Raw genomic sequence first — 61,284 nt, forward strand, 5'->3', positions numbered from 1 at the left:
CTTCAGTCCTCTCTGAGACCTGCAGTGAGAGGAATGAAGGTGTAGAATTAGGTGTGTCACAGCCAAGTACTTGTGGGCAATCTGCTTTTGGTACACCGACGTCAGATTGTACCAGGCAAATTTCCCTGCCCCAGCTGCTGCACCGCCGAAAGAAGTTTGCTCCCAGCCATCCACATGCCCAGCGGTTGAATGCTAGCTTGGCAAAATTGCTAGCACTTCAACTGCTGCCTTTTCAGTTGGTAGACTCTGCCCCCTTCCGTGAGTTTGTGGAATGTGCGGTTCGTCAGTGGCAGGTACCCAAACGCCACTTTTTCTCACGGAAGGCGATTCCGGCTCTCTACCGGCATGTGGAAGGCAGTGTCCATGCCTCGCTGGACAGGGCGGTCAGCGGTAAGGTGCATATTACCGCTGACTCATGGTCCAGCAGGCACAGACAGGGACGTTACCTAAGTTTCACGGCGCATTGGGTGACTCTGCTGGCAGCTGGGAAGGATGCAGGACAAGGTGCAGTAGTGTTGGAGGTTGTTCTGCCACCACGCCTCCAAAATGCTAATGATTGTGACACACCTCTCTCCTCCACCCCCTCCTCTTCTTCTTCCTCCATGGCCTCTTCCTCGGAACCAGCGGTGCTCCGTAGTCGTTCAAGGGGCTACGCAAGTACGCAGGCCAAAAGATGCCATGCGGTGCTTGAGCTGGTGTGCTTGGGGGACAGGAGCCACACTGGGGCAGAGGTTCTGTCAGCTCTGCAGGGGCAGGTTCAGAGGTGGTTGACGCCACGCCAACTTAAGGCAGGAATGGTGGTTTGCGACAATGGCACCAACCTCCTCTCTGCCCTCCGACAGGGACAAATGACCCATGTGCCCTGTTTGGCTCACGTCCTTAACTTGGTGGTGCAGCGGTTCTTGGGCAGGTACCCGGGCTTACAGGATGTCCTGAGGCAGGCCAGGAAAGTCTGTGTGCATTTCCGCCGGTCATATAATGCCAGTGCTCGGCTGACGGACCTCCAAAAGGAGTTTAACCTGCCCAAGAACCGCCTAATCTGTGACATGCCCACCAGGTGGAACTCAACGTTGGCCATGCTGCAGCGGCTGCACACGCAGCAGAGGGCCATCAATGAGTACCTGTGCGACTATGGCACCAGGACAGGGTCAGGGGAGCTTGGTTTTTTTTCCCCACGCCAGTGGGCCATGATCAGGGATGCATGCACTGTCCTGTCACCATTCGAGGAGGCCACGAGGATGGTGAGCACTGACAGTGCATGCATCAGTGACACTGTCCCCCTTGTCCACCTGTTGGAGCACACGCTGCGTGGAATAATGGACAGGGCACTTGAGGCAGAACAGAGGCAGGAAGAGGAGGACTTCCTTAGCTCTCAAGGCCCCCTTTATCCAGACAGTGTTCCTGCGTGCCCGCCGATCACACAGGAAGAGGACGAGGAGGAGGAGGAGGAGGAGGAAGATTGTGTCAGTATGGAGGTGGAGCCTGGCACTCAGCATCAGCAGCAGTCTTTAAGGGATCAGTCCCAAGGAACACATGGACTTGTACGTGGCTGGGAGGAGGTGGCTGCGGACGTTGTTGTCCTTAGTGACCCAGAGGACTCCGGACCGAATGCCTCAGCAAACCTACGCTGCATGGCCTCCCTGATCCTGCAAAGCCTGCGTAAGGATCCTCGTATTCGTGGTATCAAGGAGAAGGACCAATACTGGCTGGCAACCCTCCTTGATCCACGTTACAAGGGTAAGGTTGCGGACCTTATCTTGCCATCGCAGAGGGAGCAGAGGATGAAACATCTTCGGGAGGCCTTGCAGAAAGGTCTGTGCAACGCGTTCCCAGAGACTGGGAGGTTACAAACTCCTGTTTCTGGACAACGTGTTGCTGAGGCTTCGGTCAGTCAAAGAAGGAGCGGTGGAGAAGGTGGCCGTCTGACCGATGCGTTCAGACAATTTTTTGGTCCGCAGCCCCAAGGTATGATCGGTTCCAGCAACCATCGCCAGCGTCTGTTTTACATGGTGCAGGAATACCTAGGGGCAAGATCAGACTTGGACACCTTTCCCACCGAAAATCCTCTGGGTTACTGGGTCTTGAGGATGGATCACTGGCCAGAGCTTGCACAGTATGCAATTGAGCTACTGGCCTGTCTTGCATCCAGCGTTCTTTCGGAACGCACATTCAGTGCTGCTGGAGGCGTGGTAACCGATCACAGGGTGCGTCTGTCCACCGACTCGGTCGATCGGCTGACCTTCATAAAAATGAATGAGTCTTGGATCACCACCAGCTACCAAGCACCTGATGCTGATGTAACCGAATAATTTTTTTTGAAATCTCAGATCCCTTCAAAGACTGCCTATAATGATGCTGAGTGACTATCCCTGAGTAATTATCCTCTTCCTCCTCAATCATCACGCTGATAGCTTGTAAGAACATTTTTGGTTCTGGGCGCCACCACCAGTGCCTAAGGCACAATTTTTCAGCCCCTGTTTAACAGGGGCGTGTAATTACAATTTTTGATGTAATACTTTGCAGCAGGGCTCGTTCCTGCATTCCAACTAGAGTGTCTGTGAGGGGTTGCAGTGTTGTGGCACCAGCACCAGTGCCTAAGGCCCAATTTTTCTGCCCCTGTCTAGCAGGGGCGTGTAATTACAATTTTTGATGCAATACTTTGCAGCAGGGCTCGTTCCTGCGTTCCAACTAGAGTGTCTGTGAGGGGTTGCAGTGTTGTGGCACCAGCACCAGTGCCTAAGGCCCAATTTTTCTGCCCCTGTCTAACAGGGGCGTGTAATTACAATTTTTGATGCAATACTTTGCAGCAGGGCTCGTTCCTGCGTTCCAACTAGAGTGTCTGTGAGGGGTTGCAGTGTTGTGGCACCAGCACCAGTGCCTAAGGCCCAATTTTTCTGCCCCTGTCTAACAGGGGCGTGTAATTACAATTTTTGAAGCAATACTTTGCAGCAGGGCTCGTTCCTGCGTTCCAACTAGAGTGTCTGTGAGGGGTTGCAGTGTTGTGGCACCAGCACCAGTGCCTAAGGCCTAATTTTTCAGCTCCTGTTCAACAGGGGCATGTAATTACAATTCTTGATCTAATATTTCACAGCAGGGCCCTGTGAGGGCTTACAGTGTTGTGACCACAGCAACACCTAAGGCCCAAATTTCTGCTGAGTATATAGGGCAGGACCCTACTTTCAAACATCTAACTTACAAACGACTCCTACTTGCAAACGGAAGGAGACAACAGGAAGTGAGATGAAATCTACCCCTAGGAAGGGAAATTCTCTCCTGTAAGAGTTAATATGGGAAAACAATTTCTCCTTTCCACTGATGCTTTCCAATTCTTGTTCCACAAAAAAACCCAAATTTTCAAAAAACATTTTTCATTGGGACAAAAAAGTGAGGTGAAATCTTCTGAAGAGGAGGAAAGACAGCAAAACAAATGTCACAGGGGTGATAACCCTTCCCTATGTTTTCCAAAAAGCTTAGAAAAGATTTTTTGGCTGGAGCTAAACACGTTAAAAATGTTCAAAATTACAAACAGATTCTACTTAACAACAAACCTACAGTCCCTGTCTTGTTTGCACCGCCTGTATACTGCTGTTCAGAGTATATAGGGCCTGGTGGCCCCACACCTTTCCTTATTTTAATTTGGGTGCGGGGTTCCCCTTAATATCCATACAAGACCCAAAGGGCCTGGTAATGGACTGGGGGGTACCCATGCCGTTTGTCTCACTGATTTTCATCCATATTGCCATGACCCGACATGACATTAAACCCGCAAGCAGTTTTAAATGAGATTTTTTCCTTTAAAAATGACATTTGGTGCAGGGACTGTTCTAAACATGGGAAACACGCGTCACTTTACAGGCATACTATAGACACCCCCCAGGTACGATATTTAAAGGAATATTTCACTTTTTTTTTTTTACTTTAAGCATCATTAAAATCACTGCTCCCGAAAAAACGGCCGTTTTTAAAAGTTTTTTTTGCATTGATACATGTCCCCTGGGGTAGGACCCGGGTCCCCAAACCCTTTTTAGGACAATACCATGCAAATTAGCCTTTAAAATGAGCACTTTTGATTTCGAACGTTCGAGTCCCATAGACGTCAATGGGGTTCTAACGTTCGTGCGAACTTTCGGTCCGTTCGCGGGTTCTGGTGCGAACCGAACCGGGGGGTGTTCGGCTCATCCCTACTCTGCAATATACCCTGCACTACTCTGCAATATACACAGCAATACTCTGCAATATACCCGGCACTACTCTGCAATTTACCCCGCAATACTCTGCAATATACCCTGCAATATACCCTGCACTACTCCGCAATACTCTGCAATATACCCCGCAATACTCTGCAATATACCCCGCAATACTCTGCAATATACCCAGCAATATACCCTGCAATATACCCTGCACTACTCCGCAATACTCTGCAATACCCCGCAATACTCCGCAATTTTTAACCAGTTCCCGCCCACAGTCATATGACGTCCTTGACTTTGAGCGGGGATATCTGAATGATGCCTGCAGCTACAGACATCATTCAGATATCAGCTTTTTTAGCCGGCGATTTCCTACACCATAAGAATGATCATAGCGGCTGTTCCACTGCTTGATCGTTCTTATGGGAGGCGAGAGGGGACGCCCCCCCCTTCCCGCCACCCTCCGGTGCTTCTACCGACTCACCGCTACGATCGAAGCCAAGATCGTTTTTTTTTTATTTTTTATTTCAGGCACAGCCTAGAGGTGAGATGTGAGGTCTTATTGACCCCACATCTCACTGTAAAGAGGACCTGTCATGCCATATTCCTATTACATGGGATGTTTACATTCCTTGTAATAGAAATAAAAGTGATCAAAAATTTTTTTGGGGGGGAAAAAGTGTCAAACTAAAATAAATAAAGTAAAATAAACAATAAAAAAAAAAAAAGCGAGAGCAATAATTTTGGCCCTAGACCTCCTCTGTAACTCAAAACATGTAACCAGTAAAAAATTTTAAAGCGTCACCTATGGAGACTTTTAAGTAGTGACGTTTGGCACCATTCCACGAGAGTGTGCAATTTTGAAGGGTGACATGTTAGGTATCTATTTACTCGGCGTAACTTCATCTTTCACATTATGCAAAAACATTGGGCTAACTTTACTGTTTTGTTTTTTTTTAAAGCACAAAACTGTTTTTTTTCCCAAAAAAACGCGTTCTAAAAATTGCTGCGCAAATACCGTGCGAGATAAAAAGTTGCAACAACCGCCATTGTATTCTCTAGGGTCTTTGCTTAAAAAATATATATATATAATGTTTTGGGGTTCTATGTAATTTTCTAGCAAATAAATTATTATTTTTACATATAGGAGAGAAATATAAGAATTGGCCTGGGTGCTCCAGAACGCCTGAAGGTGCTCCCTGCATGTTGGGCCTCTGTATGTGGCCACGCTGTGTAAAAGTCTCACACATGTGGTATCGCCGTACTCGGGAGTAATAGCAGAATGTGTTTTGGGGTGTAATTTGTGGTATGCATATGCGGTGTGTGAGAAATAACCTTCTAATTTGACAATTTTGTGAAAAAAAAAAAAAGAAAAAAAAAATCTTGATTTTGCAAAGAATTGTGGGAAAAGATGACAATTTCAAAAAAACTCATCATGCATCTTTCTAAATACCTTGGAATGTCTTCTTTCCAAGTAGGGGTCATTTGGGAGGTATTTGTACTTTTCTGGCATGTTAGGGTCTCAAGAAATTAGATAGGCCGTCAGTACTTCAGGTGTGATCAATTTTCAGATATTGGCACCATAGCTTTTGGACTCTCTAACATTCACAAAGACCAAATAATATACACCAAGTTGTACTTATTTTTACCAAAGATATGTAGCAGTATAAATTTTGGCCAAAATTTACGAAGAAAAATTACTAATTTGCTAAATTTTATAACAGAAACAAAGAAAAATTCATTTTTTTACCAAATTTTCAGTCTTTTTTCTTTTATAGCGCAAAAAATAAAAAACCCAGCGGTGATTAAATACCACCAAAAGAAGGCTCTATTTGTGTGAAAAAAGGACAAAAATTTCATATGGGTAAAGTGTTGTATGACTGAGTAATTGTCATTCAAGGTGTGAGAGCACCGAAAGCTGAAAATTGGTCTGGTTAGGAAGGGGGTTTAAGTGCCCAGTGGTCAAGTGGTTAAAGGAGAATTAACCTCAAAAAAGTTAATTAAAGAGGGAGTCCCACGAAATTTTTTTTTTTTTTAAAGTCAGCAGCTACAAATACTGCAGCTGCTGACTTTTAAAATATGGACACTTATCTGTCACAGGGTCCAGCGATGTCGGCACCCGAGACCGAACCATCCCTCGGTCCTCGGATGCTGCCGCCGCCATCTTCGGTATGGGAATCAGGAAATGAAGCCTTGCGGCTTCACTTCCCGGTTCCCTACTGTGCATGCGTGAGTCGTGCAGCGCAATCTGAATGGTCCGTGCTGTCTCTGGGACCCGTGTGTGTCCCAGCAGACAGCGCGGCAGGACGGGAAGAGGCATAGACTCCCGTGGAAGTCTATGCCTGGAAGTGGGTGCAAATACCTGTCTTAGACAGGTATCTGCACCCCCCTCCCCCCTGAAAGGTTCCAAATGTGACACCGGAGGAGGGGAGGGTTCCGAAAAGCGGAGGTTCAATTTTTGTGTGAACCTCCGCTTTAAATCCACTACTATTCCTTTATATTGGGTTTTAAAATTTACAAATGCAGCAATTTAGAAATTGGATGAAAGGTTTAGCACTGGGAAACACTTTTTGAAAGATAAAAAGTGCATTTTATATACATCTATTTAGATCAAAGATCAGACCAAAATGAGGGACAAATGAGGAGGAATGAGGAACATTGCACCAAATCAGGGATAGTTGAGAGCTTTGCTCCTGTCCTGATACTACCTTCCAGGCTGTCTAAGACCCCTTTCACACTGGGGCGTTTTTCAGGCGTTTAAGCGTTAAAAAAAGCGCCTGAGAGAAGCCTCATCTGCAATCCCAATGTGAAAAACCGAGTGCTTTCACACTGGGGCGCTGCGCTGGCAGGGCGTCAAAAAAAGTCCTGCAAGCAGCTTCTTTGCAGCGCTTTCATGTTTTTGGCACCGGGCTGGGTGCGCCGATGGCCCGAGCCCTTTCAAACTGCCAGCGCCCGAAAAACGCCTGAAGAACGCCCCAGTGTGAAAAGGGTCTTAAGCGGCGCTTTACCAGCGTTTATCGGGCGCTGGCAGTGTGAAAGGGCTCGGGCTTTCACATTGGGATTGCAGATGAGGCTTCTTTCAGGCGCTTTTTTTAACGCTAAAGCGCCTGAAAAACGCCCCAGTGTGAAAGGGGTCTTACTGTTCCATCAGCTTCAGAACCTCCTTAGTACCTTACCTGGAGGGAATATGCAGATCAGGGGTTTTGATTTCACTGGCTACATAAGTGATCTGGGTGATTGACTCATGAAGTATTGGAGTCAAAGAAAACCAGGCAGCTTGGGTTATAATAAGGGGGACAGTCGTGACAGTCTGCATAGGATACTCTGCTTTCAAGCCTTGGTAATGAAACAGAGCGGAACCTAATGATTGCGGCTTTGTTTCCCATCGGACAGCTTAGAAAGCTGCACTGTTTTCTAATGGGGGAATGCAAAGGACGCTGCACTGGTGTGACTTCCTGTTCCTGGCTCAACGTGGAGAGAGCATTGGTGATACATTGCAGTAGAGACGTGTGTATGATAATTTCTGTGCCTCTGATAGAATTGTGTGTGATATATTCTGTGTGTTATAGGCTCTGTGTGGTGTATTAGGTGTGTTTACATTGTGTTCGTTGCTCAGCACAGAGAATGAGGAGATTTTGCTGTTTCATATTAGCAGCAGAAAAGCACAGCTGGCATTGGGAGTGTACAGGACTCATATGTCATCTGTACATTCTGCCTCCTTACCTGTCACATGGAAGTTGATTTAATAAAACTGGAGAGTGTAAAATCATCTGGTGCAGCTCTGCATAATAACCAATCATCTTCCAGCTTTTTTTTTTTTGTGTCAAAGCTTAAAGTGTTTGTGAAGTCTAAATTGCAAGTAACTGCCAGACCCTCTATTAGAGCCTGGCATCCCACACTATGGAAGTTATTACAAAAAACAAGCCTTCTAAATACCTATTTTCAGCTGTCTTCAGGCCGGTCACATGACTCGCGGCTGCTTTACAGCTCCGATACATGGCTTCTGCCGGAGAGCCGTGATCTCCCCCTGACGTCAGCCGGGCAGATCGCGTGGCTGCTCGGCTCCTCCCGCAAAGCCGTGTCTTGTAGCTGTAAAGCGGCTGCGAGTCGTGACCGGTCTGAAGACAGCTGTAAATGGGTATTTAGAACACTCTTTTTTTTAAATAGCTTTCCTAGTGTGGTATGCCAGGCTCTAATAGAGGGTCTGGCAGTGACAATTTTAGGTTTTTAGTTTTTAATGGCGGCGGGGACAAAGAGAGGGAGCTGACAGGCAGGAAGGAGGGGGAGAGAGGAGGGGACAGCAGTGTATGACGGAGGGACGCACTCAGACCACGGTGGTCAGGGCTCAGTAGTCCTGGTTATTGTGGTCAGTACAGAGAGAGCATACAGGAAGTTGCAGGTTCAGGGAGTGTTTTTTTTTTTTTTTCACAGTTTAGAGGGGGGCAGATTACACAGCACAAGCACTGTGCTGTTTAACCACTTCAGCCCCGGAAGGTCACTTTAACTGACAATTGCGCGGTCGTGCGACATTGCACCCAAACAAAATTGACATCCTTTTTTCCCCACAAATAGAGCTTTCTTTTGGTGGTATTTGATCACCTCTGTGGTTTTTATTTTTTGCGCTATACACAAAAAATAGCAACAATTTTGAAAAAAAAAGCAATATTTTTTACTTTTTGCTATAATATCCCCCCAAAATACATAAAAAAACATTTTTTTTTCCTCAGTTTAGGCCGATATGTATTCTTCTACATATTTTTGGTTAAAAAATCGCAGTAAGCGTATATTGATTGGTTTGCGCAAAAGCTAGGGGATAGTTTTATGACATTTTTTTTATTGGTAATGGCGGCGATCTGTGATTTTTGTTTTATCATGACTGCGACATTATGGAGGACACATCGGACATTTTTGACACTATTTTGGGACCATTTTCATTTATACAGCGATCAGTGCCATAAAAATGCGTTGATTGCTGTGTAAATGACACTGGCAGGGATTCTAACTGGGGGGGGGGATGGGCTACTACTCGCATGACAGCGATCACTGCTCCCAATGACAGGGAGCAGTGATCTCTGTCATGTCAGAAGGCAGAACGGGGAAATGCCTTGTTTTCTCCCCGTTCTTCCTCTCCGTGACACGATCGCGTGCACCCGGCGGACATCAAGGCTGCGGGACCCGCGGTCACTGAGCGCACCCACAATGCCGCATCTTAAAGGGGACTTACCTGTACGCCCATTTGCCCAGACGTGCCATTGTGCCGATCTATATCGTCGTGCGCTGGTCGGCAAGGGGTTAATCTGCTTTAAAGGACCAGGATGTGTATTTTTTTTTGTTTGGGGTTAACAAACACTTTAATTGAACAAGCTGAAATTGGAAGCTGATTGGCTACCATGAAGAGCTGCACCAGATTTTGCACTCGCCAGTTTTAGTAAAAGACTCTTATAGTAATTCATAGATCTGTGTACATCAAGTGTAATGGATGGGCTCAGGCGTGTTCGCAGCTCCACATGCCCGACCCTGCCAGGAAGCTGACACTGCGCAGCGCTAATCACAGGCAGTGAGACATTTCCCGATCTGTGCAGCCGCGGATCGGGAAATGTCTCACTGCCTGTGATTAGCGCTTCCTGGTGGGCTCGGGTATGTGGAGCTGTGAAAACGCCTGAGCCCATCCTTAATCAAGTGTATCTCTAGGAAAAACATTTGTGGATGATGCAATGAAGGATTAGTGCCTCTATCAGGTTTTTATTTCTGTACTCCCAATGAGGAGATTCACCCCACTTCCTGTACTTGATGACCCAGAAAAAAAACATGCAAAAGTTGTCCCCGAATGTCCAAGGAGGTCATTTGTCTAAAAGGGAAATGACCCTCACTTTGGGAGATTTCCTCTAATTTCCTGTTGTGTTTTTGGGACAGGAAGTGAAGGGGAGTTTCCCCCGATGGTACACAGCTGTAAATAAACTAGCTGAGGTTTAAACAAATGATGAGCTCAGCTGTTGTAACCCGCGGATGCACAGCAGTGGCATAATATGCTAGTATGCATCATATACTAGCACATTATGAAATACTCATCTTGGAACAAAGCCCTGGTCTGTTTCTACTCATCCTAGTAGAAACAGACTGTCCTGCCATGTTTTTACTGCCCACTAAAAGCCTAACAAGGCAGCCTGAGGGGGTCTTACACATGTTGCCTATCAGACTTCCCTATTGAAGTTGATGGGACCACACTGCAGTTGCATCGTTATGCTGAAGTTCTTTTTGGCAAAATCAGGCATTCAGATAGCAGCAGTATTGCCTCCTCAATGCCTGCAAGTGGCTGCCCTACACGCATCTAGAAATTTATCCATGGTGCAGGGGCAGAACAGACTGCCTCCTCCATATAGAGTCGCTTCTCATAGAGTCGCTTCTCATAAGGATCAAGGGTTAGCTTTGAACTCCTAAATACCCTCCATATGATGATGACTTTTCTAGGGGTGATAAAATGGTCCTATTGGGGTGTTTGTTAGCTAAACCTATCACTGTTTTCCAGGATGGCAGATGGAGACAAACAAAACAGTGAAAATGGCAAAGCGATCATCAGAACTGAGGATTCTGACCGAGGTGTTGCTGCTATTAAACCTCAGTAAGTATTGAAGAGGTTCATGTAATAAGTATAAGAACAAAAAGGTGATCTCACGTAAAAATAAATATCACAAAACAAGTATAACAACAAAAAGGTGATCTCGCACAACGCCTGTGTGTGAAAAATCTAATGGTGTGTGAACACCATTAGATTTTGCAGCATTTTTTGATATATATCACTTTTTGTTATTTAGATACCAGGTATCTTATATTAACTTCTCCTAGTAGCGCAAAGGATTTATCATCATTTATTTCATAAGTGAAGGGTTAGTGTGTGGGTGTGGCTCTGTCCTAATTTATAGAAATACTTGGTAAATTGTGTGTAGCCAAATCTTATATGTAAAGTCGCATAAACCAAAATTGCAAATAAAAAATTAAACGAAAATAAAACCAAACATAAAACAGCAAAGTGACCCCCTTTGGAGTGTGTAGGTGTAACGTTGTCCTAGTGGAGAAAAAAGTGGAGAAAATGAAAAAAAAATGGAAGAAATCGCATAAAGGACTGCTGCCTCCACAAATGTGATTTCCACCAAGGTTGAAAAAACAGAAGGTAAGTGAAGGGTTAGTGTGTGGGTGTGGCGCAGTCCTAATTCATAGAAATACTTGGTAAATCGTGTGTAGCCTGTGGATTGCCGCACAGTGGCATACACCGTGACTGCACATTACCCCCGCAGGGGTTAAAGAAGCTGGTGAGTGTCCGCATGATCACAAGACACGAGCACCTGGTCACCAAGATCAATACAAATACCTGCCTTGTTTTACAAAGATGTCAAGTTTTTCACTTAAACTGCACTGAGCACTAGTCACGATTTAACCTATGTAATTATTCAGCAATGTTATGTTCGTCAATCACTATATGGGGTTTTTATGCGGATGGAATAGCTTTGGCTAAAGTCATTTTTTGATTTCATCCCCTGTTCCCCTCCCCCAATTCAAAGGGGGCCAACCTAGCCGTTATATTTGCTATATGCGATTTTGTTTATATTTTGTTTATAATTTACATGCGATTTTACATGTGGGATCTGGCTACACACAATTTACAAAGTATTTTTTAAACTAGGACAACGTTACACCTACACACTCCAAAGGGGGTCACTTTGCTGTCTTATGTTTGGTTTTATTTTCGTTGAATTTTTTATTTGCAATTTTGGTTTATACTTTTATATGCGACTTTACATATGGGATTTGGCTACACACGATTTACCAAGTATTTCTATGAATTAGGACTGCGCCACACCCACACACTAACCCTTCACTTACCTTCTGTTTTTTCCACCTTGGTAGAAATCACATTTGTGGAGGCAGCAGTCCTTTATGGGATTTCTTCCATTGTTTCCATTTTTTTTCATTTTCTCCACTTTTTTTCTCCACTAGGACAACGTTACATCTATACACTCCAAAGGGGGTCACTTTGCTGTTTTATGTTTGGTTTTATTTTCGTTGAATTTTTTTATTTGCAATTTTGGTTTATGCGACTTTACATATGGGATTTGGCTACACACAATTTACCAAGTATTTCTATAAATTAGGACAGCGCCACACCCACACACTAACCCTTCACTTACCTTCTGTTTTTTCCACCTAGGTGGAAATCACATCTGTGGAGGCAGCAGTCCTTTATGCGATTTCTTCCATTGTTTCCATTTTTTTTTCCATTTTCTCCACTATTTTAATTTTCTGTTCCGTTGCGCGGATACACCACTCATATTTCATTATTATTTATTTCATGTAATAAGTAGCTGGGAAGATCCAGGTGGTCATTGTTTTATGTTGCAGGATGGATAATAAAAAATTATTTAGATAAGGTTGGTATGGGCAATACTGATATTTTCCCGATCACTTTGTGTGGCTGGGTTATTAAAGAGGAGCTCCAGTAAGTTTTCTGAAAATGTAAAAGTCAGCAGTTACAAAAAGCTTTTGATAGACACTTGCCTGTCCCAGGATCCAGCGCTGTGCTTCCCTGAGGGGGCACCGGGGATCATCTTTGGTCCTTGGTGCCAGTGTTCTGTTGAGAAGTGCCCGGCTATCGAGTAGTGCCCGGGTGGAACTGCGCATGCGCTGCACGGAGCAGCAGAACAGCTTACGATCAGCTGTTGTCTCATGTGGCCGAGGCATATTCATGTAGGTGAGGGATGAATATTTACATGAAGGGGACATTTCAATGATGGGCAGTGCTGGGGGCAGAATTTGTATCGATGGGCAAAAAAATATGCAAAATAAATCTTTATCTGCTATTCATTTTGAACGCTTGCGGGGCGTGTTTAGTCAATTGAAGGGCAGCTTTTTCTATATTACATAAAGATTTATTTAGCAGATTTGTTTGGCCATCGATAAAAATTCCGCCCCCAGCACTGGCCATCATTGAAATATCCGCCCCATTCATGTAAATAACTGTCTCTCACCTACTCGAACGTGCCTTGGCAACGCGAGACAACAGCCGATCTAAAACTCAGCTATTCTGAGGCTCCGTTCTGTGCATGCGCAGTTCCGGCGGGGCGTTTTTCGATAGGGGGCACTTCTCAACAGAACACCAGCATCTTAACTGTAGGCATCTGAATGTGACAGCCTGCAGGCTTCACAACCAGGTGCCTGCTGCACATATGTCATTTACCGGCCCCTTCCTTTTCTGAATTGGACACAGTGAGTGATCTGTACTCGTCGCTCTTGTGTCTATTGATCACTGACTGAGAATAATAAACTGTGTGTTTATGAATAAACAGGAGCCTCTGTCTCTGTGCCACTGAAACTATAGATAAAGGAATTGAAGAATCTGTGCCCTCAGTTCCTTTTCTCCGTCTCAAAAAAGAAATGTCAGGGGTCTTTAAACCTCCCCCCCCCCACCAAAAAAAATGTAAAAAATAAAATGTAAAAAGCTGAAATTTTTTTGTAATTCGGGGGGGGGGGGGGGGGGGGGGGGTTGGTGGTTTTGAGCCCTGTCAGGTAGGCTGTACAGGGCCCCGTGATTTCTAACGGCAGCCCTGCCTACAGGCACCGGAGCTTTCCTGTAACCCACCAGTGACAATACATTATGCTGTCCCCCCTGGGATGACCAGCAAAAACAATAACAAAAAGGTCTCCACAGCAGCAGATAGTCTGCCCGAGATGGCGCTGGCTCTTATGTTACTGGAACAAGGATGTCACGGCTAAACTGGTACAATTCGCCAACACTCCTGCAAAGGAGAAAGCAAGCAGAAATATTGGTGTAATGCCTCTTGTACCCCCAGATTACAATGACCATTTATATGGGGACAACTCATTCTTCTGTTAAGCAAAGTCTCAGATTGAGGAGAAGAGGGAGTCTGTTACTGGGAACTCTGTTCATTCTGCTCTGAAAGTTTAAAATGAGCCAGCACTAGCAGAAGTACTAAGGACAGTTCCTAAGAACAATTCCTCGGTTTTATCACAGATACAGAGCATAGTCATTCTAGGGTTACCATATACAGAAGCATTTGTTTTCTTTAATTTATAGTGGTTTGCTGTAGTAGCCCCATCCCCTAAATGTAAATCCCTGTGATACTAGTATTTTGTGTATTCTATCTACAGATATTTAACTAACAAGGAGAAGTTTCATGGATACCTTGATGCTGATGGTAAAGAAGTTACAGAAGAGCAGTGTAACAAGGCCGAGGAGAATGATGACAGTAATGGTGTCACAGCAGAGCCTGTTGCAAAAAAGATTAAACTGGATGATTCTGCAAAGGAGCCAGAAGAGCAGAATGATGAGACTGCAGAGCACAAGACGGAGAAGAAAAGAGCCAGAGGCCAGAACAAGAGTCGCCCTCATGTGAAATATAACCAGTATGAACAGGAACGGTTATGTCCCTCGATCGTACAGGTGAGATAAAAGGAAATAGTTTTATTGTGAATACAAAGTATACATTCTATTCTCTAATGTGCCCCATTTAGTCCCCCATTCACACTGGTTCGATTTGTCATGCGATTTGACAGTTTTAAATCGCATGACAAGTCGCACCCCATTGTCTGCAGTGGAACTGATCAAATAGCTACGACTCAGAAAAAGGTACCTGCACTACCTTTTGCAGATTTCATTGCGACTTGCATAGACTTCTGTTGTATGAAGTTGCAAGCCGCAATGAAATCTGCATTGCAAATCGCACTGATGTGCGGCGTTGAAATCGTGCTGAAGTATCGTGATTTCATCACCGCACCGGTTTAAACAGGGGCTTAAAATCACACTAGATTAATACAACGTAACAATACATTGTTACACTGTATTACTCAATGACACTTGCAGACTGTATGCATTTTGACAGCTGCTCTTGCTATGTTATACTTAGCAATTACTGGCTGTCATTTTGAGAGTGGGTAATTGCAGATAACAGAGGCGAGGAGACCATTGCAGGGGGAGAGGAGGATGTAGGAGATACACTTTGAAGTTTTGAGTTGTCTTTTTTTTTTTAATTTATTTTTATTTTTTATTTTTTTATTTTATACATATTTTTTGTTTTGCGTATAGATCTATGTTTGTCCCAAGCATTTTTGAATCCACTTAGTGCTGACTGACTAACTACCTCTGCTGAAAGTCTGTTCCAAGCATCAACTACCCTTTTCATAAAATAGTAAGATTGGTTTTGAATTTTCCTCCTGCTAGTTTGAGCCCATGTCCCCATGTTCATTAAGCCAAAATTAAGAACATGGGGACATCAAACCTGCAGGAGGAAAATTCAAAACTAATCTTAGAAAATACTATTTCATGAAAAGAGTAGTTGATGCTTGGAGCAGGCTTTCAGTAGAGGTAGTGAGTCAATCAACAGTAAGTGGATTTAAATATACTTGGGACAAACATAGATCTATACTCAGACAAAAAAACACAAAAACAAAAATCTGTAAAAATATTAGGAAAAAAAAAAAAGAAAAAAAAAAGAAGGGGGGTGGGGAGACTCGATGGACCACTTGATCCTTTTTTTTTTTTTTTCTGCCATCACTTTTTTATGTTTCTTTGTTTCTGTGAAGTATTTTAGGCCATAGCTTTTACACTCAAAGTCCTTAAGTTTTTAATGTTCACAAAGGGGTTGTGTAGACACACAAATCTCATATTCTCAGGTGGGTGCTGAGAATTAACATTGTAACCAGATGTCTGTTTCACTGCTGTAAGCAGGTGAAATAGTTTTTGTTTTTTACTTTTTTTTTTCCCAATCCGTTTCCATTTTAAAACTGCATCCAGCTTCCTTATCAAACTTCTTCTTTACTCCTGTGAAGTGTTTCATGTGTCAGATGCTGAAAGGAGTCAGGGTTTCCATTGGATATATCTTCTAGCCCCGTTGTCCTCTTATTTGGCAATTTGAATGGTCTTCCCTGATCACTTCCACCTGTGAGGGCTTTACATATTAACATGATCCTGTGGATCCTACCAGCAGATCTACAATGTTTTCACTTCCCACAATAGGGTTACAATGCTGTTCCTTCTGTGGCAAAATCCTGCAGCAACCTGTCACTCTGCGGATAGCGTGGTGTTTGATGGACATGTAGTTTTTAAATGGAATAAAGGAAAACAAATTATAGCCCACCTTCAGCTAATAGGTTTAAGCAGGTACTCAACAGTTTGAGGAAAAAGGTTTAAGCAGCATAACTAAAAGCTGATGGGTTTTATATGTTTTTTTTCTCCCAACCCCTAAAGCTGCCACGTTAGCTAAAACCAAGTACAGGCATAACTTTCTTTATCACAGTTTTTATTACTCTCTGGGGGGGATTTACCTTCACTTCCTGTCCCAGTGAAGTCAGAGGAACAGGAAGTAGTGGAGAGAGATTGCAAGTGCAGTGGAAAAAAAGTTTTGAAACCCCCCTTTTTTTCCCTGTTTGTCCCAGTGACCTTCCTTACTCTAATTTCTTGTCAGGGTGTTCCTGGCAAAAATTTGGGATACATTTCTCAAGTGAAGACACAGGCAAGAATAAAGACTTGACACAGAGCCTAAGGCAAGCCGTACACGGTTCTTTGCCGGTTCAGCAGAAAATTCGAACCATTAATGGGCAGGCTGAATGCACCAAGTTGATAGATTAACTTGGGTACTAACAGCCTGCCGGATTCTCTTGCGATTATCGCTAATGGCTGCTATAGCTGCTAGCAATAACTGTCTTCTCCTGGCGGGTTTGGCTTCCCCCTCCCGCCCCCTTTCCGGGCAGGGGAGATTCCCTCATCAACACTGTCTGTGTTGATGGGGGAATTGAGCAAAATCTTTCCTGCAACCCGTGGCCAGCCCGTGTATGGTCAGCCTTACTCTTCCCTACTCCATCCAGAACTAAAACAGAAGCTGTCAGGAGTTGGTCTTTAAAGAGACCCTATTACCAACTTACAAAATTGCAGGTAGAGGTGCACTGAATTGAAATTTTGATACCGAAAATGACAGTTTTTAAAAATTATTTATATTTTTATATAGAATTGTATTATATTTGACTTTTTTATTCATATCGTCAATTTAAATGTATATGAAGTGATCGTCGGCCATTATTGGCACCTTTCGTGCAAGAAAAGCTCAAGAAAAATGTATCCCTTCTATCTGTCTTCACATAGGTCAGTTGCGATTCGATTGTGGTGTTAAAAATCCTGCTTGCTGCTTTTTTGGCCAGTTTAAAAAAAAAAAAAAAAAAACGCACAAAAAAATACACCTTTCAGTTCAAATGCACTGAAAACGCAGCAAGAACGCATCATTAACGCGCCCGTGTTATGTTTCTGATGCGGTTTTTGAGTCGCATGACCTATGAAAAACCCCATAAGCACAGCATGTAAAATCGCAGGGCGTTTTCCATGGCCGAATGCCGATGACACCATTTTTGCTAATAAAGGGTCTGGAGGATATTAGTTATGAGGAAAGGTTGTGAGCACTGAACTAGAGCTGCACAATTAATCGTCAAGAATCGTTATCGCGATCTGGACTAAAGTGTTTCACAATTCTTTCTATGCAAAGAATTCTCTCTGCTCTTCTGAAGCCACAGCCATCAAAAGAAAGGAAGAGAAAAATTGGGCAGTCTGCCAAGAAACAAAACATTCTTTATCAGTTGAACTTAAGTATAAACATTGTAACAATTTGTCAATGGAATAGACTTCCTGTGTAAGTGAAAAAAGTTTAACCACTTAAACACTAAACCTTTTTCTGACATTTGTTGGTTTCGAGTTAAAATCATTTTTTTTTTTTTTTTTGCTAGAAAATTACTTAGAACCCCAAACATATATATTTTTTTAGTAGACACCCTAGAGAATAAAATGGTGGTTGTTGCAATATTTAATGTCACACTGTATTTGCGCAGCGGTCTTTCAAATGCAATTTTTTGGGAAAAAATTACTTTAATGAATTGAAAAAAAACAAAAAACTAACCAGTAAAGTTAGCCCATTTTTTTTTTTTTTGTATAATGTGAAAGATTTTACGTCGCGATCGTGATCTTTTTGTTCTAAGCAAAAAAATCGTGATTCTCATTTTGGCCAGAATCGTGCAGCTCTACACTGAACTTATTCTCTCTGGAGAAGAGACGCTTGGGAGGGGATATGATTTCAATTTTATAAATACCGTACTGGTGACCCCACAATGGGCACTAAACTTTTTCGCGGAAGGGAGTTTAATAAGACTTGTGGCCACCCATTAAAATTAGAAGAAAAGAGGTTTAACCTTAAACTATGTAGAGGGTTCTTTACTGTAAGAGCGGCAAGGATGTGGAATTCCCTTCCACAGGCGGTGGTCTCAGCGGGGGGCATCGATAGTTTAAAAAAACTATTAGATAAGCACCTGAACGACCGCAACATACAGGGATATACAATGTAATACTAACATATACCGTATTTATCGGCGTATAACACGCACTTTTTTCCCCTTAAAATCAGGGGAAAGTCGCAGGTGCGTGTTATACGCCGATCCCCTGCGATCCCGAGCTGTCACAATTTTAAAATCGCCGACCGCGATTTGAAAATGGCGCCGCCGGCGCCGAAATACACCGAGCCGGTCCTCGGCTCTTTCCGGCGGCTCTCGTTTACTTTCGGCTCCACTCGTAGTCCCGAGCGGAGCTATCCGAACCTACTCGGCTAGGTTCGGATAGCTCCACTCGGGACTACGAGTGGAGCCGAAAGTGAACGAGAGCCGCCGGAAAGAGCCGAGGACCGGCTCGGTGTATTTCGGCGCCGGCGGCGCCATTTTCAAATCGCGGTTTGCGATTTTAAAGCTCAGGACAGGGGATCGAAGGCTGCACTGGGGAAGGCTGCACTGGGGAAGGCTGCACTGGGGAAGGCTGCACTGGGGAAGGCTGCACTGGGGAAGGCTGCACTGGGGAAGGCTGCACTGGGGAAGGCTGCACTGGGGAAGGCTGCACTGACATGGCTGCACTGACATGGCTGCACTGACATGGCTGCACTGAGAAGGCTGCAATGATGGGCATTTAAATGTAAGTTTTTTTTTTTCCTTAAAATTCCCTCCTAAATTGGGGTGCGTTTTATACGCCGGTGCGTGTTATACGCCGATAAATACGGTAATCACACACATCGGTTGGACTTGTCTTTTTTTTTAACCACACCTACTATGTAACTATATGTAAAATGACAGCTCTGAGTCTGCTGGGGCTGCTAACATAACATCAAAGATGGCGGCACCCAGTAGTGATCTCAAGGTTTTTGGATGTCTATTCACTAAATGCACATATAATTTTATGGGAATATTGGTGTTGAAATTAAAGTGGTTGTATACCTTTTTTTTCAAACTTTTACCTACAGGTAAGCCTATAATAAGGCTTACCTGTAGGTAAAAAAAATATCTCCTAAACCTGTACGGTTTAGGAGATATTCCCCTCGCAATGAGCTGCTGACTGCAGCGGCGCATGCGCACAGGGGATTCTCGGCTGAAAGCCCGGCAGCCGCCGGACTTTGCCGGAAAAAAAGTCTCCCGCGCATGCGGGAGGGACGACATCGCGGCTCCGGCCACTCACATCGCCGGAGCCGCGATACCCGGAAGGCACGCCGAGGGGAAATGTCAGCTTCCTCGGTGTGGACAGGGTGAGATGCCGGCGCCTCGTTGTAAGGAAAGTATCTCATAATGAGCTAGTATGCGGTGCATACTAGCTCATTATGCCTTTTCCCTTACAGGTGTAGGGAAAAAAAAAAAAAAGTCAGCGGGTTTACTACCGCTTTAATGGTCTGATGACAGGGTCTCTTTAACTCTCCAGGAATTTTTTTTTTTTTAATTTTACTCCTGTGATAAAAGCTAATTTAAGTAGAAGTCCATGCTAAAACTAAAATGCCTGCATCTACAGACACACACAATCTAACACTAACCTATCTAGACCTTTAAAGAAGAAATTGCTATACATACCTTTTTTGAAGCTGATCCTACCAAATCCCACGCTAAGCTGTCAGCCGCTGCATTGCTCTGTGGAAGACATGTCCGACAACGCAAGCCCCATAGTAACTCTATGGGTGACGTCACATCCCATTCATTTCACAGCCGTTGTCGGCTGTGTCCTCTGCAGAGCTTTCGCCACTGAAGACCAGATCGGCTTCAAAAAAGGTATGTATACTGATTTCTTCTTTACAGGGCTAGATAGGTTAGTGTTAGATCTTGGATGTCTATAGATGTAGAGATTTTAGTTTTAGCATGGACTTCCACTTTAATCATCCCGATGGGATTTTATCATTCTCTGTATAAAATGGATTGTATCGTAACGCTGCCCATTTCTTTCTGAAACTAGGAATGTGCCAGCAAGTGCTATTTTGGTGAGAAATGTAAGTTCTTGCATGACGTGGAGAAATATCTGTCAGAGAAGCAGGAAGATATCGGTCCCAAGTGTCACCTTTACGAGACATTTGGCAAATGCATCTACGGCGTCTCATGCCGCTTCGCCAAATCCCACTTGGGGGAGGATTTCAAGAACCTCATCAACCAGGAACTGGTCAAGCAGTGGGAAGGTAAAGCCCCGGTTAGGAACAGTTTGGACAAAGGGCTCCAGATTCAGCTGCGGAAGAAGAAGGTTCCATTTGACAAAACTGACAAGTTCCTGAAACTTTTGAACAAATCCCAAAAACCTACAAAGGTCAAAGGTGATGCTGAGCCTCCTCCTGTGACAACGGACAGCTTGGGTGATCAGCTGATTGCTCCTCCCAGCACTGATTGCACTAAGCAGGTTACAGGTGATGGTGAAACAAAAACTATAACAGTGACCTCAGGAGCTCTAACCGATGAAGATATTATAAAGCTTAGACCTTGTGAGAAGAAAAAGGTGCCTATTTATATTGCATATGTTAAGTTGCTGTTTATATGTGCACCTGGTAGCTAGGGTTGCCATATCATCCCTTTAATCCAGGACACATATTAATTACACAGGTTCTGTGGCTGATTAAGGTGGTAATTAAACTCACTTGGTGCCTTATTTGCATTAAATCAGCCTCAGAACCTGTGTAATATGTATCCTGGATTAAAGGGATGATGTGGCAACCCTACTGGTAGCCCTGTGACTGTTGAAAGCTTATCTCCAAAGTACACATTTGAAATACATGTATGTAAACTTATTTACTTGCCAAAGGATTTATAATTCTGTGCAGCCAGTCCTGTGATCCAGGCACTCCTACCAGACAGCAGAGCCCAGTCAGTGACCTCACTTTTGTCCTCAGTTAAACAGTACAACATTGTGACCTCCCAGCCCCCAGTCTGCTGATTGGACAATGATCATCGCCCTACTGCTCAGATCACCATTGTGCTCCCTTCTGTCAGCAAGCTCTCTGTGTTAGAGTAGGGGCACAGTACAGTTGAGTAGATCCTGAATGGCTCACACCGATGACCTACTCTCTTAAAGTGTTACTAAACCCACAACAGTAAAATCAGTCTGTATATGGAGTAAAGCATGTTTGTTATAATCACTGTGAAACCTATAGTATATATGGTATAGCCATTCTTCTTTGTATGTCAGTGATGAACACCGAATACAGGTTTATTGCCCCCAAAAAAATGATCAGATAGCATCTGCATACTGTAAATGCGTGAGATGTATGGTCAATTCTGACTTTATGCCTAAATTCTGCTATACAGAGAGGGTAGAGAAAAGAATCTTCTCCCCTTTAAAATAATCACATTTTCTTGCATTGCAGCCTGAAGCGAAGATAGACACGGTTTTTGTTTTATCCAGCGGTATTTAATCAATGCAACGTATAACGGCCTAGTGAAAGATATAACACCAACATGTCAGGAAAAAAAAAAAAAAAAACCCTCAAAAACAGAATCACTGAGTTGGAAAAAGGATCACCCCCTTAGTATTTTGTTGAACCATTTTTTGCTTTAATTACAGCCTTTATTCTGTTGGGATATGTCTCTATTAACTTCGCACATCTAGACTCTACAATATTTGCCCGCTCTTCTTTGCAGAACTGCTAAAGTTCAGTTAAATTAGATGGTGACCGTTTGTGGACTTCAGTCTTCAAGTTATTCCACAGATTTTCAATGGGGTTAAAGTCTGGGCTCTGACTAGGCCATGCCAGGACATTCACCTTTTTCTCCTTCAACTACTGTGTGGTCATTTTTCTGTGTGCTTTTGTTAGAAGGTAAAACTTCCAATTGGAAGGTAAAACTTCCCATTGACAATTTCTGGCAGAGGGCAGCAGATTTCCCTCAAGAATTTGATGGTATTTTGCCCAATTCGACCCTAACAAGTTCTCCAGTCCTTGCTGCAGAGAAACATCCCCATAACAGGATATGACCACCCTCCATAACAGGATATGACCACCCTCCATAACAGGATATGACCACCCTCCATAACAGGATATGACCACCCTCCATAACAGGATATGACCACCCTCCATAACAGGATATGACCACCTCCATAACAGGATATGACCACCCTCTATGCTTTACTGTAGGAATGGTGTTATTTGGATGGTAAGTTGTATTGGATTTCTGCCAGACATATTGGTTGGTGTTGAGGCCAAATAATTAAATTTTAGTCTCCTCTGACCAGAACACCTTTTTCCATGTGGCCTCAGAATCTTCAAGGTGCGTTTTGGCAATGCTCAGTCATGACTTCATGTGGCCTTTCCTGAGGAATGTTTTTTTCTTTTCTTGCACCCTCCCATACAAGCCACAAGATCATCATTGCAATTTTGTTGGGCTCCTGACAATAAAGACATTTCTACAGCATCTTTTGGATTCAAGTGTGCGATCAATCTTTTCTTCTCTTCTTGATACAAGCCACGTTGGTGGAGAATTTGTGATATTGTTGTCGCACACAATGACCACTCTTTGTCATAAATTCCTGCAACTGTTTCAGAGTTTCTGTAGGCCTCTTGGTAGCCTCTCTGTCCAGTTTCCTCCAGGCTCTTTCATCCATTTTGGAGCGACGTCCTGATTCAGGGAGGGCCTGTGTTGTACCAAATGCCTTTCACTTCTTACTAACAGACTTCACTGTGCTTCTAGACATTGCTAAAGTCTTTGACATATTTTTATATCCATCTCCTGACTTGTGCCTGTCCACAACTTTATCCCAGAGATCCTGATGACAGTGCCTTGCTTCAGTTGCACTATCAACGACTGAAATGCTCCAGGAAAGCTCTTTTCATGCTGAGCTAATCAAAATGACCACAGTTGATCACAGTTGAAAGTCAAATGGCTTTGTGTGCCATTGAGAAGGTGATTAGCTACACCTGATTGAGTCATTTGTTAGGAGGAGGGGGTGATCCCTTTTCCAACTCAGTGATTCTGTTTTTGATTTTTTTTTTAATTTATTTCTGACATGTTGGTGTTATATCTTTCACTTGGATGTTATAAGTTGCACTGCGTAAATACAGCTGGATAAAAACAAAAACTGTGTGTGTCTTCACTTCAGCCTGCAGAGCAACAAAATATGATTATATTTTAAAGGGGGTGATTTTTTTTTTCTATGCCCTCTGTGTATAGCAGAATTTAGGCAAAAAGTCAGAATTGACTATACATCTCACACATTCACAGTATGCAAATGCTATCTGATTATTTCTTTGTGGGGCAATAAACCTGTATTCGGTGATCATCACTGACATATAAAGAAAAGACTGGTTATACCAGCTGAATGGTCAAGGCATGAAAAAAGGAGGAACTAGTGCAGAAAGGAGGGGAGGTGCCCAAAGAGACCTGATCCCAAGACCACACCATTCAGTGGTCTTCTTGTCATATTTTTAGTTTTAGAATGTGCCAAATGTTTGCAATTGGCGAAAGGTCTGGACTGCAGGCAGGCCATATAAGCCCCCAGACTCTTGTATGACACAGCCATACTGTTGTCATAGATGCAGTATGCGGTTTAGCGTTGTCCTGCTGACATACGTTTTTACACAGCGTCCCAAATTTTTTCAAATTGGGTTTGTACATGCCACACCTTAAATACGAGTGTAAAATGTTTGAAAGGGTGAACTTACCCTTTAATAAAGGAAGGAAGGGACAAGGAGACTAAGGCTGGCCATACACGGTTCGAATGGTGAGATTCGAGCCATTAATGTTACCCCAGCCGCTCCCGCCGGGAGAAGACAATGGCCCGGCAGGAGGGATTCCCGCATTAACTAACCAATGCAACCCGTGGTTGCAAGAAATTTACTCTGTGTATGGTCAGCCTAACTCTTTCTGGCATTTATGAAGGTTTTTTTTAAAGTGCATACTTCTGAAAACCCTTTACCCTGCCCCAGCCCAATGCTGAAGGCCTTAGTGGTGCATTATTTAAGACTCATAAGGCCACAGTAGATGGCTCCAATTTTGTCTGATTCCTGATGAATTTCAAACAGTGGGCGGCCCTGCAAGCACCACCCGGCTCAACAAGTTGGGTAAAAAATGATTGGCCAAGCAGTAACTACAACCGATCAAATATAGTCATTGTTCAGCAGCAGCTGCAGTAATCCTGGATAATCTAGCAGGTGATTTCTGATCTGCACAATACTTTTCTGGCTGCACAATACTTGTCTATGCTATTACCAAACCCTAATATTTGTTGTAGGTATATATTGCCTCGTTTCCACTGAGCGGATCGGTTCGGTACGGTACGGTACGCTATTTTGGGTGTTTCCATTATGAAAGCGGCCCATACGCTCCATTCAGGGTCCTGCTTCAGATGTGGGGCCATAGAAAATGGAACGGTTCGGTTAGGGTGGAGTTACGATACATTCCACTGATTGGTGGACGTGTGACGCCAAGACGGCATTTTTTCTAAACCCACGTATGGCCCCTGTCGGTCCGACTTGCAGTGGAAACGCTCGCCTGAATAGGCCGGACCATTCTAGGCCTTCCAAACTGATCCGACCCGAACCGATCCGCTTGGTGGAAACGAGGCATTTGTGTGTTGAGTATTGGTACAGCTCTGTTTTTATTGTCCCTTTTTAACATGTTTGTGATTTTGTTTCCCTTCAGATTGATTTCCGAAATAAACTGTACCTTGCACCGTTAACCACAGTGAGTATGACAACATGGGGCTTTTGTTTGAAAAGTGGTCTAACAATTTCTCATTGCCCCTTGCAATCAAGCAGCTTCCAGCTGTCATTTCTGCGGCACAGAGTGCGAAAATTAAAGTGATTGTAAAGCTTCTCTTTTTTTTTTTTTTTTTTTTTTCTTTTTTAAATAAAAAATATGTTTATACTTACCTCCTCTGTGCAAGTGGCCCGATCCTCCTTTTCTGGGGTCCCCAGGTGGCGCTCCTAGCCCCTCTTCTCGAGTGCCCCCACGTAGAGCCACTTTCCATGGAGGCACTCGTGTGTGGGCACGCTCCTAAATCCTGCTGCGTCCATTGACACAGACAGCAGGACTCGGCCCCAGCTCGCGTGTCATTGGGTTTGATTGACAACAACGGGAGCCAGCGGCTCCTGCTGCTATCAATCTCTCCAATGAGGACCCGAGACATCGGCTGGAGCTGCTGTGCTTGTTTTGTTGCTATAACGATCAAGCTCAGGTAAGTAAAAGGGGGGGCTCTGGGGGGGATGCTGCAGCACAAAAGGTTTTTCACCTTAATGCATAGAATGCATTAAGGTGAAAAACTGTGAAAATCAAAGACTATCCTGGGGCAGCTTTCTATGTCACATGGGACAGACAGTAAACCTCACCTGCTGTTGAGGTCCGCTTGTGTTGTCTTCCTGCTGTCAGCTGCCTTACCCCCTTCCACTTTTGTGCCCAGTGGCTGAAAACATTAGACTAAGGGCTCACTTACACAAACGATCGAGGGGTGGTAAAACCCTGCAGCTGGGCCGTGTTTTTACTGCCCCCAACCTCGGCCCCTTTAGCTGCACATAGAGAAAGCTGGCCACTCAAGTAATGGTCTAATTGTACAGGTTCTAAATCCCGATGTTCAAGGCCCCATTCACACTTATGCAACTAGTCATGCGACTTTGGAACCAATGTTTCCCAATGAGTACCGTTCATATCTGTGCGACTTAAAGTAGTTCCTGTACTACTTTGGTCTGACTTTCATGAGACTTGGGGGCCATAGAATTTAATGTAAACCCTCATAAGTCGCATGAAAGTTGCACCTGCATGATATACATGCAACTTGTGTGCGACTTGTGAAAAGAATGCCGGCAATGAACAATAAATGGGAAAAAAAAAAGGTTGTGGGCCCCACTCCAAGATGAAGGCTCCTACTGTCTGACAGCTCTTAAATAACTAAGGGGTGGCACCGCCTCTTGTGATGTAACCGACCCAGCATGCCTTTGGTCAATGATGTCACAAGGGGGCGGTGCCACCGGGTGACCCTGCTCCCTTTGTTATTTAAGAGCTGTCAGACGGCTGGAGCCTTCCTCTGTGTTCAACAACACAAAAAAAACTAATTGTACAAAACTTGTGAGGATAATAATTTAAGTATAACTTAAGGAAATATTGTTTATTTTCGTTTTGGACAGTGGGATTAGAGAGAAGGATTAGAACCCCTGTCAGTTTTTATTATAGTCTGTCTCCCTGTTAGGGAGATTCGCTCTCTTTGTTTGTCCTGTTTAATATTACCACTGAAATTAAAAGAAAATCCCAAATTTTGGATTGTCCCCAGAAAAGCGATAGAGGGGAAATCGTCCAATGGGGACACTAGTTCTGGTGATCTGGGGGGCCCCAATGTATTCCTTTTTAAAGTGGTTGTATACCCTTACATGTACCCAGTGAAGTGACTGGCCTCATGATACATAATACATGAAACAAATCCTCCTACATAAGTTGTACCTGTTTATTAGCAGTCTTCTTTTCTCTACATCTGTTCAAAGTCCATAATTTATAAAGCTTGCCTGAGCAGTCACAAAAAAAAGGGTGGCTGAATTTACGCTCTGCAGAGCTCAGTGAGGAGAGCTCTGAGAGCTGATTGGAGGGAAGAGACACATCCCCCCCCCCCTTCTGGAGGTCCCTTCCCTGTCACCTTTTTTCCTCTTGGTGTCAGCAAAACTTGTAGGAAGTGATTCACGCTGATAGTAGAGGAACGAAGTAGCAGACAGAAATGACACTTGAGCTCGGTTCACACTGATGCGATATAGAGACACACCGGAGGGTGGCGGGGGGGGGGGGGATGTCCCCTCCCGCCGCCTGTAAGAATGATCAAGCGGCTGAACTGCTGCAGGCATCATTCAGATATCCCCACTCAAAGTCCAGGATATCATATGACGTCCTTGGGCTGGAAGTGGTTAATTTGCAGGAATTTCCTCTCACTTCCTTGTTTTGGCTATGGGACAGAAAGTGACGGTAAATTTCCTCAATGGGACACAGATGGCAAAAAGAAAAAACACTTGACAGGGGTTATAATCCTCCTTTTTATGCTATCCAAAATGAAGAAAAGGTTTTGCTTTTAGGGTCTGTTCGCACTAGCAAGCCGCACTGAAATGCATGGCTGCTGGTGTGCGCTGGGAGGCACTTTGCACAGATTCCAGTGCATTGCAATGTTTACTTTTTCTACAGAACTTTATTGAAATATTGAGAATTTAATTTCAATGCAGTTATGTTCACTGCAGCGCCATTGGCAATAAGGTGGTGCAACCCACTGCAATGAAAGTACTGCTTGCAGCGCTGTGATGACAGCCTAGGAAACAAAGCATTTTGCCTTTTCTGTGCTTTGGGACTGCGCTGGAAATGGCTGCCTACACATCTGCTGTGGATGATCTCTTCAAATAGTGTCTGTAAGGCTGGCCATAGATGATGCGATTTTATTTCCTGCCACCACGCATTGCAGGAAAGAAAATCGCTCAATTGCCCCATTAACACAAACCGTTGTTAACAATCCCTCCCATGGAGCCATCCCTGCCAGAAGAAGACCGTGATTTATGCTAGCGGCTATAGCCGCTGCCAGTAATCACATGTAAAAATCCTACATGCTGGTTGTACTCAAGTCGATCTAATCAGCCAAGCCCATACATGGATCGAATATAGGCCAGTCCCTGCTGAACCAGCCGAGACTTAAACCGTCTATGGTCGGCATAAAATTTTTGTCCAGTTTTACAACTTGCTTTGCGCTAACAAAACTTGCTGTTTTCCCACACGAGACTTAAAGTGTTACTAAACCCAGGACCCTGCAGTCACTATATCGGGTCTCCCACAGTACACAGAACATGGAAATGCAAGAGTTTCATATACCTTTTCTCCTCAGCAGTATATAGCAGTCTAGTGACTTCTGCCTGGTTAAAGGTTGTAGGAGGAGATTTCATTTCTCCCATGATTGTCCTGTCAGGCTTCAAGACCCTTGAGCCTCTGTCTGAACAGTGCAGATTGGCCCTGTGCTGATCACATGCACCCGCCCAAGAAAATAAACAAAACTCTTTAACAATACACAGCAAACTGAGCATGTGCAGCATGACTTCATAGACTCTGTAAATATCAGGTTATTTTTTGGAGCCGGTGGAAGAAAGGGAGGATCAGAGAAGACAGGATCGAACAGCCTTTTTACACAATGCAGAGGATTAACCCCTTAGGTTCCAAATTGAGTATAACAAGCATGATTTACTGTATATACAGACTGATTTTACTGTTGTGGATTTAGTAACACTTTAAAGCTTACCCAGATTTCCTCCTCTTAACTCCTGCAGTGGGAGAGGATAGAGTAGGCAAGCATATGCAGTTGGGGGTAGGGTGGGAGTTAAGAGAACCTGTTATTTTTCCCCCTGCATGGACAGAAGAACACAAGTTCATTTTCATGCCTAGCAGTCCATATGTAAATTGTTCTGTTGTACAGCGTTGACCTGAGCCTTTAAAGTGTTACTAAACCCATAATATTAAAATCAGTCTGTATATGCAGTAAAGCATGCTTGTTATACTCACTGTGGAACCTAAGGGGTTAATCCTCTGCATTGTGTAAAAAGGCTGTTGGATCCTGTCTTCTCTGATCCTCCCCCTTTTTTTTTTTTTTTTTTACAGTCCCCAATCCATTTCCTGATAGTACAGAGCCTTGAGGGCACTCTGCACATGCTCAGTTTGGTGTGTATTGCTACAATGTTTGTTTTTTTCTTGGAAAGGTGCATGTGATCAGCACAGGGCCAATCATCACTGTCCAGACAGAGGGTCAGGGGTCCTGCAGCCTCATAGGACAATCGGGGGAGAATGAAAAATCCTCCTAAAAGCTTTAACCAGACACAGATAGAAGTCACAAGACTGCTATATACTGCTGATGAGAAAAGGTATTTAGCAGTTTATATTTACTAAAATAATTGCATTTCCATGTTCTGTGTACTGTGGGAGAGCAGATATAGTGAATGCAGAGTCCTGGGTATAAAGCGGTAATCCGTCCTAAAAAAAAAAAAAAAATTAGTCAGCAGCTACTAACACTGTAGCTGCTGACTTTAAATAAGTACTTACCTGTCCTGGGTGCCCGCGATGTCGGCCGCCCGAGGCCGACCTGTCCCTCGGCTCTGGGGGTCCCGGCACAGCCATCCTAGGAAAGGGAAACAGGCAGTGGAGCCTTGCGGCTTCACTGCCAGTTTGCTACTGCGCGTGCGCGAGCCGCGTGTCGCTAAGTTCTGTGAATGGCCCCGTGGTGTTCTGGGAACACACACAGTTCCCAGAAGACAACGGGGCCGCTCACCGAGGAGAAGAACTCACCGCGGAATAGGAAGAGGCAGATTAGGAAGACTGCCTAGCAACAAGGGTTTAGGTAAGTTTAATTTTTTTTTTTTAATTTTTTTTTAGGATTTTTGGTGATTTTTTTTTTTTTTTTTTTTTTTTCAGGGTGGCCCTCCACTTTAAGTAACACTTTCATTTGTGTTAGTGAGATTGACATGTAATACTGACCTGCTTGTGTCCTCTGTTCACTGTACAGTGCGGCAATCTCCCATATAGAAGAATATGCAAGCGGTTTGGAGCAGACATCACATGTGGAGAGATGGCCATGTGTACAAACCTCCTTCAGGGTCACTCGTCTGAATGGGCGCTGGTGAAGAGGCATCACAGCGAGGACCTCTTTGGAGTACAGGTCTGTTACGGTAAACTATTTCTATTCATGTAAGGCAAATACTCCAAAATTCCAATCGGGGGGGCTTCTTATTTTAGCATCTGTCCACCCAAACTTAATATTTTTCCCTAAAACTCAACTTCAGTCTTAACTTCAATTTTGAACAGCTGTACCGGCTCCTCTCCTGTACTAAAAATGCTTACTTTGATTTCACTGCACACTGTGAGCTTCTTACAGTATTCCTCGGAAGCTGCAGCACATCAGATAGAGCCCATCTCATTTCCTAGCTGGCATCTAACCCTTTCCGCCGCCCCCCCCGTCCACTGACACCCGCCGGGCATCTGATCTGCTAAAATCCGCTAAAAATAGACGTATGGCGATACGTTCACCGTCCGTCCATTGGTTGACAATCAGATGAAAATGGACATTCAGTCAGTTTCCAGTCGCCCGCCCCATAGAGGAGAGTGGGCTGTGTTTATGCAGAGTGGACACGGACCTGTCTGCTCAGCGGGGATTAGCGGAGAGATCATCCACTGAGCAGGCGGATCCACTCCATCTGAAGGAGGCTTTAGAGTCACTTCTAAGTGGGAGTGGGAGGTCTGCCGACACTATTTTCACCCAATCAGCCTCCGTGTAATGAGAGCACTGCAGCCCCAGCATCCCTTTGTGTGTTAACTGATTGTGAGTATTTCTCCAGAGATGAAACTCCTGTTGCACTGAATGCCTGTAGTCTGGATTCAAGTTCTGTGCGGACATTTGTGAAAGGCTCATAGGTGTTAGGGTTGAGTGAGACCCTCACACGAGAAGGTTTTCTGCTCTGTGGGTGGGAATGACGTGTATCCTGATGCCCTTTTTATTCTGTGGACAGTCTTAACCGGGATACACACTATACAATTTTCTGTAGATTTTTTTTTTTTTCCCTTCATATTTACCAAAATCATATAATAATGAGGTCAACCCTTAAGAGTTTCAATTTGTATGCAATCAGGCAGGCCCCTGCACTACATGGTTTTGGTAAATCTTAAAGGAAATTGTACAACAAAAGTTGTATAGTATGTATGGGGTCTTGAAGTCAATGTCAATGGGTTGTTTTCCTGGATTTACGCACATTTGGAACACACACCAAACGCGGATCAGCAACATCCTATTGACTTTAATTGAGTGCATGACAGGTCAGAGGCTGTGTTTGACTTGCTTTGCATTGCGCTATGTTTTTTAGGATGCATCATACCCTATTAAACTGCATTTGAACTGCAGGCAAAGCAGGTCAAATGCTGATAACTGATACAAAGATAGAGCTGTGCCGCTCCAGGTGGGAATGATTGCTCCCTTCAACCTTGTGGTGCAGGTCCAGTCCGCAGCCTGAATAAGAGCCAATGGTTCAAGAGAGGTTGACCACACTCCATCAAGATACATCATGAGACCTCTATGCAGGCATGACAAGATTAACAAAGAAAGAAGGACGGCGCCCTCTAAGTGCAGCATGTATGTTAAAAATATTTATTACAATAGATAAAAACACTTACATTTGCACCGCCTGCCTCACCTCGCTCCTGGAAGTGAAGACGCAGGTCAGCACGTCGCTCCACGGAGGATCCATGACCAACATCCTGGCCGCCCAGAGGCTCTGAGGACCCTCGGCACCACCGGAACAGCTACCAGGACCCAGATCACAGGACTCGCATCCCAGGAACCCCCCCACTGGCCCGTGACACCCACATCCCCCGAGAGCACGCGGATGAAACTACTTTATATGCTGGTTTTTAGCAACTCAAATGTGAGTGTTTTTGTCTATTGTAATAAATATTTTTAACATACATGCTGCACTTAGAGGGCGCCGTCCTTCTTTCTTCTTTTTTATTGTTCCAGAGCTTCTTCTAGCTTTTATAGACTGGCTGCCTTCCATTTATTCAGCATCATTTTATCCTTACATGGACTAATACCTGAACTTGTTGTGAAACATTAACTACCACCACCAAGTTCCCCCTCTCAGGAACCCCCAACCCACCCCCTTCCCCCCACCATTTTTAGTTATATGTACTCGGCTACCTCCATTGTGCGCCATACGTTTATGACAAGATTAACGCGTTTCACGAATCAAGGTTTGCTTAGTCATAATTATTAGATTATGACTAAACGAACCTTGATTTGTGAAACGCGTTAATCTTGCCATGCCTGCAAGATGTCTTATGATGTATCTTGATGGATTTTTATCTTCAATAAATGAATTATCACAGCTTCATACCTGGGAGTGCGGTCAACCTTTCTTGAACCATCAGGTCAAATTCTGCCCTTTCTTATCAAGTGCGGCATTTTCCATTCAAACAGAAAATGCATCTTTTGACTAGAACAACCAATTACATGAACCCATAGACACAGTAATGAGTTTGTGTCCTCTTATTTTTATGTTTCTAAAATTTTCTCTTATATTTTGTCATACAATATCATTGCAGCTAGAGGGCTCTTTTCCTGACACCATGACTAAATGTGCTGAGCTGCTGAACAGGACCATCGATGTGGACTTTGTGGATATCAATGTTGGATGTCCGATAGATTTGGTATATAAGAAGGTAAACTTTTTTAGGAATAACTTTATTATTTCTAACAAGGCATGCTTGTTACTTGAATGCATAATTCAAACAGGTGGTGTTAAAGGGGTTGTAAAGCCTCGTGGTTTTTCACCTTAATGCATTCTGTGTCCTGATTGAATAAATTGATAGCAGCGCAGCCATTGGCTCCCGCTGCTGTCAATCTAATCCAATGATGCGGAGGGGCGGGGCCGAGTCCTGCTTTCTGTGTCAATAGACGCAGAAGCAGGACTCTGGAGCGTGCCAGCACGGGTGTCCCATAGGAGAGCGCTTCTCTGAGGGGTCACTCGATGCAGGAAGGAGCTACTAGCGCCGCTGTGGGACCCCAGATGAGGTAGATCGGGCCACTCTGTGCAAAACGAACTATACAGTGGAGGTAAGTATGACATGTTTGTTATTTAAAAAAAAAAAAAAAAAAACATGAGGGTTTAGTAACCCTTTAAGCTTTATTGCAAAAATGGATGGATGGATGTAATAAAATCCTTGCTGCCTAGCTTGAACTGTCGTTGCAAAATGTATTGTAACAAAAGCAGCAATGTTCCTTTATAACATTACAAACCGCTCGTTCAGCCAGAACCTGTAAAGCCTAAGTCCATATTTCCTAACACTAGAGTTTATGTAAACGATCACCTTGTAAAACTACCCATTCAGTTTAAGACCCCTTTCACACGGGGCAGATCCATTTTGACAGACTGTTTGCTCAGCGGGGATCGCTCCATTGATCCCTGCTGAGCAGGCGGATAGCAGGGTCCGTCTCCACTCATTGTGCTGGGATGGACCTGTCAGAGCCCTGCTTTCCTCTATGGGGAGATTGGATGAAAATGGACAGCCTGGTGGTCCCATCCCATCAGACCCGCTGGACGGATGGCAAACGTATCGCCATACATCTGTTTTCAGCAGGTCTTGTCGGATCAGGTGCCAGGAGGGTGTCAGCAGACACATATCTGCTGACATCCGCCTCCCCATAGAAGTCAATGGGTAGCCCAATTGCATCCACCTAAAATTCCCTGTGATCTCAGCCGCATGAGAGTTGGGGGAGGAGAAGCAGCAGCATACGGATCTTCCCAGTGAAAGCCTGTTGGGGGGGGGGGGGGGGTCAGGACAAGTCTGATCATTGGAGGAGAGCAGTTCTCAGCACAACCAGAAAACTGGACACGGTGATTATAAACCCTCACCTTATAAAAGGCATTCAGTTATAGAAATGAAAGGCAAAACACTTTTGTATAGATATAAAAAAATAATAATTATAAATACCTTTTTTTTTTTTTTTTTTTTTTTTTTTTTTTTTCCTTTTTTTTATAAGTTATCACATTCCCTCTGTACTCGGCTGCTTAAGAATTGGGGGAGCAGAAGCAACAGTACACTGAGCTTCCCAGTGAATGGTTGTATGTAAGGGAAGGGGGGGGGTGTTGTCAGGACAAGTCTGATCATTGGAGGAGAGCAGGCAGGCTCCTGCTGGATTTTGCTTCTAATCTCCTTGTGGAGGCTTTCTATTTGTGGATGGACATTTTATTGTTACACAATCTATCACATTGCTATAATCTTTTTATATGGACTATAAACGAAAAGATTTATAAATAAATGGTTGTGGAACCAATCATTTAAGTTTCCACGTTTTCGCTTTTGATATACAAGTGCTTTGGATTACAAGCATGCTTCCGGAGCGAATTATGCTCGCAATCCAAGGTTTTATTGTACATGGTACAGCAGGCACATATCAGAAATATAAAGTGTTGGGTTTGCATACTCATTAAATAGTTTTGCTTGGGCCACACTGGTTCAAATAAACTATTTGCATAATTTGGTTATGCAGCCACTATCAGCGCTGTATCCTACTGTAGTAGCTGCATACAGTACGCAGTGCCTGGTTGTGTGATAAGTATGGTGTGTGCTCTATACCAGGGTAAGTGGACTATGGTTTTGTACTTGTGTTAAAATATTTCTTGGTTCCAGGGCTTGAATGTTTTCTTCTTTCATAGGGTGGTGGTTGTGGATTAATGACGAGAACTAATAAATTTGAACAGATTGTGAAAGGAATGAATTCGGTAAGTGCACAGAGGAAGTATATGTGGAGAATATCTTTTCTCTTTCTATATTGAAGGGTGTATGTATATAAAAACATGAATTAAAGTAAAAGGGAAGACAACATAATATCCTGTATACAGTTTGTAATAAATTGCTTCCTGAATACTGTTTTTTTTTTTCTTCTTCTTCTCTGTGAACTGCAAAGCTCTAGCAATCTCACTGTGGCTGGTGGGTGCTTGAAAACCCTGGAACTATGGACACTGGCGGGGTGATATCTCAATTCTCTAATTTTCAGCACTGTTATAGGACCCCCTGCTGCACAGAGAAGTGCTGGAGCTTTGCAGTCAATGAATGTATAGAAAACTAAAAGAAAAATAGTTTTTAGGAACTGATTTTTAATAATATACGTGTATGGATCAGAGCTAAGGGGGAGCAACATTTATATTTTTATACGAGATCTTGTTTACCTTAATTTTTATGTAGCTTTTCAGTACCTTGCTTGTCTAGTAAACTAAATATAAAATATTATAGATAGATAGAATACTTATTTACTACTGTGCTGTGAATAGATTGTGAGTAGACCTTAAGGGCTCATTTACACTTGCTTCGGCTTCAACACACATTAACGGCTAGTTTACACTTCAAAACATGGCTTTGGACAGGCTTTGTTAAAGCTCTCTGAACGCCAGTCAAAGACCCCATCACTACATAAAATGGTTAGCTTACAGTCCTGTTTACACCTTGCTTTTGCTTTGCTTTGGCTTCACTTCAAAAATTATACCCCATGTAGCTTTAGTGGTGCTAAAGTCTATGGCAAAGCTCGCTTGAAGTCCCACCAAAGCCTCATCGAAGCACCAAGCAAAAGCAAGGTCTAAACAGGACTGTAAGCTAACCACTTTATTTAGTGGCAGGAGCTTTGACTGGCGTTCAGAGAGCTTTATCAAAGCGTGTCCGAAGCCTTGTTTTTGAAGCAAAAGTAAACTAGCCCTAATGTGGTTGTAAAGGCAGAAGGTTTTTTATCGTAATGCATTCTTTGCATTAAGGTCAAAAACCTTCTGTGTGTTGCAGCTTCCTTCATCCCCCCCTAATACCTTTTGGAGCCTGATCTTTCTCCAGTGATGTGCAAGAGTGCCTCGGCCGTCCGGGACTCTCCCTCCTGATTGGCTAAGACAGTAGCAATGCCATTGGCTCCCGCTGCTGTCAAAGTCAGTCAGCCAATCAGTAGAGAGAGGGGGCAGGGTCAAACTACAGCTCCGTGTCTGAATGGACACAGGGAGTCTCAGTTTGGGTTCCCCCATACCAAGCTGCTTACTGTGGGGGCACTTGACATGAGGGAGGGGCCAAGAGAGCCGACAAAAAACCCGAGAAGAGGAGGATCTGGGCTGCTCTGTGCAAATCTACTGCACAGTGCAGGTAAGTATAACATGTTTGTTTAAAAAAAAAATAAAATGAGACTTTACAATCACTTTAAAATGAGAGTAAACTTCCTTGGTTGATTTTTACCTACTATAATATGGCTGACCTATAGGTACAGTAAATATCTCGTAAACATGCACCTGTACTTTAGAAGCAGCCGGTGACATCACCGGCGCATGCGCTCTGAGGGAATGGCAGGCCCCTGCCGGTCCTTCAGAGCTCATGCTGTACACAGTGACTCCTGCGTGCATGAGCGGGAGTGACGTCATGGCTCAGCCATTCATACCACCAAAGCCCGCGAACCCAGAAGGAAGACCGGGAGAAGATGGAAGCGTCTACAGCAGTGACAGCGCGCCGCTGGAGGGTTTTGTTTTCAGGTAAGTCTGAAGCAATGCATACTAGCTTATTATGACTTAAACTGCCTGGGGCCCTTTTTTTTTTTTTTTTTTTGCTGCGGTTTACTACTACTTAAATAGCAGTATATCAAATGCTATACACACAAGCAATATAGGGGAGGGCCATGCCTCTATTTAATACCTAGTGTAGTCGGCACCTTTTTTTGGATATTCTCTATGCCGAAACAGTAAGCTAGATCAGTGCTAAACAAGTCTATAAACAAACAACGGAAGCAGCCTGTAAAATATATATATATATATATATATATATATTTTTTTTTTCTTTTTTTTTTTTTTTTTTTCTTAACACTAATTTAAACTGCATAGTTAGGGTCACTGTGTGCCTTTACACTAAACCAACTTTCCCTTTTGTAAACAGCAATATATAAATATCCAAATAATACAGTGATGACTTACAGTTCTCTAGTTTTGTGTCTGTGCCCCAGGCAACATGTTGCTAGACTGTTACTTGTATGACCAGAAGTATGTGGACACACCTCTCAATGATTGAATTCAGGTGTTCCTGGTGAAGGGTAGTGTTAATGCTACAACATACAAAAATAAATACGCACTTGCAACTCTGTGCTGACAGTTTGGTATTTTTCAGTTCAAGCATGACTGTACCCCTGTGTACAAAGCCAGCTCCATATAGACATGGTATGTTGAGTTTGGTGTGGAGGAACTGGAGAGTCCTGACCTCAGCCCTACTGAACACCTTCGGATGAGTTGGAATTCTGATTGTGAGCCAGGTCTTCTCATCCAACATCAGTACCTGACCTCACAAATGTTTTTTTGGCTGAATGACCATAAATTCCCCTATAACTTTATAATACTGGTAATGGTTTTGGAATGTGATGTCCAAGAAGCTTATGTTAGGTGTAATGGTCAGACGTCTACAAACTTTTGGCCACATAGTTATATATTTGTTGCAGCTCCGAAGCTTGGATACCTGAGCTATCAGACTATGTGACGCAGACCACACCTGGAAATAATTCTGCTCAAATAGATTAACACTTAAAGTGTTACTAAACCCACAACAGTAAAATCAGTCTGTATATGCAGCAAAGCACGCTTGTTGTTATACTCATTGTGGAACTTTAAGGGGTTAATCCTCTACATTATGTAAAAAGGCTATTTTATCCTGAATGCACAGATCCTTCCCCTCCTGCACTGTCTATCTGGGGAAGGTCAGCTAACACAGGCAGAGTAGCCGACCTGCACATGCTCAGTTGTGTCTTTTATGCTAGAGAGAACATTTACTTGTTCTCAGAGCTAGCCAGGTCACATGATATTGGCATCACACATGTGGGCGTGTATACAGGCTGAAGTGGAAATCTCCTCCTACCTGAACTCTCAGCACTGGAGAAACTGTGCAGTTTCTTGTGTAACCGTTGTATACAGATCATATAAAAAGGTATATAGTGGCAGGATTTTAATGTGACAAGCAGATGTATAAGCTGTGGGCACTGTGGGGGGACGGATGAACTATTTTCATATTACTGGGTTTAGTAACGCTTTAATTCTTACAGCTAGGACATAACATAAGTCTTTTTTGCAACCATCTTTGAGAATCTAATATTTTCCACTGTCCTATCTCTAGGTTCTAGACGTTCCTCTGACTGTGAAGATCAGAACTGGAGTCCAGGAGAAAGTCAATCTGGCTCATAAGCTTATCCCAGACTTGAGGGAATGGGGAGTTTCTCTGGTCACAGTGAGTTCAGATGTTCTAAAACGAGGATGTTTTTTTGTTTCGTACTTTTAAAGTGACATTAAACTTAAAAATGATACATAAATGTGGAAATCTGTGCCAACTGGTAATTGTGAATGAAAAAAATATTATAAGCTGCAGTTACTGGTGACCAAAAGGTATGTGTGTGTAATATGAAATGTAACTGTGCTAAGTGTACTACAATGAATTAATAATGAAAAAAGTGCTCATATATATATATATATATATATATATATATATATATATATATATATATATATATATATATATATATATATATATTTTTTTTTTTTTAATGAATTCATAAAGTCCATATATTCAAAAAACATATAAAGTGCTCATGCAGTCCTTACAGCAGGTGAATCCACTGTTGTAATATCTAAAAGGTGCGGTCCAGATTCTTAGGTGACCACCATGTGACCTCTCCTCGAACAAACCGTGTACTCTCCAACAGGGAAATTAATCATCAAGTAAAGTCCAAAACCAATCACACTGTCTTATGTAACAACAATGGAAATTCCTCTCCAGCATATAAAGAGTAAAAATTCTTCATCTGATCGTGTCCCTTTTTCTCACACAGGCATAGAGGGGAGTAGAGAGGCGCCTATAGTGTAAAACAGCTTCTGTAATTTATTAAACCATAAAAAGTATTACACTTACAACTTCAGAGTGTCAGCCTGACACTAAAGTCAACACGCTTAACCTCTACCGCGCTGTTGGCTCCGGCTGTGTCACTGAGCCACGAACAGACATGCTGTGCAGGTCCACCTAAGGTATGGACTGGAAGGTGACGTCATCCCACACAAGCCTGTCCGTTCGTGGCTCAATGACGCATCCAGAGCCGACAGCGCGGTAGAGATTAAAGTAGAACTATAGGCAAAACTTTTTTTTTTTTTTTTCATTTTGAATAGAGCAAGGGAGGTTTATAACCCCTTGTCAGATTTTCTTTTTTTCGCCATCTGTGTCCCATTGCAGAGATTTATTGTTACTTCCTGTCCCATACCCAAAACAGGAAGTGAGAGGAAATCCCTGAAAATGAAGGGAATTCCTTGGGGAACCCCAGGTCACAGAACTAGTGCCCCCATTGGAAGATTTCCCCTCAATTACTTATTTGGGGACAATCCAAAATTTGGGATTTTCTTTTACTTTCACTTTCAATGATAACAGTACACAGGACAAATAGAGAGGGTGAATTTCCAGAACGGTGACACAGACAGCAATAAAAACAGACAAATATTTTAATCCCTCTCCGCTCTATTCAAGTTTTGCCTTTTAGTTATACTTTAACCACTTTACCTGGGTTCACGTCATATTCTGTCGGGCGATATTTGGAAGATGCCTGATATCCAGATATCATTCTTTTCAGCTGGCGATTTCCTGCACAGTAAAAACAATCAAAGCGGCTGTTTTCGCCACTTGATTATTTTTACAGGCAGCGTTCCCCCTCCAGGGCTTCTCCAGTCTCACCCGTGCGATCGGCGAGTCTGAGAATGAAACCACCGGCGGCAGAAGTTTACCATAGAGTTGACCGGTCAGCTCTATGACCCCGGAGGCTGGGCGCGACGTTATTCAAACAAATATGTTGCTGTGTATTCCGCTGGACAGGGGGAGATCGATTTTATTTTTTTTCTTTGAGCTCAGGCTTTCCAGGCTAGAGGAGAGATGTGGGGACTTATAAACCCAAGATCTCACCATAAAGAGGACATGTCATGCTTTATTCCTATTACAAGGGATGTTTACATTCCTTGTAATGGGAATAAAAGTGATTGAAAGATAAAAATTTAAAGGGAAAGTGTAAAAGTTTTTTTTTTTTTTAATAAAAAAAACAATAAAAAATTAAAATTATAAAAAATTTGTCCCTGCATGCTCGCACACAGAAGTGAATGCATACATAGGTCGCATCCGCATATGTAAACAACATTCAAACCACACATGTGAGGTATCGCCACAAACGTTAGAATGAGAGCAATATTTCTAGCACTAGACCTCCGCTGTAACTCTAAACTAACCTGTAGAAATGTTAAAGCGTTGCCTATGGAGATTTTTAAGTACCAAAGTTTGGTGCCATTCCACTTGTGTGTGCAATTTTAAAGCGTGACATGTTGGGTATCTATTTATTTGGCGTAGCACCATCTTTCACATTATACAAAATAATCGGGCTAACTTTAATTTTTTGTTTATTCATTTCCCCCAAAAAACACATTTGTAAAATCGCTGCACAAATATATATATATATATATATATATATATATATATATATATATATATATATATATATATACACACATTGCCTTGAAAAAGTATTCATACCCCTTGAAATTTTGTCATGTTACAATGAAAAACGTAAATGTTTTTTATTGGGATTTTATGTGATAGACCAACACAAAGTGGCAGGAAAATGATAAATGGTTTTCAACATTTTTTACAAATAAATATGTGAAAGTGTGATGTACATTTGTATTCAGCCCCCTTTACTCTGATACCCCGAAATAAAATCTAGTGGAACTGATTGCCTTCGGAAGTCACCTAATTAGTAAATAGAGTCCACCAGTGTGTAATTTAATCTCAGTATAAATACAGCTGTTCTGTGAAGCCCTCAGAGGTTTGTTAGAGAACCTTAGTGAACAAACAGCATCATGAAGGCCAAGGAACACACCAGACAGGTCAGGGATAAAGTTGTGGAGAAGTATAAAGCAGAGTTAGGTTATAAAAAAAATATCCCAAGCTTTAAACATCTCATGGAGCACTGTTCATTCCATCACCTGAAAATGGAAAGAGTATGGCACAACTGCAAACCTACCAAGACATGGCCGTCCACCTAAACTGACAGGCCGGGCAAAGAGAGCATTAATCAGAGAAGCCGCCAAGAGGCCATGGTAACTCTGGAGGAGCTGCAGAGATCCACAGCTCAGGTGGGAGAATCTGTCCACAGGACAACTATTAGTTGTGCACTCCACAAATCTGGCTTTTATGGAAGATTGGCAAGAAGAAAGCCATTGTTGAAAGAAAGTCCTAAGAAGTCCCATTTTCCTGTTTGTGAGAAGCCATGTGGGGGACACAGCAAACATGTGGAAGAAGGTGCTCTGGTCAGAGGAGACCAGAATTTTTGTCCTAAAAGCAAAACGCTATGTGTGGTGGAAAACTAACACTGCACATCACCCTGAACACACCATCCCCACTGTGAAACATGGTGGTGACAGCATCATGTTGTGGGGATGCTTTTCTTCAGCAGGGACAGGGAAGCTGTCAGAGTTGATGGGAAGATGGATGGAGCCAAATACAGGGCAATCTTAGAAGAAAACCTGTTAGAGTCTGCAAAAGACTTGAGACTGGGGCGGAGGTTCACCTTCCAGCAGGACAACGACCCTAAACATACAGCCAGAGCTACAATGGAATGGTTTAGAATGGCCCAGTCAAAGTCCAGACCTAAATCCAATTGAGAATCTTTAGCAAGACTTGAAAATTGCTGTTCACAGACGCTCTCCATCCAATCTGACAGAGCTTGAGCTATTTTGTAAAGAAGAATGGGCAAAAATGTCCCTCTCTAGATGTGCAAAACTGGTAGAGACATCCCCAAAAAGACTTGCAGCTGTAATTGCAGAGAAAGGTGATTCTACAAAGTAATGAGTACAAATGTACCCCACACTTTTCACATATTTATTTGTAAAAACTTTTGAAAGCCATTTATCATTTTCCTTCCACTTCACAATTATTTGCCACTTTGTGTTGGTTTATCACATAAAATCCCAATAAAATACATTTACGTTTTTGGTTGTAACATGACAAAATGTGGAAAATTTCAAGGGGTATGAATACTTTTTCAAGGCACTATGCATGCATGTATGTGTGTGTGTATATATATTTATATGTGTGTGTGTGTATATAAAAAAAAATATATATATATATATATATATATATATATATATAAAATTTTTATTTATTTTTTTGGGGGGGGTCCTGAGTAATTTTCTAGCAAACAAATTATGATTTTTACATGTAGGGGAGAAGTGTCAGAATTGGCTTGGGAGGCAAGTAGTTAAACGTGTTTACCTTTTAGTGTCGGGTAAACTATGAATTCATTGTGCCTTTTTATATATTTACACAATTTTTGATTAATTTGATTTTTTTTTTTTATCACTCAAAATTGATTACTAACAAATGATTAGTGAGCACTTTTTTCAATATTTATTGATTAATTTAATGTTGTACACTTAGCGCGGTTACATTTCATATTACACACATAAACTTAAAAATGACTAACCAGTAGGATTCCAAGGTAAATCTTCCATAATGCAATACTATGCTATCGGTAGTAGCACATTATGGCTAAAAGCTCCTGGGGGCAGATTTTTGTTAGAAAACTACAGGAGTGGGTGGAGACGAGACCAGTCACCCTGCACAAGGAGAGAGAGCAGCAGTGACCGGTCTTTATTACAGGAAGCTCCTTATTCACACCGGATTACTGCACAGATCTGGCATATGTGCACAAAGCACACCAAGAATAATAGAATAATAGTTAGAAACCTAACCTTTGACAGAGGGGATGCTAAAGAAGTTTTTCCTGATCCAAGCACTGCAAATCCTGTTCAACCTCGGGTTGCATAACCCATTTAATTCTTTTGTTTTCTTTTCCTTATAGCTTCATGGCAGATCCCGAGAGCAGCGCTATACAAAGCTTGCAGATTGGGAATATATTGGCCGTTGTGCTAAGATTGCAGATCCACTACCTTTATTTGGTAAGTGATAAACACAAATGTTCTTGCCACCCTTAAAGTAGAAGTGCGGTCAAAAGCACCCTTAGATTGGGTAAGTATACACATTGTTACTTTACAGGGTAGTTGGCATAGGGCTTAGCATGGGAGTAGGTTTAAAGCGTTAGTAAACTCACAACAGTATTATTAGTCTGTATATGCAGTAAAGCATGCTAGTTATACTCACTGTGGAACCTAAGGGGTTAATCCTCTGCATTGTGTAAAAAAGGCTGTTTGATCCTGTGTTCTCTCATCCTCCCCTTCATTTATTGTTCCCAATCCATCTATTGATAGAACAGAGCCTTGGATTCACTCTGCACGTGCTCAGTTTGGTGTTTATTGCTAGAGAGGTTTTTTTGTTTTTTTGTTTTGGGAGAGTGCATGTGATCAGCACAGGGCCAATCAGCACTGTCCAGACAGTGGGTTTAGGGGTCATGCAGCCTCATAGGACCGTCGGAGATGAATGAAAACTCCTCCTACAAGCTTTAACCAGACACTGATAGAAGTCACAACTACTATATACTGCTGATGAGAAAAGGTATTTAGCAGTTTATATTTACTAAAATTATTGCATTTCCATGGTCTGTGTACTGTGGGAGACAAGATATAGTGAATGTAAGGTCCTGGGTTTAGTAACCCTTTAAGCTTAGTTAACTTTTGAATGGACTTCTACTTTAAAGCCCAACTCTGGGCTGAAAAAATAAGATTCCTTGCAGTGGGGTTGTGCCCATTGCAAACAGATTGTTTTGTTCAGGGGAGAGGAGAAACCGTTTTAATTTCCTGATCCTCAGCTACCCCGATAGTCTGCACTTTACCATCCGTTGGTGGACTTTCTTTGGCATCCTCACATCCAGAGCAGGACTATGAACCCTGCTCTGGTGTTGATGATGTCAGGACCCTAGACCGCTAGAACATGGGGGTGCAGAACTGGGGAATGGTCTTGCTGTGGGGAGGAGCGGAGGATCGGGTAAGTATATTTACTTTTATAGTTCCGTTAGGCATAAATAAGCAATTAATCCTTACAATGCGGACCCAGCCACACTGTATAGGATAACTTTATTTTGCCTGGCGTTGGGCTTTAAAGAGAGTCTTTTCCTTTACCCTGAATAAGGCATGTTGTTTTGTCAGGCACTGCCCAAATGATTCTCCCACCAATCTGTACATTTGTTGAAGTCTTGAGTCCAATACCTTCATAAGCTTTGTGGCAGGTTTATTGACCTTTTATCCTCCCAAACACGACAGTCTTTGGCTGTGGCGATTGGCCACTTGGCCCCAAGCACTGCATCCTGGGATGAAGAGCGCCATTCAATCAGGAATGTGGAGGACATCTTGTAGTGGATTGGGAGGAGGAGTATATAGCAGCCAAAATTTGGGCTTTTAATTGATTTGAAGAGTGGATTCCGCTGTAAACTCTTAATATCGGTGTTTGCTTTACAGGAAATGGGGATATATTCTCCTTTGAGGATGCTAATCGAGCGATGCAGACTGGGGTTTCAGGAATTATGCTGGCAAGGTCAGTATCCAATAGAAAGGTTTGAAGAACCTCCGTACATCACAAAATTCGACTGTTCACAAACTAGTTCATCAAAGGTTTGATATGCACTTAAAGCTGAGTATGTAATAGTCTCAGGAAATTGGCAAAACAAATTATATTGATTAGGGATGCACCGATACCATTTTTTTTTACAATGAGTACAAGTACCGATTTACTTTTTTTTTGTACTCGCCGATACCAATCACCGATACCTACCACAACTGCTTTGTTTTAGCTTCACCTGTCAGCAATGGTACAAAGCATTGAAAAGTTATTTACAAATGAAATAAAATAGATTTTTTTTTTTTTTTTAGTTTAGCGCTTTTTCAATGTGAAATGTGTAAAAATTTTCAATAACAAAGCAAACAAGAAAAAAGTTTTGATTGTTTATTGTTTATAAAATAGACGAGAACAAAGGAAAAAAAGCAGGAAAATAATAAATGGAGGAGAATAGGGAGTTATTTAAGGCTGATTAGAGTAAATTAAGGGTTATTAAGGGGTTAAACGGAGGAACACTTGCTCATCCCTTTGATCTGCAGATGAAGAAACCGAAATATAAAAAAAGAAACAATGTTTCTTTTTATTTTAGTGTTTCAGGGCTGAACAATGTTGTAAATAAACATTGCTGCTTTTTTTTTTTTTTTTGATCTTAATCTTACAAGCCTGAAGGAGAGATGTGGGGTCGACCCCATATCTCTCCAAAAAGAGGACCTGTTACGCACTATTCCCATTACAAGGGATGCTTACATTTCTTGTAATAGGAATAAAAGTGATCACATTTTTTTATTTTTTTTTTAAGGGAAAGTGTAAAAAAAAATGTAAAAATAAACAAAAAAAAATGAAAGCGCCCCCGTCCTTGCGAGCTCTCACGCAGAAGCGAACGCATACATAGATTGCGCCTGCATATGTAACTGACGTTCAAACCACATGTGTGAGATATCGCCACGAATATAGAGCGAGAGCAACAATTCTAGCCAAAGACCTCATCTGTATCTCTAAACATGTAACCTGTAAAAACATTTAAATCTTCGCCTATGGAGATTTTTAAGTACCGAAGTTTGGCACCATACCACGAGTGTGCACAATTTAAAAAAAAAAAATTGGGCTAACTTTTTACTGTTGTTTTTTTTTTTTTTTTTTTCCCAAACAAATTGCGTTTGAAATATTACTGCGCAAATACAGTTTGACATAAAAAGTTGCAGTGACTGCCATTTTATTCCATAGGGTGTCTGCTAAAAAAAAAAAAAAAAAAAAAAAAAATATATATATTTTTTTTTTTTTTTTTCTAGCAACAAGAATGATGATTTTTACATATAGGAGAGAAGTGCTGGAATTTGCGTAGTATGGAAGTGGTTATATTTTGTTTATTTGAATAATTAATTTTATTTTTTTAAACTAACTTGTTTAAAAACAATCCCCTTGCTTTCCATTACAACAGCTATTCTGTAATTGTCATTCAGAGCAGATAGATATATATGTGAGGACACATGACCAGTCTGTGTGTGGTCTTTTCTCAACCATTCTTCTTTCCTGGTTGCAGAGGTGCGCTGGTAAAGCCTTGGCTATTCACAGAGATTAAAGAGCAGAGGCACTGGGACATTTCCTCCTCCGAGAGATTTGATATCCTCCGAGAATTCACCAACCACGGCATGGAGCACTGGGGCTCGGACACCTCGGGCCTGGAGAAAACAAGGCGGTTCATGCTGGAGTGGCTCTCCTTCCTCTGCAGGTATGAGGGATGTACAATTTATGCATACATTGCTATGTTGAAGCTCAGATCAAGGCAAAAAAAAAAAAAAAGCCTTTAATCCTCCTATGTTTTACACAGATGTCGTGATGCTTAATTTTATACAGCTCGTTTAGATATCTCTTTCTTTATCATTTAGAAACCTTCTTTAGCTTTCTGGAACCCCCTGCACAGGAGGAGAACCAGAAGTGTCAGCCAATTGGGCTCTGTTTCAATACACTGTGCTGTCAGTTTAGTACTTAGAGCCTGTTGACTGAGGGAGGGAGCAGAGTGAAGAATGCTTCTTTATTGTCCTATCAGCTGTACGGAGCCGATCAATGATGTATTATTTAGAGGAAACCTGTCATGTTAGAAATCCACATGCCATCATTACTGACTTCTAAAAAAGGCTGGAGGCCCGCCTGCCATGCTGATCCTCTGACGTCCATAGTTTTTGCATCATTGACCGGAAACAAAATATGCAGGTCAGAAATTCTGCCTTTTCTGGCTGCTTCCCTGTTGGTGATTCAGGAAATGCTACGCAGTGGGCCAGAATGAGAAGCATTTTCAGAAGATGGCCTGCAAAGGCAACCTATGTATTTCTTTCATCTCATGTTTGCTTAAACTGTATAAGAAGTTTGCCACCAGGCCATGTTGTCTGGAAGGGTGTTTGGATCACAAGACTGACTAAACAGAACAGTTTAGCTTTCAACTCAAGTGATTTTTAATCTTCCTGCATCCGGTATAGTGTCATAATTTAAGTAAAGAGATGCTTAAAGTGATTGTAAAAGTTTCCTTTTTTTGTAAAATAACAAACATGTCATACTTACCTCCTCTGTGCAAGGGTTTTGCACAGAGCGGCCCCGGTCCTCCTTTTCTGGGGTCCCCCGGTGGCGCTCCTGGCTCCTCCTCTTCATCGGGTGCCCCCACGGAGAGACTCTTTCCATAGGGGCACCCATGCGGGCGCGCTCCGGATTCCTGCTGCTGCGTCCATTGACACAAACAGCAGGACTCTGCCCCACCCCCTGCTCCTGTGTCACTGGATTTGATTGACAGCAGCGGGAGCCAATGGCTCCTACTGCTATCATTCAATCTAATGAGGACCCAAGACAGCGGCTGGAGCTGCTGGGCTCGTTCTCGTCGCTGGAATGGTCGGATTCAGGTAAGAAAAAGGGGGGGCTCTTGGGGGCAGCTGCAGCGCAGAAAGTATTTTACCTTAATGCATAGAATGGGGGTTTACAACTCCTTTAAAGTAAGCCATTTACATGCGTTTACCTTAATGCATTTCAATTTTGCAACTTGCTATGCTCCCCCCACCTCAATCGATCCAGCACTGTGCCCGGCTGCATCTCTTCTCTCCCCTGTCCCTCTACTCATGGGGACTGAGGCAGCAGAGGGAGCCATTGTCTCCTGCTGCTTTCAATCAAATGCTGTGAGGAAAGAGCAGGGTGTGGGGTGGGGCAGCCTTGGAGGACTGTATATTAGGTTGGATAATATAGTTGCTGCATTATTTACCTGTTATACCAGTTAAATGGTTCTAGAAAAGAGAGACAGCCGGGGGAAGCAGGGGCACCGCTCTCAGGTTCAGGGATCTGGCGGTGTCCACATCTCCCCATAGACAGTGATTTCGGGTGCATCTGAGCCACTGTGGTGTTTGGCATTGCAGTGTTTCCTGGCGCATTCTTTTTTTTTTGCCAGACTGCGGCCGCATCACCCTAATCATCTTGGTTGATTGAAGCCTAAGCAGGATCAAGCCTGGTTAGTATATAGATGGGAGGGAGACTGCCCCGGATACCAGATGCTGTAAGCTTTCCCCACCCGGCTGTTGGGTTTTAAAAGCATCTCAGGCCAGAAAATCTTAGGGCAGTCTCTGAGGTGGTTTGTTCCATCTTTAGCCAGCAGAAACCTGGTAGGTTAACCGATTCAGCCCCGGAAGATTTTACCCCCTTCCTGACCAGAGCACTTTTTGCGATTCGACACTGCTTTAACTGACAATTGCACGGTCGTGCAACGTTGAACCCAAACAAAATTGAGTCCTTAAGTCCTTTTTTTTTTTTCCCACAAATCGAGCTTTCTTTTGGTGGTATTTGATCACCTCTGCGTTTTTTTATCTTTTGCGCTATAAGCAAAAAAAGAGCGACCATTTTGAAAAAAACACAATTTTTTACATTTTTTGCTATAATAAAAATCCCCCAAAAATATATATAAAAAAAACTATTTTTTTCCTCAGTTTAGGCCGATATGTATTCTACATATTTTTTTTGTAAAAAAATCGCAATAAGCGTATATTGATTGGTTTGCGCAAAAGTTCTTGCGCCTACAAAATAGGGGATAGTTTTATGGCACTTTATAATTGATTTTTTTTTTTTTTACTAGTAATGGTGGCGATCTGCGATTTTTTTTTTTTTTTTTTTTTTTTTTTTTTTTTTTTTATTTTTTTTTTTTATTGGGACTGCGACATTATGGTGGACACATCGGACAATTTTGACACATTTTTGGAACCATTGGCATTAATACAGCGATCAGTGCTATAAAAATGCATTGATTACTGTAGAAATGTCACTGGCAGTGAAGGGGTTAACACTAGAACAAAACTGATTACAGCGCACAAATACACTAGGGGGCGATCAAGGGGTTAATTGTGTTCCCTGTTTGTGTTTCTAACTGAAGGGGGGAGGGGACTGTGTAGGGGAAGAGATAGATCGCTGTTCATACTCTGTATGAACAGACGATCTGTCACTTCTCCCCTCTGAGAATCGTAAACTGTGTGTTTACACACACAGATCCTGGTTGTCCGTGTGTCAGCGGCAATAGTGGGAGCCCGGCGGTGATCGTGACCGCCGGGCACTCACATTGGCTCGGGGGGCGTGCAGCAGGCGCGCGCGCCCCTAGTGGCCACAGGGTGAAGCGACGTAACATAACGTCGCTTCGACCAGCTGTGCCATTCTGCCGCAGTGAACTGCGGCGGCTGGTCGGCAAGTGGTTAAGTGCATCTCTTGGGACTGTCTGGGTCTGTCACAGAGTCTTCAGTCTTTTGCCTTGCATTTGCTCTTGGAACAGAAGTTATGGGCTCATTATTGAGACAATTAAATGGTAGCAGTTACAAAGCCAAATGGGGACATGAGGTCTTAAGATCTCAAGCCGCTGAACATCCTGTTACAGATAGGCTAGACTGTTGAATGATGACCTCTCTGCAAGAGGTAGATTTTGGGGTCCATAATCATCTGTAAACGGACATCTTTGTGTGGCAGTTTGTTTCCAGGCTCATCAAAGATTTCTGTAATTGCAGTGGAAAGCCGTTTTTTTTTTTTTTTTGTGAATCTTCCCTTTGGGTTTGCCACAGCTCTGGAGGGTTCTCAAAGCATCTAGCCCCAGTGCTGGGCTTTCTGAAGACACCTCAATACTCTTTGCTCAGGAAGCCGTCAATTCCAGGGGTTCCTTTAATATATTTCTACAGGAGGAAGCTGTGTTTAGGTCATAGCACGCTCTCTACATACAGCCCTACTCCAGGCCTTGGTAGAGGTTCATTCTCTGTCTGGAACTTGAAGATCCAGGCATTGCATTGCTGGAAGGCTCTGTTTCCGGGGTGTTGCAGAGCAAAAATTGGTGCTTGATATCCTTCCTTTTCAGGAATTTGGAAAATAACCATTGATGCCAGTCTCTCTAAGTTGACTTGAGGCTGGCTACAGTTCAGTTGGCTTGTTTTCCACAGGAGAGAATACTGTCCAATAGCTTGGAATTTTTGGCCAGTGTGCCTTGCTGTGGATTATAGGACAAACCTGTTGTAGGTTCAATCTGGAAATGCCTCTGCAGGTATATATATATATGTGTGTGTGTGTGTGTGTGTGTGTGTGTGTGTGTGTGTGTGTGTGTGTGTATATATGTATATATATATATATATATATATATATATATATATATATATATATATATATATATATATATATATATATATATATATATATATATCTCTCAACAACCAGGGCAGCACAAGAGGTCATGCGACTCAGGGAGGTGTACAAGTGCTGTCTCTATCGCCAATACATATTCCAGGTATAGGATAAGTGGCAAAGGGATCTCTGCAGGGGAATCTACTAGATTCCAAGTTCTACAACAGTTTGGGACAGGTGTGTCCGGGACAATAGTCCCACTGCCAATAAGGGTATATGTACTGGTAACACCTTAAGGTCTGGTTCTTGCTTATTTGACTATTTTTTTTTTTTCCCCGTTTCGGATTCTGCCACATCTTTTGCGAAGAATCCGTAAGGTGGTAACACTGATATTAGTGTTGGCCGAATTAGCCCAAGGGGGGCTTGGTACACAGGCATAGCGAGTCTTGCAGGGGTTGCTCCTTTGGACACTCCCAGTCCAGCAGGACCTGATGGTCTTGAGTCCTGTATCTCAGCACTGTTGAGCTCCTGGAAGCCAGTTTCGGGGAACTTCAATTACAGGACTTAAAAATATTTTTTTGCCTGGGATGAAGTCAGGAAGTGGCACCCGCAGAAATATGTGGGTGGGAGGTTTTCTTTTTCTTTCTCCAATCGGTAGAGGAAAGGAATTTGGCCTTAAGTACCGTTAAGGGTCAGAGTTCGTCCCTATCCATTTTTTTCCAGGGGCCATTGTTTCTCACTCCTTGTTTCATACCTCATAGAGTATGTAACTTGGACAGTCCTGCCTGTCAGGCCATTCTTGTGTTCTTGGGACTTGAATTGATCTTGACTGTCCTTGCAGAGCATTCTGTTGGTCCTTTTATCTCAGAAGATGGCTTCTTTGGTTGCTATCGCTTCACGAAGTGGAGTGTCAGAGTTGGCCACTCTTTCATGCAAGGAGCCATTCTTGGTCTCGCATCATACGGTGATTTTGCATCCTCATCCATTTTTATTAAAGTGGTTTCTAGTTTTTCACTTGAAGTTTTGACTTTTATTTTTCTCCTAATCCACAATCGGCAGGATAAAGATCGCTACCTACTCTAGGGTCTACTTGAGATGTCGGTACAAGTCAGGAATCCTGGTTTGTGCTGCCAGAAGAGCCCAGGTGTGGGAGTATCTTGGGCCATCCATCATCAGATGTCAGTGGCCCAGGTGCACAAGACCACTATTTGGTCTTTTGTTTATACATCTACAGGATTTTTAACAGGTCAATGTCAATCACGTAGAAGATACTGCCTTTGGCCTCAGCGTATTACAAATAGCAGAGTAGGTCCTTCTTTGGTGGCAGTTTCTATAAAGGTGTCTCCCTCCCCTCAGGGGCATTGCTTTGGGACATCCCAGATAGTAATTACTATAGCTACTCTGTGTCCCGTGATGTACGACAAAGAAAATAGGATTTTTCTTACAGCTTACCTGTAAAATCCTTTTCTTGGTGTACATTACGGAACACAGAGGCCCCTCCCCTCTTTTGGGAATTGCTTGCTACAAAACTGAGGAACTTCTTGTATAGGAGGGGTTATATAGAGGGGGGACATCCTGTCTTTTGGGTGTGCCAGTGTCCATTCACCTATAGGTGGTGTATAACCCAGATAGTAATTACTATAGCTGCTCTGTGTCCCGTGATGTACTCCAAGAAAAGGATTTTACAGGTAATCTGTAGGAAAAAAAAATCCTATTTTTATGGTTACACAATCTGTCACATTGCTATAATTTTGTTATATAGACTATAAACTGAAGGACTTATGAGTAAATGGTTGTGGAACGAATCATCTGAGTTTCCATTATTTCTTATGGGAAATTTGCTTTGATATAAGAGTGCTTTGGATTACAAGCATTTTTCCGGAACAAATTATGCTCGCAATCCAAGGTTTTACTGTATAAATAAGAGTGGGTAATTTTGTAGTGTGTGTGTTTGTTTTTTTTTTTTTTTTTTTTTTTTTTATAATTGGGCCTCTTTATTCAGGTGGAGTAATGGCTTGATTTTGCCAAAAAGATAGAAGCCGAGAGTAGTTATTGGTTTACATTAGGGGAGCAGCACCTTTTTCAAAATGTCCCTCTATTGCGATCACTGTGGTTGGCAGCCAGTCCTGCTGGCACCCGATCTTAAACAGTGACAGTGCAGTCATAGAGTTGAAGGCGTGCAATTGAGAGTACTTCCAGCACAGAACAGTGATGGCAACTGTACATACACACGTTGCAGCACATCGCTAAAGCTGGTGCCATATCTGAGTATGACCAACAGAACAGGGTTAATATAACATTCAGATTATTTCAATTTCTTGCTTTAGAAAATCAGCATTGTACAGTATGTTATATAGCATAAACAGTTCACTTCTTGTAATTGTTGCCAAGTACTTCTTTAATCTTTTTTTTTTTTTTTTTTTTTTTGGATGCAGGTATATTCCTGTTGGCTTACTAGAACGTCTGCCTCAGAAGATCAATGAACGTCCGCCCTACTATATGGGAAGAGACTACATGGAGACATTAATGGCAAGTCAGAATGTGGGAGACTGGATAAAGATCAGGTGATTAGTTTTTAAGCGTTTGACCTGCTTCGTTGGTTCCCATATCTGACAGTCTTATGTCCCTTCCATAGTGAAAGTAGTGTCTGTCTAGAACAGGGGTCTCCAAACTATCTAAAGAAAGGGCCAGTTTATTGTCCTTCAGACTATAGGAGACCCAGGCTGTGGCCAGTGGGGGTAGAAAAGCCCCATGGCCTTGGTGGTCAGTATTAAAAAAAAAAAATTACATGGTTTCTGTGGTCAGTAGAAGGAGACATAGGGCACTATGTGCCCCGTCATTGGGAACACTGCACACCAAGATGCAAAATAATATTCTTCCTTTAATAAAATAGCCAGACTGTACAATTCTGACATGTTTTGTAGTAGGCACAAAGCTTTTTTCAAAGAAACTAGGAGGTAGACTTGCACTGATCCGCCAAGACAGCCCTGACCCATTGAGGCAGTGTCGCCAATAAAGAAAGCATCACACTGCCTCTGCTGGCTTGCATTTTTCCTATAGTGCATCCTTGTGCCACCTTCTTCCCCAGGTAAATGACGCAAACCTGGCCATCCACATGCTGTAAAATAAAAAAAACATGATTCATCAGACCAGGCCATCTTCTTCCATTGCTCCGTGGTCCAGTTCTGATGACTACGTGCCCATAGTAGGCTCTTTTGGCTGTGGACACGGGTTAGCATGGGCACCCTGACTGGTCTGCAGCTACGCAGCCCCATACACAACAAACTGCAATGCACTATGTGTTCTGACACCTTTCCATCGGACAGGCATCAATGCGCCCTGGCTGCCATGTCCCTGTTGGCAGTTTTCCTTCCTTGGACCACTTTTGGTCGGTCCTGACCATTGCAGACTGGGAAGCTGAAGTTTTGTAGTTGCTCTTGCCGAGTCATTTAGCCATTACAATTTGGCTCTTGTCAAAGTCGCTCAAATCCAGTGTAAGTTCACGTTACAGATTTTCTATAAAGGTGAACTTACCCTTTTGAGGTAAAAAAAAAAAAATGTTAAGGATTTAGAACCACTTTCATTTTATTGCATACACAAACATTTTAGACAACTGTGTGCTTCCAACCTTGTAATAAGTTTGGGTAAGGTCCTTTTCAGGTTCCGCATGACTATGTCCCTGTGTACAAAGCCAGCTCCATAAAAACATCCTGACCTCAACCCTTTGGGATGAAGTGGAACACTGATTGTAAGGCAGGTTTTCTCATCCAACATCAGTACCGGACCTCAGAAACGTTCTTTTGGCTAATTGGGCACAAATTCCCCCCAGGCACTCCAAAATCTTAATGAAAAGCCTTCCCAGAAGACCGGAGCCTGTTATAGAGGGGCCGATTGCATATTAATGCCCATGGTTTTAGAATGGAATGTCCAACAAGCTTATATAGGTGTGATGGGTAACCTAGCAACAAACCTTTAAAGCATTTGTTAACCCCCCCCAAAAAAGGAATCCTGCTCCTTTAAAGCATTTTATACAGAACAGTGCTTGTCCTGTGTCATTTGGCCCCCTGTAACACCTGAAATACCTGGCTGATCCTGCCAGTTTCCGCCTTTGTAAACTGACCACGGTGTATCATGGCTGCTGAGCCCTGACACTGTGGTCAGTTTATGTGCCTTCGTCAGCCACAGCTCTCCTGTCGTCCTATGTGCTCCTCTGTCCTCCTCCCCCCTCCCCTCTCTGCCTGTCTGCCCCTGTGTCAGTGCCCACCCGCTCCGCTCCTGCTGCTCTCAAAACGTTTTAAAGTGCATATAATCCTGCTAGTTCCCTAATGACAGGCGCTCCTGTCTCTGTGTTTAATTAAAAAAAATGCCGGCAGTCCGTAGGTACACATCTTCACATTTTCTGGGATTGTCACGTCCTAAGTGCATATTGGATTGAGATACAAAATATATTGCAATCACTTTTCGCCACGCCTATTCAATTGAATCCCATACATTTCTTACTAGGTCTACCCTTCCCGGATATCCCTAAATCACTAGAGACTAGGGTCCTTTGTACTTTTGGCAGCAAAAAGAGCCATCCCTAGACTTTGGCTCTCTACCAACGTTCCCACTTTACACCACGCTCTTGCCATTGTTGCAGATATACGTAAAATGGAACATTTAACAGCAAAAATTGAAGGTAAAATTCCCCAATTCGAAAAAATTTGGAAACCTTGGGATGATTCAAAATATTGCTCAGTACCTTCCATTTCTGCTCCTTTTTGATTCCAAATTATATGTCCTCTTGAGCATCCTTGTGTTTTGAACATGTTACTGCGATAGCAATATAGATACTGTATGGATGTACTTTTTTCTTATTATACATGCCCCAATTCGGGAAGAAGCTGACTTCCACCTATACAGATATCCTCACCATGTTTCTCTTTTTTTTTTTTTTTTTTTTTTTTTTACAATGTTTGCACTACTTATATTGTGATTGTTTCTATGCAAACTGTCATGACTTTTTGTTATGTTGATATATATTAGTTACAAAAACTTTTTGAAACTTTTTGAAAAATAAAAAATTATAAAAAAAAAAAAAAAATACTTCCTTTACTGTATTTTAGAGTGGCTCCCCGCGGTCACGTGACCAGCCGGGTCGCTCTCTCCTCTCCTCCTCTCATTCCGGCTGACTTCAGCGGGGGAATCTCGGCCTCGCCCGCTGCATCTGTCGGCTGGGCAGAGAGGAGACACGGCCGGTAACGTGATCACAGGCATTTTTTTAAATTTAACACGGAGAAGCAGGATTATGTACATTTGTAGGGGTGAGTTAACAAACACTTTAACCATATAGCATACTTTCTGAATGAATCCCCTATAATGGGTAAGCAGATGCGTAGTTCTGATTTCACAACTAGAGAGAGCCAGGCAGCTGGCATGTTCAATAGAGCGGAGAAGTGGCAGCCTCCATAAATCCTTCTTGCAAGTTTCCTTTACTGCAGATGGAAGATGATGAACAGAAGTTGGTAGGGGCTCGGGCCTTCGTAATGTGTATGTTTATTGGATAACATTTATGGAAGATGCTTGCTGTGCGTCTCTAGATTATGATTGTCTTTTTTTTTTTTGCAGTGAGATGCTGCTGGGACCCGTTCCTCCAAATTTCACCTTCCTTCCAAAACACAAAGCTAATTCTTACAAATGAGTTCTTTTATTTCAAACACTTGACCAATGGATGGATATTTTATTTTTTAAATAAATGATTTAAATGAATGTAAAGTACATTGTATTTGTTCCTTTGAATCCAAGCTTGGGGTACAGACTGTGGAGAATGTTCGGTGGATTGACTAAAGACAAACTGTGCACTTTGCAAGTGCAGTAACTCATTTTCCACAGGGCTTAGTAAATGTGGTAAAGCTCTGCTGATTTCCATCATCCAATCACGTGTAAGCAAAAAAATGCCTTTTTTTTATTATTTTCCTTGCACCTGATCGGGTATTCTTTACAAAGCTTTACCACTTATACTCGGGGGGGAATGAGTGCAACTACACTTGTAAAGTGCACAGTCTCTATCTTAGTAAATTCACCCCTGTATGTTTAGGAGTGGAAATGTAAAGTCAATTTAGAGTGTATGTAAACCCAAGAAGAGAAATTAAAGTCCTTCTAAAATCTCTAGTTTTTTTTTTTTTTCCTTTCAGAGTGCTAAACAAGCATTTTCAATGCAGATTGGCATGTTAACTGTCTTATACAGTGTTTGTGGATAAGCCTGCTTTCCAGAGAGTCAGCCCTCGGTTCAGGTGGCTGTAAACCGAACGCATTTAGTTCCACTGCCAATTATGTCACCTTCTCGCCAGGTTGGGACAACCCCCTCCCAAAGCAACTAGAACTGTATAGATAGATCCGATTTTACCCAAGTGAACTATGACCTGGGTACTTTAAGTGCCAGTTCACACTACAAAGACTTGGGATCCGACTTGTCAGACCTCAAGTTGCCCCAAGTCGCGGGACATAAGAAATTCCATTGAAGTGAATGGGAGCTGTCTTAATGTACACTACTGAAGTTGCTCCGACTTCAGAAAAGGTTCCTGTACTACTTCAAGGTGACTTCTAGGCAACTTGTACCCTTAGATTTCAATGGAAGTTGCCTCCAAGTTGGATCTCCATCTACAGTCAGGTCCATAAATATTGGGACATCGACACAATTCTAATCTTTTTGGCTCAATACACCACCAATGATGGCTTGCTTCCCTGATAGTGACAGCTCTTTTGATCTCATATTGAGAGTTGACAGTAAATAGCACACTTGAAATGAACTCCGGACCTTTTATCTGCTCCTTGTAAATGGGATAATGAGGGAATAACACACACCTGGCCATGGAACAGCTGAGCAGCCAATTGTCCCATCACTTTTGGTCCCTTTAAAAGTGGGAGGCACATATACAAACTGTTGTAATTCCTACACCGTTCACCTGATTTGGATGTAAATACTCTCAAATTAAAGCTGAAAGTCTGCAGTTAAAGCACATCTTGTTTGTTTCATTTCAAGATTAGAATTGTGTTGATGTCCCAATATTTATGAACCTGACTGTATATTGAAGCGACTTCACAGGAAAAGAAATGAGTTTACCCAAGCAAACCCCTCCCTCCCACAGAGCTGATTATTCTGTGATTGGCCACAGCCAAAGTCGCCTGCCCTGGAGGCAACTTTAGGTCGCGTTGTAAGTTGCTTAAAGCCGCGCTGAAGTCGCCTCCAAATCGCCTTGCAAAGTCGCGCTGTAAGTCGGGTTGCCCCTGTGTGAACCGAGCCTACAGGTAAGAACATGACAGATTCTTTCTTTTAGGCCGGGTTCACACTATTGCAAATTGGATGCAGGATCTTCCGCATCCAATTCACAATAGCAGGAGAATGTGACTGGCTCTCTATGGAGCCGGTTCACATATCTCCGATGCGGCTCCGGTGCAGGTCAGTGCTGTTTTGTGTGAGGCTTTAGGTAAGTATTGTTATCTAGTACAAGGGGCAACATAACTGAAATAGATTTTTCTAGTAATTTAAAGTAGGCTAACATCAGAATTTATTATGTACACTATATTACCAAAAGTATTGGGGCGTCTGCCTTTTCACACACATGAACTTTAATGGCGTCTTAGTCCTTCGGGTTCAATATTGAGCTGGCCCACCCTTTGCAGCTAAACACAGCTTCAACTCTTCTGGGAATGTCCACAAGGTTTAGGAGTGTGTCTATGGGAATGTTTGACCATTCTTCCAGAAGCGCATTCGTGAGGTCAGGCACTGATGTGGGACGAGAAGGCCTGGCTCTCATTCTCCACTTGAATTTATCCCAGAGGTGTTCTATCGGGTTGAGGTCAGTACCCTGTGCAGGCCAGCCAAGTTCCTCCACCCCAAACTCGCTCATCCATGTCTTTATGGACCTTACTTTGTGCACTCATTTGGTGGAGGGGACTCTTAAGGTGTCAGCATACAAAGAGATTTTGGACAATTTCATGTTCCCAGCTTTGTGGGAACAGTTTGGGCATCGGCCTCTACCTGTTCCAACATAACTACGTACCAGTGCGCAAAGCAAGGTCCCTAAAGACATGGATGAGCAAGTTTGAGGAATTTGACTGGCCTGCACAGAGTCCTTATCTCAACCCGATAGAACACCTTTGGGCTTAATTAAGAGTGGAGACTGCGAGCCTGGCCTTCTCGTCCACATCAGTGCCTGACCTCACAAATTTGCTACTGGGAGAATGGTCAAACATTCCCATAGACACTCTCCTAAACCTTGTGGACATCCTTCCCAGAAGAGTTTAAACTGTTATAGCTGCAAAGGGTGGGCCAACTCATTATTAAACCCTACAGATTAAGACTGGGATGTCATTAAAGTTCATGAGCCTTGGTGCACTCATGGTATTAGATATGTTGCTCAAATGTATACCCAACAATCTGCGAGAGACATATCAGCTACCTATGTCTAGATTCTTTCAGTACCTCCCAGCTCAGGCATGCTCTAACATCCCAAGCTCTCAAAAACTAAACTTTCCCTTCAGAATATGCCGTTACTTGTCTTTTTGGAGGCCACCGCTGGAAAACGGGGACTTATTTCATCCTTTATATAAACAGTTGCTGGAGAAATACCTGGCTAGTCTAATTCCTCCTGGACGTAACGGGTGGGAGTGGGACCTGGGCGAAATGCCTGATGAATCCTGGCTTACTACGTTAGAACAAGTGACCCAAATATCCCCAACGCAGACACTGACCCAATTGGTTATCATACATAGGGTATATCGTACACCCCTTAAACTATTTAAATGTGGCTGTAGCCCTACCCCAGACTGCCCAAAATGTCAGGGATTTTATACGTTAGCTCTGGAGATGCCCCAAGCTGATTCGGTTCTGGTGAGTGATTGTAGACACCATTAATAAAGTTTATCACATACAACTGGAATTTTCACCAGTGATCTGCTTGCTGGGAAATATAGATGAGGAACAATTTCCACCTGAAGTTAGAATACCAGTGTTACGACTACTGTTTATAGCTTGTATGTCCTTGAATTCCCCCATGTTTAAAGACTGGAGACAACAAGTTTATATATTTGTCCTCTCAATAGAGTTATATTAACAAAGAGGTAAACCCAATCGGTTTTCTAAGCTCTGGGATCCTTGGATAGAAGTGCCAGGATTGGCTCATTTCTCCCTGGTTTCCTAAGAATTCTATAGTGTTCGCTAGTCCTATGCAGGAGGAGGTATATCTGGGGATCCAGGTTTCTCAATTACTTTCTAAGCATCATGGCATGTAGATTCTAATGAGCAATGGTATAAACAATATTTACATTGGCTTATGGCTGTGAGCATATGGCTGATTTGTTGGTATCTATACTAGAGGTGGGTGAACCCTGTTTGTTCGTTTCACTTAATATGTATGAACAACTTGCTGTTTTGAGATAGATCAATAGGATCAGTGGTATTGCTGGGTGTCCACACTTACCACCCACGCTGTTATCGGCCTTGTTCTTCCTTCTTTTTTTATTTTGTGCGTGTTTATTGTACAAATTTGAAAAGCTCAATAAAAATTACTTAAAAGTTCATGTACGTGTAAAGGCAGGAGTCCCGATACTTTTGGTAATATAGGGTATATGTTAAAGGAGAAGTACACGGAAAGCTCATTTGGCTGGGCTTCTCCTTTTGTATCACAGGAGTGCGGTTCGTTTTGCACTCCTGTGACCCGTTTTTGGCAGAGAGTGGACTGAAGTCACGGATATCAGTCCAGGCACCGCGTCATCCCGACAATGGAAGTCTGGACTGACACCCTTCTCAGTGAGCTGCTGAGAGCCTGAGTCGGCTGCCCCTCCACAGCTCAGCGCTCCAATTAGCGTGGAGGGAGAAGAGCAGAGAGCTGGGACTGATGGTCTACAGCTCTCTGCTCGGGGAGCTGTGAAAACCGAGTGATCCACAATGTTTGATGACTGTTTTCAGTGCAGAGGCACCGGGGGACAGTTGCAGCATTGGACCAATGCTGCATCCACCGAGGTAAGTATGATTATGGAAAAAAATTAAACCTATACTTCTCTTTTAAGTAATATGCAAGTGTAACACTTGCAGGTATATCCGGGGTGGGGGGGTGGGGTTTCAGCATCATGAGTGAGATGCTATCTCAAATGAAACAATCCTGGTGCTTGTGCTGACCTTGGCGTTCAAAACTGTCTAACATAGTCAAAATGTACAGACTGAGTCTTCAAGCGACACAGTGTATATTATTTAGTCTAGGAAAAGTTACAGTCCACTAACTATAGTATATACAGGTGCATCTCAAAAAATGTGAATGTCATCAAAAGTGTTAATATATTTTAGTAATCCAATTCAAAAAGTGAACCTTGTTTTATAGAGATTCTTTACACACAGAGTGATATATGTCAAGCATTTCTTTCTTTGAATGTTGATGATTATGGCTTACAGCTAGTGAAAACCCAAAATTCAGAATCTCAAAAAGCTAAAATATTACATAAGACCAATAAGAAAAATTGATTTTTCAAACAAATGTTGGTTTAGTGAAAAGTATGTACAGTATACACTCAATACTTGGTCAGAGCTCCTTTTTGCATGAATTACGGCATCAATGCAGCTTGGCATGGCGGTGATCACCCTGTGGCACTGCTGAGGTGTTATAGAAGTCCAGGTTGCTTTGATAGCGGCCTTTAGTTTGTCTGCATTGTTGGGTCTGGCGTGTCTCATCTTCCGCTTGACAACACCCTACAGATTCTCTATGGGGTTTAGGTCAGGCGAGTTTGCTGGCCAATCAAGCACAGCGATACAATGATCATTAAACCAGGTATTGGTTCTTTTGGCAGTGTGGGTGTTTTGCTTGCGTCTATCTAGCAATGAGCAACCACTATTGTGTAATGTTATGTCTGATTGTTAAAAATATGATTTTTTTTTTAACTTAAACGCAACACAGTGGGAGGGTGTCAAGTCCTGCTGGAAAATGAAATGAGCATCTCCATAAAGCGGGTCAGCAGAGGGAAGCATGAAGTGCTCTAAAATTTCCTGGTAGAGGGCTGTGCTGACTTTGGACTTGATAAAACACAGTGGACCAAAACCAGCAGATGACATGGCTCT

General features: G+C 42.8%; 1 protein-coding gene across 3 annotated transcripts; it reads left to right on the forward strand.

The window, feature by feature from the left end:
• Positions 1–7,567: 7,567 nt before the first annotated feature.
• DUS3L (dihydrouridine synthase 3 like) lies at positions 7,568–55,943 on the forward strand. Of its 3 annotated transcripts, none has more exons than XM_073629657.1 (14): positions 7,568–7,697; positions 10,717–10,809; positions 14,352–14,643; positions 20,491–21,018; positions 25,152–25,193; positions 30,010–30,162; positions 32,595–32,711; positions 34,709–34,774; positions 38,166–38,276; positions 42,934–43,030; positions 44,483–44,558; positions 46,120–46,308; positions 52,631–52,759; positions 55,803–55,943. In XM_073629657.1, the coding sequence occupies exons 2-14, from the start codon at positions 10,718–10,720 to the stop codon at positions 55,873–55,875; spliced, it is 1,965 nt and encodes a 654-aa protein (XP_073485758.1). In that variant the 5' UTR covers positions 7,568–7,697; position 10,717; the 3' UTR covers positions 55,876–55,943. The 3 variants fall into 3 exon arrangements, with proteins under 3 accessions (XP_073485758.1, XP_073485759.1, XP_073485760.1); XM_073629658.1 differs by having other exon boundaries at positions 7,582–7,701; XM_073629659.1 differs by having other exon boundaries at positions 7,623–7,676.
• Positions 55,944–61,284: the final 5,341 nt, after the last annotated feature.

The sequence above is a fragment of the Aquarana catesbeiana genome, linkage group LG05 (genome assembly GCF_042186555.1).
Source record: "Aquarana catesbeiana isolate 2022-GZ linkage group LG05, ASM4218655v1, whole genome shotgun sequence".
NCBI lineage: Eukaryota > Metazoa > Chordata > Amphibia > Anura > Ranidae > Aquarana > Aquarana catesbeiana.

Coding starts and splice junctions, on each gene's coding strand:
- DUS3L (XM_073629657.1), top strand. CDS start 10,718: ATGGCAGATGGAGACAAACAAAACAGTGAAAATGGCAAAGCGATCATC. Junction 10,810..14,351: donor GTTGCTGCTATTAAACCTCA/GTAAGTATTGAA, acceptor TTCTATCTACAG/ATATTTAACTAACAAGGAGA. Junction 43,031..44,482: donor AGATCCACTACCTTTATTTG/GTAAGTGATAAA, acceptor TTTGCTTTACAG/GAAATGGGGATATATTCTCC.